The sequence below is a fragment of the Miscanthus floridulus genome, chromosome 8, assembly GCF_019320115.1.
Source record: "Miscanthus floridulus cultivar M001 chromosome 8, ASM1932011v1, whole genome shotgun sequence".
Lineage (NCBI taxonomy): Eukaryota > Viridiplantae > Streptophyta > Magnoliopsida > Poales > Poaceae > Miscanthus > Miscanthus floridulus.
Genome location: NC_089587.1, coordinates 184,745,383 through 184,816,444, shown reverse-complemented (window position 1 = coordinate 184,816,444; position 71,062 = coordinate 184,745,383). Strand labels below are relative to the sequence as shown.

Sequence of the window (71,062 nt, the reverse complement as noted above, 5' to 3'; positions counted from 1 at the left end):
AACCTAATCGTGATGTTAAAAGCTATGTTTGCTTGGGCTTGTTTGGCTTATAAACCGTATTTTTTTAGTCAACGAATAATATTTTTCTCTCACACCAAATCAGTCAACAGTACTTTCAATCATGACTTAAGCGAACAGGGCGATATTCTTTGACGCGTGTCTTCCTCGTATCCGACCATGGCGCTCTCGTTGTCGGTTAGTGTTTGAAAATTTTTTAGGCAACTGAGGGGTGGGCATTGATGGTCAGCGAGGAAAGGGAAGATGTGAAGTGGGAAGCAAGGAGGTGTTTCCTAGGACAAGGTGCGTGGGTTGTGTAGCCCACAAGGAGCAAGGGATGGTTAGTGAAGGTGGTTGTATTTTCCGTCGGTTTGCACATACGAGAGGTGCGGGCTCGACCAAATCTTAGGGAAGGTTTGGGGAGCTGTTGGACCGGTGATTTTTCTTCTAATCACGTAAATTTTAGTTTTGGGAATATTATTAGCTTTCTCTAGGAGATGCTCTAATAGTTAGTAATTAACTAATAGCTCATTATTAATATTAGCTAGCTAACTATTAACTATTATTAGCTGGTATGATCTAATTAGTGAGATAGTTGTTAATTGAGTACTCAACTAATAATTAGCTAGTCTATGAGCTGGATTCGTATGATCCAAAAGAGCTAATTATTAGCGGTTAGCTATTAGCTCTATAGATCAAACGGGGTCCAAGTCTTTGGTTTGGCGTGACGTGTCTATCAATAGCAAAAGGTCTGGTGGCTTTGTTAAAAATATTGAGATATGTCATCCAGTCTCTCGGAGGAGGCGTTTGTAGGATAAAGTACGGTGTCAACACGTATGTATGTAAGTGTAGGGGCATTCGCTTGATCGTTTCTGTGGCTTATAAGCCGGCTGATATTGTTTTGTTGTGAAAAAAAAAATATTGTATCATGACTGATAAGCATGTCTGATACGATCAAGCGAACAGGATTATGTATATATGTGTGTATGCGTTTTTGGGTTTAAAAAGACAAAAAAAAAAGAATCCCAAGACTTACAATATATTAGATCTGAGCAAAAGAGGCTTGGGCCACACATGCTACTGGACAGGGCCGGCCTGTATGACGAAAAGCAAACCCACGAAAAAAATTTCTTGGCCCAAACTTTTTTATGTTAATTATTTTTCAACTAAAAAAGAGCGGGCAGACGTTAGACCTTAGCCCAGCCTGAAATTGATGCCTAACTTTGCCAATTAGATGTTATTGGGGTATTGAAGTTCGGCTTGCAAAATCCTTGTTTGAATTTCTGGCGCGATATGGTCTGCAAAATACTTAGCTCTACTATACTACTATATATATCACACTTGGCTCAACCACAATTGGTTTCTACCTTTTGGAAGAGGTCTCTTTCACCCCTGAACTATTGCCATGATATGTTTTTTCTATCTTGAACTCCAAAACCTACCTTGAACTCCAAAAAAAAAACATCTTACCCTCTCAACTCTCGGAATATTTAAATTACCTCCCTATTGGTTTAGAAGTGGTTGTCAATGCAATCTAATCATTTTTATAGTTATAAAAGATCCAATAAATATTCGATAAGATTCTTAAACCATGAAAAAAATCTCTAAACTTCTAAAAATATTGGATAAAAAATATAAATAAAATATTTTAGAGCTCATGAAAATATCTCTAAATCTGGAAGGTTCCAAAATTAGATTCAATTCTTGGAGAATGGAAAAATATATCTAGAAAAAACTAGAAGATTTCATAACATTCTAATTGATGCCTAAATGTGTTTTGAAAACTTTCCACAACAAAATATGAGATGCATCTAGCAGAAAGAAAGCATACATTTAATGTTGAATGCATCAATGCTAGTTTAATCTCATGTTTTTGTTGTGGAAGATTTTTTAAAATTATGCTTAGGCATCGATTATCATGTTTTGTGTATTTTTCTAGTTTTTTTATATTCTTCTCACTTTCTAGACCTAAATCTAACTTTGAACATTTTTAGATAAATTTTATTTAGATTTATCGAGTCCCTGTCTATCTCTAGGTTTTTTATTGAAATTTTTAGAAGTTTAAAAACATTTTCATGATTTTATTAAAATCGTATTAGGTATTTACTATTTTTTAATTAGAAGAATACAATCATTTTGATTTTTGAGGGATATATAACCATTGATAACCACTTCTAATCAAAGTTCTAAATTATAAAATATTTTATTTTTTAGATACATTAATTTTATTATTATCTAGACATGGTAGATAGCAAAAATTATGTATTTAGAAAACCAAAATGCCTTATAATTTGGAATGGAAAGAGTAGAAGATATAAGAGATCTGAATTTGAAGTTTGATGAAGAGAAAAAGAAAATACGGAGTACTAGACGAAACGATAATTGAGCACCGAACTGGATCCGATCCGTACACTATCAAACACCTCCTGCCCTCTTCAGCCCGCAACTTCGCTATTCTCCACAAGGCGGTGTGGGCTGGGCTGCTTCCGTCCCAAGTCGTCCCTCCCCGACGCTTCCGGCTTTCCGTGTCCTTTTCCTCCTCTCGCAGCTCGCAGGTGCAACAGATTCCACCCGTTCCTTCGGGTGGCCAGACGAATCGAGGAGGGAGGCAGGATGGCCTCCGACGGCCACCCGCCGGAGCCGGGGAAGAAGGAGGAGGTCGCCTCCACGGCCGCCGGTCCTGGAGCCAACGATCTGGACGACCCGCAGTTCATGTGCTGCGTCTGTCTGTGAGTTTGTTGCCGATGCGGCGTCCCCTTTCCCCTCTTTGATTCCTCTCCTCTCGTCGGGATACTGTAGATCGTTTTGTGATTATGGGGGAGGCTTTGATCCTACGTACGTCGGCAAATTGTTCGTGCTCGTAGCTTGCCCCTAAATTTCTTTACCGGCGATATGCTAGATTGCGTTATTCTTATTCGTAGGGGCAGAGCACGCTGCATTATTATGTTAAATCATTTTGAGATTGATCGTGCCAGGGCCCAGGGCACATTTACCTCACCATATTCTAAGGTGCCAGCAAAATCTGTAGAATGACTCATTTGCATTTGTTTACATCTATGCAAAACAAATGTCCATTTATGCACCTTGCTCGATTCATATGTATTGCAAAATTATGTACCTAGGAATATCGTTAACAGAACCTAGCTGCTCTAGTACATAGTACGCCCTGGCACTTTGGGGGACGCTGGCACCTGAATTTATAGCCAGCAGATCAGTGTTACAATTCGCACTCTCCAGCACGGTTATGGTTCAAGTTGGGGCTTCACTGAAGTCTGGTGGGCCTAGAAAGAAGCCAGTGGTGGTAGGCTAGTCCGATTGTGGTAGCAGGTGGTGCATGGAGTGGCAAGGTTGCGGGGGTGCTGCCGACTGTGGGGCGGAGGACCAGCAGCAGGCTGGGTCAGGGAAGGGTTGTTGTTGGATCTGGCCGCAGGAGACGCCTGCAATTAGTAAGGAGGGTGTTGGAGGAATAACTTGCCTGAGGTGCTCACAGGCATTGTGGTGGTGCGGCCGGGAGGGAACGACCTATTATGAAGAAAATTTTGGGTGTAAGACTGCTTGAAAAACAGCCGAGGGAGTGGGCAGGTGGCAAATTGAATGCATAGGAACAACATAATTCAGTTAGCATGCTTGCAGAACTCCAGTGTAACAAAAAAAACAGCTGAGAATACTATTGAACAGAATGTGGCAAAGCGTTTTCAAAATGATGACTGAGCATGAATAGGAGGTGAAGCGACTCGGCCACCTCACTGAGTCCAGTGTCTTGTGGAACAACATAATTTTTCCTCAACCAATAATATCACAAATGGAACTAATCAAATAGTGGCCTATGCAAACTTAAATAGAATATCTGATGAGTGATTACTCAGCTTGCTATGAGTTGAGTTCATGTGGTGCTAGTGCCTGTTGGGCACCACAACGACGCCGAACCTCCACATTGCTATTTTTGTATCTGTAAACAACATGGTAACACTGAATTCTGTGTATGCATAAAAACACAATGTTGTACCCTTTTTTTGTTTGTTTGGGATATTTGATTTGCATTCTGCGGGGCTATAATTCTGCACGAATGTACCAATGATCTCATCTGTTTAACCAATCTGTTTTGCAGGGATCTTCTGTACAAACCAGTTGTTTTATGTAAGAGTTCATTTTTCATGTTTACAGAAAACAGCTTGACTATGTCATACTCTTCAAAACTCATTTATCATCTACTGGTGCAGCATGTGGTCATATGTCATGTTTCTGGTGTGTCCACAAAGCTATGCATATTTTCCGGGAATCCCATTGCGCTGTGTGTAGGCAGCCCTATATACACTTTCCAAGTATCTGTCATCTCTTGCATCATTTGCTTCTAAAGCTTGAAACTACTGATTACAAAAGAAGGGAAAAAGAAGTACTAGGTGAGTATTCTACACCCTAAAACCAATATGCAAGCATTGCATTTATTTTTTGATATAGGTCAAAACAAAGATAATCATGGTGGGTAGGAGCATTGCAAGAGCAATATTGATTTTTTGCGTGTATGGTGTTCATGTTGGCTTAGGTTGTCTCATTGCTTCACAGTGATTGGTTTGGAGTCTTGCTGCTTCATCCAGCGCATCCCCCCCCCCCCCCCCCCCCCCCCAAACCTATTTTACTAGTTACTCCCTCTGTCCCAAATTATAGGTTTTTTGCCTTTTTTAGATACACAATTTATGCTATGCGCCTACTGCCTAGATATTCGTTATGTATGCACACTAAAAACTATGCATCTAAAAAAAGACAAAATGACCTATAATGTGGAACGGTGGGAGTAGTAATGTGTGCACTTTCATTTTTAGGAATTAACTCTATGTTCACTTTCGGCTTACATTTCAGAGGAAGAGAAGCGCATACAAACATACTCTCCCCAAATCATTGAGTTTTTGAACTTCAAGAATAATGGTAAGAATTTTGCCATGTAATTATGGTTGTAGTTATCTCCACTTCCATAGTATCTCACAAGTCTCAAATAGTATCTCCATTTCCATTACATCTCATAAGTCTTAAATATGATATACCCACTTTCTTTTATTTTTTGTAAGTTGGAAGCGATGGGGAGAACAGAAATGAAGACAGTAAAGCTAGACCTCCACAAGAAGTTTCATTGAATGGCAGCATTTCGGATAAGCATTCGAAGAAAATTAAGTTGGAGGATGCTTCATGCCCTCTCTGTACGGAAATGCTGTATCAACCTGCCGTTCTTAATTGTGGTCATGGTAAATTCTAGTTTCAGAACTACTACTTAACTTGTTTTGGAGATATTAACTTATGTTGGTTTTGTGATAGTGTATTGTGTATCCTGTTTGTCGTCCTTGAATGAGGAAACACTGAAATGCCATGTTTGTGGAAGTCTTCACCCTGGAGATTTCCCTAATGTTTGCCTGGACCTTGATCATTTCCTGGAAGAATATTTTCCAGCAGAATATGAATCGAGAGGGCAGAAAGTTCAGTTTAAGAAGGATCGGTGCAATCGTGAAGCATCATCTTCAGGTAAGCTTTTGTTACCAAGTTCTATTTCACTTCGCGTATTATCTCCTATATAACAGGGTAAGATCCCTTGTTAGAAGGGAAAAAGGTCATCTTTGATGGCACTTGCTAGCTGATGGGATACCTCCAGTAACACTAACTTATATGGAGAGAATAAAGAATCCAAACCATGCATGAGATTGAGTGATACCTTGTATAAACTTGACCAAACCATGCATGAGATTGAGTGATACCTTGTAATTTGTATAAACTTCACCCGACAGTGTTAAAGATATGCCCTTGGTAGTCCAAGCCAATCTCGTGCCGTTGGTTAGCCATATACATTTCATATTAAGTTGTTTGCCCTTGATTACCCATGCTAATGGATGGTGACTGTAGTTTCCTTACAATTTTCTCGTTTTACTTAAGATGGGCGCCAACAGCAGTGTGGACTCAGTAAAATTGTCGAGCCTGGGCAAATTTGACTATTATGAATGTTTTCTATGAAAACTCTATTTCCAACGGGTGCGAAGGGCATAGCCTTGTTGACTGAACGGATACTTGGTGTTGCCTAATTGCTTGGCTCGTTGGTTGTTCATCCCTTGTTTGTGTGTGTTTGTGGGTTTGTTGTCTCTGTGTGTGTTTGGAGTATTTGTTTGTTAGTTTGTGTGGGCTTGTTGTGGTCGTGTGTGTCGGGGTGTGTTGAGGTTATCTTCGTTGTTTTGGGGTTTTCTTGTTCCCCTTTTTTCCTTCTTAATATAAAAGATACACAACTCTCCTGCGTGTCTGATGGGAAAAAAAACTCTATTTCCAGTCCTTACAATAACACTAAAATTCTATTGTGTGCTCTTCAAGGTACCCGGAAGCTGCTCAGGGTTGGCGGTGGTGAGCACCAGACCCAATGGCAACAGTCATGCTTAGGCCTCAACAGTCATAATTGTCACAAGATTGTCCAAAAAGGCTTCACATCTCCAAATAAAGACAAAAAATAAACTTCAGATTGTAGTTTGTGTAGGAACTAATTGTAATCTTGGGGAATCACTGAACAATACATGTGGTTGTTGGTATGGCGCACCTTACTGCGGAGGAAGTATGGAGGGGAGAAGGCGTGCCGTGGCTTGGCAGGGCGGCGGCGCGACGGCGCCGTGCTGTAGTCGAGGGTTTGGGTGAGGTCGACAAAACGATGACAGTGAACAGTGATGCCCGGGGGCCCAGGGGAGAATGAATCTCAATCCCAGGCTAACCAATCCTTAATCGCAAGTTAGGCCATATAGACCGAATGTTTACAAGGCAATAACCAATCTCCTGAAATCACTCACATGCTAACAAACTATAACTTATTTTAGCCTAGGCTTCCTTCTCAGCCGCTGGTGACCGCGTCCATCACACGCCGTGGCCGCGTCCTTCGCACGGTGATCTCGCTCAGTCCTAGCCACTGTGGCGTCGCTTCCGTTGATATGTTCGGCCTATCATAACAGTTGTAGTTATGGTGTAATTTCACTTAGTGCTCCAAAAAAATAGTTTATTGCTCAAGTTTTTGTTGGCTTCTAGCAATAGTGTGATATAAATACCTGACATGGAAATTGTATAGAGTATCTTTGATATGTTTTTTGTGTAATGTTTCTCTTCTATAAAATATGCATTTCTAATGAATTACTTTACTAACTGTAATACTGTTTTAGTCATTAGACCTTTCCATCTAGGGACGAGTACTAGCATATCAGATCGGATGATACTAGTTTGTGGATCAAGAGGGATGTAATGTTATTGCTAATTTGCTATGGTATATATTGGTTGAAGTCTTCTAATATTTAACATTGTGTAGAGCTACTGCAATAGGTTGTAGAATTTCTAATTTACCAACACAAGTCACTAGTTATTTACGGGCCACAGCCACAGTTGAAACTGGGCAGTTGCAGGTTCCACCACCACAGGAAGATACCGAACCACCTGTTCTGATTACTAATGCTGTAGTCATTGTCTAGGATAACCCTTTTACGGGATTGGGTTTTTGAATCATTTTTAAATAGTTTAGATATATTCATACAAGGTTCCGTCTTGGTGTAGATATGTTTGTGGTTCATTACATCATGCAATTTGAGATCTTAATTAGGCCTTAAAACTAAGGCATGGAGCACATATTAGGTACCCCTCTCTCCTTTTTTTGGTAGCTAACTCAAGTGTTTTTTGTGCTGTTTAGGTACTTCAGGCAGAAAAGGAAGCATAGCACTGCATGATGAGGACCTGTTAAATATTCACATTTCAGTAGGATGCGACTCATGTGGGGTATGTACAAGTTATAAACGTTTTATTAGTTTTGAGCTTATCAATACTCGTAAAACATACACACAAAGCAAAATTTACTGTTAAAGTAGATAGAATGATTTCTTTGACTTCACAATCGTTCACCTTGAATTGGTCTATAGAAATACAGTTTCATCTTTCTTTTTCTGCAAGTGTATAGCATTCATGCTATCTGTATTGATGTTACTCGCCAATTGGAAGACCTTGAGTTGATCATTTATTTCTGTGGAAAGGGTTGATTCAAATCCTCCAGTTCTTTGAGACCAACATACATCATTCAAAGCTACTAATAACTTATATAAGAACAGTCATAATCAGTAACGTGCTGAATGTCTATACCAACATGTGGTCTACTGTAGTTATCCTTCAATTTTAGTACCTGAATCCTAAAAGGTTACAGCTATTTATCCAAGTAGCTTCAAAACGTGTGTTGTTTTACAGCAGAGACTACTAGTCTTTGTTCTTTGCTTTTTTAGAAGTTCACCGATTATTCCCTTTTCTTGGACGCAAAAGACATCTGCCTTTAATTCCGTAGGCTTCTTAGAGGACCCAAATCGTAACACATTAAGCTTTTGCTAATTGTCTTCTAGCTTTTAACCTTTTTCTTTGGCAGAATACAGTTTTTAGCTTTTACTGATGGTAGTTTTTATCTTAGTGCTTGTTCCGTGATGAACCTTATTGTCCTCTATTTCCAATCCTTACAGTAACCTTAATATCAAGTCAGACATGGACAACAATTGTAAAACATTTTCGCATCATGTATTAAATTATTTTCAGTTTGCTAAGATGAAACTGGTGAACACCATGCAGGTATATCCGATACGTGGTAAGAGATACAAATGCCAGGACTGCACTGAGTTAATTGGGTTTGACCTTTGCGAAGCCTGCTACAACTCCAGTTCAAAGCTCCCAGGACGCTTTAATCAGCGGCACACCCCTGATCACAGAATGGAAGTTGACAATTCAGCACTCTTGCGAGGGATACTGAGACAGCATGGCATACCCGAGGAAGGCCCTGAGGGATTGATGATGGAAGAAGCGGTGGTTGCTCCTGCTGCACTGGTGCAGATACTCATTGATCATCAAGGAATGGAGGAGGTTAATGACGAGGGCCCTGGAGAGGCGGCCATTGAAGAACCAGTTGGTGCTCCTGGCGCGATGTTGCATATAGTCATCCATGATCAAGAAATGGAGGGCAACGAGGAGGATCAGGCACTCTAGATGCAAATTGCATAGCTGCAGCGAAGCCTTTGTTTTATGTTGCTGGGGCAGGCTACACGTGTGTGATGTGAAATGGAGGGATTGCACAAGCTTAGGTATGGCTGGATCGGCCTTGTTCATATTCCTGGTTCTCTAGTTACTGCCATCTAAGGGCCATATGATTTTATTTTTCCTGCTTCTGTAAATCCGTGCATGTTTTGAATGAAATTGCAATAAGGATATGCAGAACTGTATTGGTAAATCTGTACCAGCTTACTACTTTTTGGGGATGAACTGCGTAAACTGCTCACTTGTCCCGGTGGTAACGCTTTTAGAAACTTGTGAACTGTGACTGTGACCCCTTTCTACCGCGTGTGCCTTGGCTTCCCCTTTACGCTTTCGAAGTTCTTTGTGCCAGTTGATTATATATATATATATTTTTTAGAATCGCCTCTGAGCCTGTTCGGTTGGCTGGTTCGTATCGTTACTGGTTCGTGAAGAAGTACTGCTGGCTAATTTGTGTGAGGGAAAAATACTGTTCTGGCTGAAAATTTATTATCGTTTATGATAAACCACAGTATAGTGGTGGCAATGCGGGGACGGGCGCGGTCGGCGTGGGGCAGCCCACGACAGTTCGCGGGACAGCCTAGTACACCCTAAAGTATGGTAGGAGGCATAGCCCATTTAAGCATGGCATTAGCACGACACGAGCTGGCCCAGTGGTAGTTGTGTCTAGGGATAGCAGTGGGACGGTTTTAGATCAGGGCCCATGAATTTTGGGTCCTGGGACAATTCCGAGTTCGAGGGCCCAAAATTTATCATGTGTGGTGCGGGTTTTGTATTGGAAAAAAGTCTAGGTAAGTCTGTTTTTTCTCCCTAAACTCTAAAGCCAGGTAAACCACCTTTATAACTTTTAAAACCGTTCGTTTTATATCTCTGACCGGTTATAAGTGGTTTTCAAAGGTGGTTTTGTCTTTTTCTTTTTTATTTATTTCGGCTAAATCTTTGAAAAATCATAGTAAATCACAGAAAAATCATAAAATGGAAAATCCAATTTTGTTGGACTCCACGTGAGTAGATCTACACAGTGAACATATAATATGGTATGCTTTAGTGTATTTTTTTTTTGCTGTAGCTTTAGATCTATGCTTTTCTATAATTAATTCATAGTTGTAGTTTTCATGGTCTAATTGTGGTGAAAATTTTATGGTGGGCTAATTATTGTATGCTTGAACTGTAGTAAAAAATTCATACTCATTGGACCATGTATAACTTAGTTATATATTTATTTAGGTGTATATTTGTTAAAAAAGTATTTATAAATCTAGAACTAAGTTATACATGATGGAACACCATGGAAACGCCGATGGAACGTGAGGCCAAAAATTCAATTGATGGAAGAAAAAAAAAGAGGAGAGGCCACACGAGGAGTTCAGTTATCTATTTTATCTTTACTATTTTAGAGCTTTCTATGTCTTACGTTTAGTGAAAACTTGTGCTAGTTAATTCGTTCATGATATCAACCAATTTAATTAGGATCTTGTTCATCGTTCTGGGAACACATTCCATTTACACTTGGTATGTGTTCCACTAATCGAAGGAACGAGATCAAGCTGTATACTCTCTTCGTTCCATGGACTTAAGAAACAGCATACCACGTACCGCGTTCCCGTACCACGATCCCAACATTCCGGGAACTTGGCTGCTATGGGCCTCACCCCTACATGACTCATCCATGTAGCCATCGCCTCCTCTTGTAGTCCTTAGGCGGCCTAGCCAGCAGGGGAGGATGTGTGCAGGCTGCGTGGCACACCCAGCAGGGGTAGCGGGTCAGCAGGGCCGCAAGGGACGACACACCATAGAACGACATCTGATGTGCATCCCTCAAGAGGCGGACGACACATCCTTCTAATGCGGCGGCGGCCGGCAACACATCTTTCCAAGTGAGCTCCATCCCGGCGACACACCCTTCCCCCGGTGAACTCCATCCTCTATGACACGCTTTTCCCTGGGCTCTGTCGGTAGTGTTATTCCATTTGCTATGTTGGCATACAAATTTCATGGATTGTATAGTGGTGGGTTTCGGAGATCCACCGGGTTCGGTGGCGATGGTGGTATTATCACCCAATGAGTTGTTTAGGGTGGATTCAGGTTTTAAGTTTAGGTTTCACCATTTTAGGGGTGAGAGCTTGATCCAAATCTGTCTTGTTGCCATCTCTAATCATGTCCGAGACGTGGTAAGAGCCAAATGGTCAAGAGAGGAATGAGTTGGCCTCTAAAAATTTAAAGCAACAATCTTGGTCTATGCAAATTGTAAACCCAAGCACTGTGATACCTAAACTTTTCTAAAAAAAGTTATTTATTACTAAGATTACTTGAATACCTTATATTTTAGGACGGGCAAAGAAAGAATGGATAATTGGTTTTAAAAAAACTGATCTGGATGGGTACAACATTCCTTCTAGCACGGGTGGTGCTCAAGTCGTGATCTTTGGGCGAACCGCTTCACCACAGACGGATCACGAAACCAATAATCACTTGCTTATACAAGAATAAAAAATAGAAATCATGCCATTTTGAATCATGTAGCGGTGCCTAAAGCATGTAGCTACTCGCGCTCGTGAATCCTAAGCAACGACGTGCGACGGCCTAAAGCAGCGGGCGATGTGAACGTGAGGCAGGCGAAAGTGGTGGTGGTGTCCGTCGCGGTGCCCGTGCCCTTGCCTGTTCCCCGCCGACGCCGAGGCCTCCTCCACCGCCCGCATGAACCGCTCGACGGCGCACGGGACGACGACGGCGCCCTGGTGCGCGAAGCCGTACTCCTCCCTGGCCTCCCCGAGCAGCTCCAGCATCCGCGGGTGGCCCAGGCGCGCCACGGGCACCGCCACCCGCCGCGGGGCCTCCCCTTCCTCCCCGACCCAGAACGTCGCGCACCCCTTGGTGACCGTCGTCCGCGCCGCGTCGTCGTCGTGCCGCGACGGGATCCCCGCGAGGAGGTGGGCGCGGGCGCCTTCTTGCACCTGCTGCTGTTGGTGACGCTGCGGCTTCGTCGGTCGGGTGCTCCCCGTATGCCGCGGCCCGCGAGCGCCTTCCTCGTCGTCCGTCTGGATCAGCTCGCGCGACGCGATCCCCTGTCGGACGTCTCCGTGTCGGTGTGAGATTGGTTAGACGTGTGAATGATGGAGCGGAGGGACCCGCCGGATTTATGCGTCGGGGACGAGGAGTTGAAGGCGGTGGTGTCTGCGTGCGTAGGTGCGTACAGCGTGCGTACGTACGTGCGCGCTCTCCGCTCGCGTCGTGTTCGCTAGTGTTCGGTGCCGACTCCTCGCGGATTCTCGGAGACGGTGTGGAGTGGCCGATCCGCCGGACTCGGATTCCTTCTCACAGTCTGACACGTTTCGTTCTAAAAAACCTGGATCGTTGGTGAAGCGAAGGCCCACTTACCCTGGCCCCGTTGCCGTTGCCAACCCGGCGCGCGCCAAGACGTCTGTCAAAAGCCCAACGCAACAGTCTCAACCCGCACCAGGCCACTAGGTTTCATTATGGCCCATCAACCCACCTAACGCCTAAGACCTATTGCTCCTGCCTAGTCGACAGGTGGCAGGAAAAAAAAAACTTCTCTCAGTTCTGTTCTATCCTCGGTCTAGACTGGCGAGTCGAGCGTCGCCGTCGCACACGTACGCCACGCGTTGCCGCCCTCACCCCTCACAGCTACCTGCGTGGTTGTGCCATCTCTCTCTCTGTACCTGGCGGAATTCTACCTGGCGCCATATCACCATCATGCCCACACGGTAGGAGTTGGCAAAACCCGATACCCAATGCCCGTACCTAAATTACCCGAACACGTACACGAACTTCCTGAACCCAAAATAACCGATTATAACTTCGCATAGTGACTCCAAGGGTGCATTTGGGAGTGTGGCCCAAGAGTCCGACTGCGCTGGTGGGCTGTAACTCTCGTGTTTGGGAGCCTTGGTCCGCTCAGCAGCCCGGCCGCCGGGGTACAAAACGGCCCCCTCCGCCTAGTTCCGGGGAAACGAAACTAGGGTTCGTTTCTCCCGGGCGCGGCTGCGAGCGGCGTGAGGGCAGGCGATTTGGGCCGATTTCGGCGGCGGCGGCTGGCTCACGCGGGAAGAGAAAAGGTCCTTGCGCGCTCTCCCCACCGGTGAATTTCTCCACCTTTATAAGCGTCGCTTGGTGCTGCTTCTCCTTCCTTCCTCTCGGTGCTCTTCGCCTTCCTCTAGCCACGTGAGAGACCGACGGTGGTGGTGAGCTGGTGTGCGTCGCGGTGACGTCCTCCCTCGGTGGGCTTCGTCTCCGTTCCCCCGCCTTGGATCTGCTACGACACGGCGCCGCTCCGTCAACCGCGGGGACTCTATGGAGGCGGCCGTCTTCTTCCCTCTTCTTCTATGGGTGCGGTGGTGGTGAAGCTCTTCTTCTGGCCCGATCTGCTTTCTCTCCTATCAGATCTGCCTCGTCGAGTCTTGTTCTTCCTCCCACTGCGCCGCTCCTTTGCGCCGACGCCGACCCCGAGGTGAAATCAACCCCCAACCATCCCTCCTTCACGGCGATGATATTAGGGTTTCATATCCTAGTTGTTGTTCATGATTGGTTCATCTGATTTGAGTACTACTTGGTGTTCCTCGATGGATTAGGGTTTGCTATCATAGTTCAGTGATGGTCGTTCTTACAGTCTTTCTTGCTTGCTACTATGATTTGCTTGTTCCTTGATGAGCTTTGTATACCTGATGCGTTTCTTGTTGTTCATATGGTTTGTTTCTGTATTTTTATGATATGGTCCATGATGTTGTCCTGAGCACCTGGAGGCATGTACCTAAATACAGCCGTGCTTTATTTGTTTACTGAATCATTGTACAATCATGTTGAGGCTAGGCATGTTATGATGATCTGAGTTTGTGTTACATAGTTATATGCATGTAGATGGATCCCTCTGTGAGCCGTGAGATGATGTGTAGGCAAGCAGCTGCCCTAGTTGTAGTCATGGTGTCCTTTGTTACTAGCAGGCTTAAAAGGAAAAGGGCTGATAGTGAACCTGACCCTCTGTTGTATGCACTTAGGGATGAAGCTGACCATCACAGGCAACAGACCCTTAACCTGATCTATAACTCCAATGATGGAGAGTGCCTATCTATGCTTAGGATGACCAGAGTACCCTTTTTTTGCTTTATGCAATCTATTTAGAGCTAGGAGCCTAGTTTTTTTATAGAGAGGGGGTCATAGTACAGGAGCAGGTTGCAATGTTCCTCCATGTGGTTGGTCACAACCAAAGATTTAGAGTTATCCACCAGTCTTTTAGGAGGTCCATCGAGACAGTGCACAGATACTTCCACCATGTTTTGTATGCTGTTGGTGAGCTTAGGAATGAGACAATCAAAGGTACTTGAGAGTCATAGATGAAATCTATTTCCATGGTTTTAGGACTGCATTGGTGCCATTGATGGCACCCATGTGTTGGCAAGGGTGCCTAGACAAATGCAGGCTGCTTTCAGGGGTAGGAAACATAACCCCACACAAAATGTCATGGCTACTGTGGACTTTGATCTCAAGTTCACATATGTCATTGCTGGCTGGGAGGGCTCTGCCCATGTGCCCATGGTGCACTTATCCTGGCTGATGCCATAGAGAGGAATGATGGATTCACTGTACCTAAAGGTAACTGCACTACCTAGTCAATGCACTTATGTCCTTAACAATGCACACACACTCACAGTAGATGTCCAATTGTAGGTAAATTCTACCTGGTAGATGATGGCTATGCATGCCGTAGTGGCTTCCTGCCCCCCTATAGGGGGTCAGGTACCACTTGACTGAGTTTGGGAGCAGAAACCACCCAACTAATGCAAGGGAGCTTTTCAACCTATGGCACTCATCACTAAGGGTCACTGTGGAGAGGGCTTTTGGTGCACTGAAGAACATGTTTTGTATCCTAGATAACAAGCCCTTTCACCTATAACAGAACCGACCAATTATACAAAATTAAGTAAGAAAATCACCCGCCAGAGCAGACGATTTAGCAAACTTAAGCCCGTATAACCCGGTAGTCTGTGAAATCACGAAGGATTTCAAACCAACTCACATACCGGCCAAGATCGTAATAAGTTTAGCGGTCACCATCACATATTACATAAAAGTTCGCATCACGGGTACATCAGAGTTTAAACATAGTTATTACAACTGAGTTCAAATAGAAGTAGCGGAAGCCATTTGTTCAAAACCACACACACTCACACGGAGTTCAAATACAGTGCCAGCTGATGATCATCTCCAACAAAAGCATTAGATGAGACGTAAGGAATGACCATGCCCATGGTCCTAAGCATCACCCATCGCAGGATAAAGGCAGTTGATACAGTAGCCGTAATACATCTATCCATCTGCAACAAGTGGGAATAAAATCCTGAGTACGAGAAGGTACTCAGCTAGACTTACCCGACATAACCGAAAATAAAGTGACACCAAGGATTATGAAGGGCTTTATAGTAGGGTAGCTGACTCATTTGCAAAAAGGGCATTTTTAGCATTTCAAGAACCTTTCCAAAAGCATTATTGTCGAGTTAATTATTATTAACCTGTCGACTACATTTGCACCTATACTAGAGCAAGCATGTGATTAAGCAAATAATGATAACCAATGATCATTAACAACTTCCATAATGTCATATCCATTATAACTGTCCAAGTGTTCCATCAACATTACTACGATGAAGTAACTCAAGTCAAGTGTTCACTATCCAGTGAACGATGGCGATTCGAATCGATTATTAACCAGCTGGTAATTTATTCCTTACACAAACCTCACTCACCCGCTAAAGTGAGGTATCGGTCACCAAGTCAATTATCCAGGAAAAATCTTGAGTTTGCTAGGAACCACATGTACCTGGGGGCCGACCGACTGCCTTTCGGTCTTATCATCGCGCCCCCGTGTCCTACCACACCTACTCCGATACAGTGCGCTGCGAACAATCCACTCGACCCGAATAATCTCCCAGCTTCACGGTCGAAAGGTACGTTATTCGTCTAGCTAAATATAAGGCATGCGTTCAACATGACTCGAGGCCCAACAACGGTCGGTCCTTAATCGACACAGACGGAAAGCACTATAGTCCAAACCCTATAAGTCTCCGTTCGGTCTCAACTTCAAATTAACACTTAGTTATACCATGACTACATAGTTATCCGAGCAGATCCAGGTAACCACCTATAGTTCGCAGGTGACAGGAAATCACCCGACTTCTACCGGTCTAAGCCAGCTAAGCATTGACTCGACTGCGGATACCAGGGTAACAAGGATATAGTATAACAAAGGTAGACAAGGTATAATGCAGCAACGGTTGCAAACAACTCCTGAACGTAATGCATCAATTAAAATAAAGCATTAATTAATAATCGCAAACCGGGGAGAAAAATGCTCCGGGCTTGCCTCTCTCGAAGGAGCTCGGGCGGTGATTGGGGCACTCCAGAAGTTCCTCAACGTCCTCCTCATCTGCTTCGGTCACTTCCTGCAGCTGCACCTCGAGCTGCTCCTCGGGCTCCTCGGGTATGACGACCGGGCTCTCGGTTTGCGATCCTATATGATGCAGGTGCGTAAGTGCTTATGCAAAAGGTGTAGCGGATGAAATGAACACAATGAATATGCTTGCATGCAAGGTAGTCAACATCATCCAGGAACATGTACTACAAGCACATGTTATCTACTGCATCCTCTTCTACTACTAATATGCTAAGTCAACACATTTCATTAAATGCTTCGAAGATACACCAAAGCTTCACTAATTTCTTAATCATGCATAAAAGAAGATTAGTTTATTTTATTTTAAACTAGGGATACAACAGCAACATATATTTATGGTGCTCATAAAAATCTGAGAAAATTACAGTAGCATAGTACTACTCTAAGTAGTCTACCATAAAAATTTTAGGGCATTTGGATAAGTAAAATAGCCTACACAAAAATGACAAGCTATGGCATAATTATGATCATGAAAATATTTTGCACTGTGAAAAGTGTCAAACAACAGATGTAATATTTTTCCTATGTTCTACACAGTAAATAATCACTGCATAAAAATTTTCACATGCATGTTTTATACAAATTTTGCTCTCTAGCCAAAATAACAAAAATCAGCCATTAAAGGCACTTGAACTACACCTCATAATTTTTCTACAGGACATGCATGGCATATATTTTTCCTAGAAAGTACATTACACAGGAAGAGTAACAAACTTGGAATCATATTTTTCTGATACTTATAGGATTTACTAAACATTTTACAAGATATCAGCAATATCAAGAATTAAATAAAGCTTTACATTAAAGTATCTCAAAAATGACATGCAATATTTTTATCATGTAGATCTTGTGACAAGGAACACAACAAAATTTGTTTCAACAATTTTGGAGCAATATAACTCGAGATATACATTTTACAAGCTTTTTAAATCAATTTTTGAAATCATTTTCTTTAAAACTGAAATTCCACCGATCCAAAACTGCTAGGTGCACCCGGTGCAGTGCACCTAGAGGTGCTGCCAGGTGGGACCCATGGTCAATCTGGGCCCACACGTCAGCCGGAGCCAAGCAGGGGCCGTCGCTGACCGACCGGCTTTCGTCGCCGGTGAGCTCGCTAGCGGTGAGGTCACCACCAGGGGCTCCCCGCAACGTGGCGGACCCGATGCGCCAAGAACGGGCACTGGAGGAGCTCGGAAGGGAGCTCGACGGCGTGCATGGCGGAGCGGTGGCGTGGCTCGTCGGTGGTACGCCGACTCTGACCATGGCAGGGCACGGGGAAGCGCGCACGAGGTTCGCAGGGGCAAGGCGGTGCTAACGCGCGCGAAAATGGAAAGAGAAAGGGAGCGAGAAGGGGAGATCCACGGAGCCCTGCTGCTCCGGCGAGCGATAGCGGCCGGCTCGAGCCTTACCACGTTGAACGAAGACGAGCACAAGCTGCGCGAGGCCGGGGCGAAGGCATGGCGAAGACGTAGCGAGCTCTGGTGGTCTGGCGTGGCTGGGACGGCTACTCCAGCGAGGCAGCATGGCGATGGCAGAGGCGAGCGCTTGCTCTGCTACTGGCATGTGAGGCGAAATAGGGAGACTGCACGAGAAAGGAGAGGGAGGCTCGGACAACGGTCTTGAAGGCGGGGCGGGCTGGTCGGAACGGCGCAGGTCGGGGTTGCCGCGCGGCGTGCTCGCCGGCGCATGGCGGCCACGTGGCGTGCGCGCCCTGGCACGGTCGGGCGAGTGCACGGCGAACGGGCACGGCACGCGGGAGCAGGAGCGCGGTGCAGAGGCAGGCCGGGCCGGCTTGCACGGCTAGGCCGAAAGCGAGGCGGCGGCCCATCAAGGTGAAAATGATCTTTTTCAAATTCTTTTCTCTCCCAAATTCATTCAAATGAATTTTTGAACTTTTTCAAAGCAGTTTCAAACTTTGGCCCAGAAATAAAAGTTGCTCAAAATTTTATTCTCTACAACTTTGCTTTTATGACCAAAGTCAAATTCTAAATAGATTTTGAATTACCAAATTAAAATCAATATTAATTCAAAACCCTAATTTTGAATAATTATTTTTAAAAGCAAAATTTGGCAAAAAATTAAATATAAACTTTGCTCCAAATTGTATCCTAAATATTTATAAGCTATCCTAGTGATCAAAACAAGAAATCATGGCATCCAAACATGAGCATGGCATTTCACATTGTTTTAAACATAATGAATTTCAATCAACTTAAGCACCACATGAAATGATACTTCATTTCTTTCGAAATGAAATGCATGAATGATGCTTATGCATGAGGTGATGATGATTATGCTCATGTGATGAAATGGTAATGCATGCTTAACACCGAGGTGTTACATCACCCATACAAGACTCAGGTCAAGCTTGTATTGGCCTACTGTATTCTTCACAATTGGATCCTAGGTTTTGGTATTGACCAAGTTGTGCCACCTGAGGAGGGTTTCACTGGCAGCCAACCTGACCCACTTGAGAACCTGCCCAATAATGATAGCTAGTCCCAAGACTTCAATGGCATGGCACTTAGGAGGGATGCCATCTGTAATGCTATGTGGGAAGGGAGGGGTACCTCTTGTAGGGTCGAGATGGCGACTAGAGGGGGGTGAATAGTTGTTTATAAATTTAATCGCGTCGGCTAACCAAAATAAGTACGGAATTAAAACTATCGGTCTAGCCAAGACAACACCCCTCTATCTATGTTCTCTATTACCTTACAAAGATCCTAATTAAGCAACAAAGGTGTCAGGGTAGCTAGAGCTCACCTAACCAATTCTAGGATCAAGGTCACGCAAACCTATGCCACTAGTATTTCAAGCAATGAGGGAGCTCCTACACATGCTAGTAAGCAAAAGCACAAAGCCAACTAAGCTCACTAGCGATGCTCAATAACAAGGCAACCAATGCCAAATTAGAGAGCGCAAATACTTAGCTACACAAACTAAGCAAAGTGACTAACAAGGTTACACAAACCAAATTAGTCACGCAAGGGAGCTACTTGTATGCTACATAAGCAAGAAGGTAACTAGTGAGCTATACAAGCAAACTAATTACAAGAGCAACTATACAAGCACAATATATATGAAAGTAATTATAAGCTTATGTAATGAGGAAGCAAACCAACGGGAAGAATAATGTTGACACGGTGATTTTTCTCCCGAGGTTCACGTGCTTGCCAACACGCTAGTCCCCGTTGTGTCAACCGCTCACTTGGTGGTTCGGTGGCTAATTGGCATCACCCGCCAAGCCCACATGTCGGGCACCGCAAGAACCTACCCCGAAAGTGAGGGTAGCTTAATGACACGCTTTACTAGAGTTGCTCTTCATGGCTTCCATGGGACGAGCACAATGCCCCTCACAAAGCTCTTCTCCGAAGCACCGCACAAGCTTCTTGTGGGCTTTGACGGAGACCACCACCAAGCCATCTAGGAGGTGGCAACCTCCAAGAGTAACAAGCACCACCAGCTTGCAACTCGATCACCTAGTGCCACTCGATGCAACCTCATGATGCAATCGCACTAGAATCGCTCTCTCACACAATCGGATGATCGCTATCAAGCATATGTGAGATGGAGGGCTCCCAAGCACTCTCAAGCATGGACATAATGTCCCCCGAGGTGCTCAACTCAAGCCATGGTTGAGACCCCATTCTATTTATAGCCCTATGAGCTAAACTAGCCGTTACCCTTTCATTGGGCAAAACTCGGGGTGACCGGACGCTCTGGTCAGATCGACCGAACGTAGGACCTTAGCGTCCAGTCAATGGATGCTCGCCACGTGTCGCCTCTATTCAACCTTAGTCGCTTGATCTCAATGGTCAAGTGATGATCGGATGCAGCTGCTCAAAGTGACTGGACGTAGCTGCTCAAAGTGACCGGACGCAGGACCCCAGCGTCCGGTTATTTCCAGTAAGGTTCCAGTCACGACCGAACGTGTCCGGTCGGTCATGATCAGACATGGCATCAGCTTCTGATCCTTCTCCAACTTCTCCATGTCGCCTATGTCACCATATGTCAGCCTGACCAAACGCAGCTTGCCGGCGTCCGATCACTTTCAGCACCAGCATCCAGTTGAAGACCGATGCCTGTTGAAAGCTTTAGTTTGGTTTTGGTGAATTGATGAAACCCTAAGTGCTAACCTAGTTCATCAAGTGATCATGAGATAGGTAGCACACTTCAAGTGGAGAAGCAAATGAAGATCATAACATGATAATGGTGATAGCATGGAAATGATCAAGGGCTTACACTTGAAGAGAAGAAAGAGAAAAACAAAAAGCTCAAGGCAAAGGTATAACTTGTAGGAGCTATTTTGTTTTGGTGATCAAGACACTTAGAGAGTGTGATCACATTTAGGTTTGATAGCCGTACTATTAAGAGGGGTGAAACTCGTATCGGAATGCGGTTATCAAAGTGCCACTAGATGCTCTAACTCATTGCATATGCATTTAGGATCTAGTGGAGTGCTAACACCCTTGATAATATTTGTGAAAATATGCTAACACATATGCACAAGGTGTGTGTAGGGTTGAGATGGGTTTGGGTCCAAGAATTTGCATCCGGCGCAATAGAAAATAGGCATTTCATTTTCCCGAAAGCGCCGAATCCCGCCGAGCTTGCGAGGCGGGATTCGGCGCTTTCGGGAAAATGAAATGCCTATTTTCTATTGCGCCGGATGCAAATTCTTGGTGGTTGGTACATTGGAGCAAGGGTGGAGAAGATAGAAGTGAGAACAGAGCTGATGCCAGCATCGGTCCAGTGATCGAACGCTGGATCCAGAAGCACCGGACGCTGACTGCCTGCGTCCGGTCGCGTTGACTGTCGGTACAGTGGCTAGGGTTTACCACCGGACGCTGGCTGTGTCCGGTCGAGGTGGACCGGACGCGTCCGGTCGAGGAAAACCAGGTTTCGACCCTTACTGTACTCGACCAGACGCTGAGGTTCCAGCGTCCGGTCAGTTTTAACCGGACGCGTCCGGTCGAGGTCGGTACCTTACTGGAAATGACCGGACGCTGGGGGTCCAGCGTCTGGTCAGTTGAAGCTGCTGCGTCCGGTCAGCGTCATAGCCGTTGGAATCTGATGAACAGCATTTGAAGGCAATGACACGTGGCGTCCATCGGGCGACCGGACGCTGAGGGCCAGCGTCCGGTCAGTATGACCGGAGCGTCCGGTCAGAGCGCGTTTTGCCCAGTAAAGGAGTATAACGGCTCTATTTGATTGAGGCTCTATTTATAGCCCCATGGCCGGCTCAAGGGACAACTCTTGCACATTTTCATTGACATAGCAACCTTGTGAGCCTAGCCAAAGGACTCCCACTCATCTACATCATTGACTCATCATCATAGTGAGATTGGGAGTGATCTAAGTGTATTGCTTGAGTGATTGCATCTAGAGGCACTTAGTGATCGTGCTTCGCTGCGGATTTCGCTTGTTACTCTTGGTGGTTGCCGCCACCTAGACGGCTTGGAGCAGCGAGGATCGTTGAGCAGAGGTGGTGATTGTCTCTGGCTCTGATCGTGGTGATTGTGAGGGGTTCTTGACCTTTCCTCGGCGAAGCGCCAAAAGGTACTCTAGTGGATTGCTCGTGGCTTGTGTGATCCTCATCTTGTGTTGGTTGTGCGGCACCCTATTGAGGGTTTGGCGTGTGAAGCCAATTAGCGCGTGAACCTCCAAGTGAGTGAATCGCCACAACGAGGACTAGCTTGCCGGCAAGCAAGTGAACCTCGGTAAAAAATCATTGTGTTCATCATTGATTCCGAGGTGATTGGTCATTGTTGTTATTCATCTTCGTGATTGATTGGTTCATTCATCTACACGGCGGTATAATCCTCTTGATCACTCTCTTTACTTTACCGCAAACTAGTTGACAAGCTCTTTAGTGTAGCTAGTTGTGAGAGCTTACATGCTTGGTTGGTGTGGCTCTTTAGTTAGCCTTTGAGAGCACACTAACATAGGGTAGTGTCATTGCTCTTGTGTGAATTGACACTATCTAAACTAGAATTGTGGTAGGTGGCTTGCATTTTGAGTAGGCTAGCGCAACACTCGCTTCGCCTCATAATTGTCTAACCATTTGGTTAAGTATTGTTGTAGAAATTTTTATTAGGCTATTCACCCCCCCTCTAGCCATTAGGACCTTTCACCTGTGCGCTCTCTGCTGCCACTGACCGGACACAGGACCCCGGCGTCCGGTCACCACATGACCAGCGTCCGATCCACTCTGTGAGACCCTATCTTTTCTATATAGGGTGCTGGTGGCACTGGCAGACACTCCGCCGGTAGAGTTTCGAACCCTTCTTTCCTCTGTTTCATCGCTGAGTTGATCCACATCAACTTCAACTCCATCTCCTTTGTAAATGTGCCAACACCACCAAGTGTACACCACCATGTGTATGTGTGTTAGTTTTTCACAAACATTTTCCAAAGGATTAGCCACTCAACTTGCCACGCCACTCGATCCTAGTGATGATGTAAAGTTAGATCACTCGAGTGGCACTAGATGACCGATATGCAAACAAGTTTGCCCCTCTTGATAGTACGGCCATCTATCATAAACCTAGTCATAAACTTTTCTACACACCTATGACCGGTGAAATGAAATGCCCTAGGTTATACCTTTGCCTTGCGCATTCCATTCCATCTCCTCCAATGTTGATGCAACGCATGCACCGATCATGATCAACAATGATATGATCCACTTTATATCATCACTGTAACAGAACTGACCAAATCATAAGAACGTAAGTACAAAAACAATCACCGAAGCGATCAAATTCCTATACTTAAGCTCCCATAATCCCGGTAGTCCAGAAATCCCGAAGGATTTCAACCAACTCTCGACATACAAACCAAGATCGTAATGATTCAACACAACACATCATCCATTACAACATTTCACAAGTAGCATTCGGATTACATCCATCAGAGTTCAAATAAAATATTACAAACCAAGTTTGAGTGTGCGGAAGCAACATAGTTTAGTACAAAACATCATAGTTTTCAAATACATTGCCAAGGTTGAGTCATGTCCCACAAAAGCATTATCAGGTATGAGAACTAGTAGAGACCGCGCCCAACGGTCTAGTCTTCATCCCCAATAGGGAGAAGGCAGTACTTGCAGCAACCAAAGTAGAACTGGTCATCTGCAACAGGTGGGAAATAAACCCTGAGTACGAGAAGGTACTCAGCTAGACTTACCCGTCAAGAACAGAAATAAACGACACCAAGGATCATGTAAGGCTTATGAGGTGGGCTAGCTTGACACAGCTGCATAAAAGAGCTTATGATTATAGTAACCAATTTAAACTTAGCATCAAGCTTATCATTAGTTACCTGTCCACTAGATTAGCACATGTACTAGAGCACTCACTTATTAGGAGCAAACAATATTAACCATAGCAGGTATCATAAGGCTGTCATCATCATATCATCATTTCTGAACCATTAAGTTATTAAGTGTATCTACATTGGAGATAAGCCCGTCAAGTTCTCACTAACCGGGAGAGACGGCGACTCGAATCGAATTACAACTCAGCTGAGAGGGTATTCCTAACTCTCACCCTGGCATACTTAGCAAGGGTAGCCGTGGGTTACCTTTGGTACATCTCAGGAACCAAATTCGCGGGTTCGATCAGCGCCAGCACTCTCAGGGATTACCTTTCTGCCAGGACGATCAGGACTTTTAAATCACCTGCCCTTGGACTCACGCCTACGGCTCCCTTCTGAGGCGCACTTTATACTTATCGACTCCCGGCCTGAGGTGAGCTACTCGGCTTCGCGGTCGGTCATCGGACATGGCCAACTAAGAGAGAGGCATGCGTTCAACATGAACAGGAAAGGCTCCAAGAATCAGTCCTTAAGCGACACAGACGGAGTCACTGCAAACCAGCAAGCCTCCGTCCGGTCTTCATTTCAAATTAAGACTGGTTCTTTTCCACGATAGCAAATATAGCCAACCGTGCCACATGTATCTTCCTATATCTCGCAGGTGATAGGAAATCACCCGACTTCTACCGCGTTTAAGCAGGGCTAAGCACTACACGAGCCTAAGCTACATAGGATTTAGGGTAACAATATCTGGACAAGGAATTGGGTAACCAATGCAGCAATTGTTTGCATCCAACACCTAAACTTAATGCAACAATATATATATGTAACAATAATACTGTAACTGCATTTCGGAAATTAGGAGGCTTAATATGCTTCGGGGCTTGCCTTTCACAAAGTTGCAAGGACGGTGGTCCGGGCACTCAACGGCGACCTCGTCTGGCACTTCTCCTGAAGGCTGCTCCTCCTGAATCTCCGGCGTCGGCTGCTGCTGCTCGCTCGGTTCCTCGAATTCCAGCAGGGTTACTCCTTCCGGTACACCTATTGCATGCCGATGCAAAAGATAAATATCATGGATGCATACGGAATGACATGATGCTCATGATGAATGAATCACAGTAAGTGTTTACCGAAAACATCACTGGACACTCGTTTACCGAGTAAGACTAGCCCTATTCAAATCACTTTAAGCATGTATCTAACTTAACTTAAAGAACAAGATCAACTTACCTAACTTGCATAACCTAAGATAAAGATGCTCATCTTCGGTTAAAGGCCTAACACCTAGGAACATTACCACAACTTAGAAATAGTAACGGTATACATAATTTAACATTTAAAGTTTCATATGCATACAAGTATTCCCGTAATTAAATCACAACAAGAGTTATACAAATCCAAATGACTTGTATGAGGACATTCTGGAAAGCTTATGAAATGTTCTACAAATCAATGGTAAACATCAAAGCATGATTCTGATGTTAACCAAATCAATTTCCAGCGAACCTAGAATCTGTCCAGAATGACAGGGTTACTAACTTAATTATTTAATGATTGTGCAAAAGCATACTTTGATCAAACCAAGTTTACCAACTTGTTTTTCATACCTAAGAAACATCAGAAAGTATAGTGCCAACTTCTAAATAAATTATTTAATATCCTTTTCCAATTTATTTAGTTAATTAGGTGATTTAATCAATATATAGTAAAACTATTCATAAAAATCTACAAAAATTACAGTACCTATCTCTTGCTGCGCATAGACTACCATAAAAATTTCAAAGCCATTGGGCAAACATAACTTGCTGTATCCAAAATAACAGATGACATGTCTAATTTGAGCATAATTAGGAAACCCTAATGAAAAGTGTCAAGCAACAGATTTCACATTTTTCCTAGCATCATTCTAGCATAAGAACCTTACTCACCAAATTTTACCTATACTGGATCTATAGAAAAATTATGAAAATTCACACAAGATCCATCCATTAATAAAAGGAATTTCTATAACTTAAAAACTACACATGCACTAGCTCTGAAATTTTAACCAGAGCTTCTAATAAGCAATAATAGACTACCCACAAAATTTCATAATTTTTGGACCACAGAAACTCAAGATAAAATTCAAACAAGTTTGCATGTATCCAAAAACACATTTCAAAGTCCTATTTAATAAATCCAAAATTTCTAAAACATGTGCCCATATAATATTTTTATTAAATACTAGACAATACTAGGAACTCAACAAAATTGGAACCATGGCATTTGGATCTATATACTAGGCAATACAGATTTTTGGAATATCAATACAAAGCTGTGAAATAACAAAGCAAACAAAATAAGAAACAAATCGCAGCCACAGTTGTTGGACCGGCCCGACGGAATAGCGGCCCGTGAAGCATACAAGCGCGACCCAAGACGCGGCGCGGCCCACGCTGGGCTCCCGCCTCAGCCTCGGCGGCTGACAGCCGGGTCCCGCGTGACAGCGAGACAGGCAGGGGAGGAGAAGGAGACGGCGGCAAAGCTCGTCGCCGGTAGCTTCTCCGGCGAAGGCAAGGGTGTCTACATGCTCGCCTCATCCTAGTGGACCTAGGGGAACCCTTATTCGCAGCTATTGATGCAACTAGGGGGGGTGGCGATGGCCACGGCGGTGCTCGGCCACTGCACGGCCGGCTCCGACGACGCTACGGCGTCGCAGCCCTAACGGGTGGCTCTACGGGCTTCAGTAGGGTTCACCGGACCTAGCTCAAGGCAGAGGAGGGATAGCAATGGCGCGAGGAGAGCTGGCCGCGTGGAGCGTCATCTCCGGCGAGAACAGCCACGGCGGCGGTGGAAGGGAATGACGAATTCGTCCTTACCAAGGCACAATCGACCTGTCTGAGGGGTGGGGGTGGCAGAGGGGATCACGGCGAGGCTACAGGCGGACGGGGCAACGCGTTTTCGCGGTGGCGTGCGCGCACGACGGCGGCGATGCTCGGTCGGCAATGGCGGGTGGCTGCTGTGAACACGGCGCTGCGCGCGGAGAAGGCGAGAGGGAGAAATGGAGCGGCGAGCGCGTTCAGCAGGCGCTGGCCCTCTTCTGGAGCGCGGACGCGCGACGTGGTGACCTTGGCAGCGCATGAACGCCACACGGCGAACGTCGCCTGAGCCGGTCGGCCATGACGGTCACTGACCGATTTCTGAAAACAGCGATTCAGTGCTCATCGAAGGTGACTGACAGAGTGAGTTTAACGGTGATTTTCTCCTAAACCGTGACGATCTAGACTATGCCATAGTCAACAAAGTTGATCAGCTATATGTGAACTACAACTCTTTCCATTGGAGCTCGAGCTAGTTTGGCTTGGTTAGGGAGATACAAGTCTTCAAACATCGGTACGCGAAACTATACTTCACTTTAGGACTTAGAAAATTTGCTAAGTTTGAAATCAGCATGGACATGTGACTTGTGGGCCATGTTTGACCATGTTCCACACATTTTCATGGGTTGGTCATAAAACAACTTTTGTTCCTTGATAAATTTGCTACAACTTTTGTAAAGAGTGCACAGCCATGCAAAGTCTCTAAGTTGGATTTTTGAATCAGTCAAACAGTGGCACTCTAGGGTTCATTTCAAGTCAAACCTCCATGCAAGGGCAATTTTGTCATTTTGACCTACATGAACAATGTCCAAACAATTACTCTAAGTGTAGTTAAGGTGTATTAGACCATGATCAACCACTTTACACAATTGTTATTCCATTTCAATTGATCACATGTGATGAAACAATCAAAACAAGCAATTTACCCAATGTTGCAATGAAATGTTTCACATGTTTCATGACTTTGTGATTATTTTATACTTGGCACATTACTACCCTATTGCCATGTTTCAATGTATGAGAGTTTCATGTTGCATTCACATGTCGTACTACTACCACTCTAAGCAATCAAGCATGAAACACATACACTTTAAAATGTTGCATATGTATGTTTCAATGATAATGGCATGATGACATGGATAATGCACACGTTTATGAAATGACATGCAATTTAGTGGAAGCCTAAACACCTAGGGTGTTACAATCACGTGATCATATTGGTTCATCGATCTTGACTTCACTTGCTTTTCACTGTTGCCTTCGTCCATCGGCGCCAAGTCTTGCTTAAGCTTCACCGCCATGCGGTCCATCGCTCTAAAGCCTCCAAATTACCCTTCACACTTGCAACCGGTCCATCAAGCCAAGTCATGTCTTGATCTTCTCTACCTTGATCACATGACTCAATGTCATGTCTCATTTGCAATGAGCGCCTTCATCATCACATGTGTGAGCTTTTCAACATCTCCAACCATTTTCACATTCATGGCATATGTTGCTCATACGCATATACCTGTGGACTAATCACCTGTGTATCTCACATAAACACAATTAGTCCACCTAGGTTGTCACTCAATTACCAAAACCACACAAGGACCTTTCACCTCTCGGATCTGATCATGCAGTAACTTTGTTATTAAATTTAGTTTGTATTCCCTGCTATGGAACTCATGTTTGTGTGATGTTTATGTAATAATTTATTGGAAAAGGCTAAGACCAAATATGTAATGATCTACCACTGGTTCACTTGTTCTTTGGCCATGAAACTCAGCCATATAGTGGTAGCAGCATAGATCAATTATGATGTTCCTGTTGTATGGCTATGTCCCATGGCCAAAGCTTATGTGTATTCATGATTGTGATGTTATTCTCCTATTTACATTGAAATTGCAATACCAAATAGGATGGCTCCACTCCTAGTTGACCTGCTTGGTGCCCAGGATGGGTTTGTGGCTGCTTCTGATGTAGTAAATGGGCTGTTGGGGGGTGCTATTGCTGCTGCTGTTGTAGCTGGTGCTGGTGCTGCTACTGGTGTTAGTGCTACACTGAAGATGTAGCTGGTGCTGGTGCTACACTATAGGACCATCCTAAAGATGTAGAGTTTCTAAATTGCCCTATAAAGTTCTACACTGAGATGGAGTCCATCTTTAGCCATGCTATGGCCACTGGTAGGTTTGCACTTGCTTCTGGTGAAGCCCTAGGGGCCAACCAGGCTGAGAGTGTTGCTGCTAAGGTAGAGGGTCCTTCCTCTACCCATGTTCCTACTGAGAAGATCCACACTGATGTATGATGCAGCAGCAAGGCCATAGAGCTCCTCTCCTCAGCTATGGGTGCAAAGAGGAAGAGAGGAACCTTCAGTGAGGATGAGATGCTTATGTTGACCAACACGTCTAATGCTATGAACAATGTTGCCAATGCTCTTAGGGAGACTAGACCAACCTATGTTGATGCTGACCTCTACCTTACTATGATGGAGATGCCTAGTTTTACTGAGGAGGCACTGATAGTGGCCTACACCTACCTGCTGGACAACAAGGCCCAAGGCAGGGGCTTTGTTGGCATAAGTGACAGCCATAGGGACATTTGGCTCAGGAACTACCTAGCCAAGAACTACTACATGTAGTTCCTGCACATGTTGGCAACCATGTGCATTGAGGGGTTGACTGTTGAGATATATAGTTCTTCCACCTCCCTCACCCACTCTCTCTAATTTTGACTACAGTTGAACTGTAGGTATTTTGTACGGGTTACTTGGCTGACCCACACCTGTCCTTTTGGGTTCTTTCTTGGGAGGGTGGCTAACTATATATGCTAGAGGGCACCAGGTAGGCATTTGAGCCTAGAACTGTTGGGCAGAACAATCATGTTGTAAGGCACTATTTGTAGTCTATGTTGGCTACTTTATTTGAGATTAGTTGTTCCTTATTCTCTTACTTATGACATGTTGGTTTTGTTTCTTTTGATTGGTGGTAACTATGGAAAATCTATAAGGCCTATGATGCAAACAACATATTCATGAGGTGGCTACCTTGTTTAATTGGTTATTCATGTTTTTCATCACTGCCATGGAACCCTATGTGTGCCCATCCATTCACTTGTGCTGATGGCAGTGAATGGATGTGCACAATAGGGTTTGATGGCAGTCATGACCCTGGATTTGCATTTGTTTGGTGCCTACCCTGTTTACTTGATTATTGTGATTTGTCATGTATGTCATCAAATCCATGTGACAACCATACCCTTGCAACAACCCCTTCTTTCTTGTGCTAATGGCAATGTATGGATGTGCACATGGATTCCATGGCAGCCATGAGCTTGGATTTGCTGAACTACTAGTTTTTATTTTCTATGGCAGCCACCAATGATTTGAACTGAAAGAACACCACCACATTCTAAAGCCGAGGCCAACCTTTTATTATAATACATGTGATGTCAATTCTCTTACATATGAACTTGATGATGCTGGTCATCAGTGGGGGACTTAAGATCAACGATTTGGTTCACCTCAAACCTTAGATCTTCAAGTTTCACACTCATGGCTAGTTTCGTGCTTTACATTTAGAAAAATTTCTATTTGGCCCTAAAAATAATGCTCCTTTCTTATTTGACATCGAAACTAAAAATATTTCCTATATGTCCTGAACTCGAGTTTTTCTTTCCTATTTAACACTTCCATCAGTTTGGGTTGTTAATGGTGTCAAGTCCTATGTGAAAAGTCCGTTTTACCCCTATAGTTTTTTACTAATCCTGGCATTCCATGGTTAATACTGCTATCTTTTATGAAATATTGCAGTTTAAGATAAAAACATTCATGTTTCATAAAAGATAGCAGTATTAACCATGGAATGCCAGGACTAGTAAAAAACTCTAGGGGTAAAATGGACTTTTCACATATGACTTGACACCGTTAACAACCCAAACTAACGGAAGTGTCAAATAGGAAAGAAAAACTCGAGTTCAAGACATATAGGAAAGATTTTCAGTTTCGATGTCAAATAAGAAAGGAGCATATTTTTAGGGCCAAATACAAAATTTTACTAAGGCTAAACCACTGTTTCATTTCACAGAAATGGCAGGGTACTATGTTGTTTTCAATGGGAAGGCTCCTGTGATTTACCTGAGTTGGCATGAGTGTAGTAAGTATATTCTTGGGGGTGAGAAATGCTATATACAAGAAGTATAGCAACTATGACCAGGTTGTTAGAGATTTTCAGGCAGCCATGAGAGATGTCCATCCATCTCTTGGAGCAGCTCCTCCCCTCCCCTATAATCCTATCCCTCATGATGCTTTTGCTCCAATCATTTCTCCTTCTGATGGTAATGGTAAGGCTGGTTGATGAAAGAAGGTGTTAATCACCTCACTTGTTATCTTGGTGTTTGGTGTATGGATGAAGGGGGGCAATACTGACTGCAATGACTGCCCCACTTAAGCCTACGATGGGTGCATGATGGATGAGTTGCTGTTGTGTCTTACTAATTTCTGTCATCCATTTCTGTTTCCTATCTCCTATGTGTTGTTCAAGGTCTGCTGCTTACTGATTAGGTTGTTGATGTTGTTATTTTGCCTTGCTTCATTGGTACTTTTATAACTATGGGAATTAGGCCGATGATGACAAATGAATGGTTGCATTAGCTGGCTACATGTGCTTTTTGTTTGTGTAATCCATTTCTGTGATCTTCTACCTATGCTGGGCTTCACAGACTTGTCTTTGGTGGCTGACTATGCTGCAAATGGACATGTTCTTCCTTGCTTACTTCTTTAATTGTACCGTGTAGCCAGCTATGTTATGAATTGATCAACTGTTAATTTGTCTGAGGCCTAGTGCTATTAAAAGCACTAATTGTATGGTTTACTTGATCAAAACTATTGTAATGGATCTTCAACTCTTGCTCATTCCATTGCTATAACTACATTTGTGCATCCTAACTATGGGCCTGGCCGAGGCAGCCAACAACCAAACACAATCTCGGTTTGGTAGTTGGAGTTAGTTGGCTGCTCAGCCGGGCTGCATGTGTGCAAACAAACACAATCTCAAGTGGGCCTAGCCCATTTCACACTGGATGCCAAACAAGACCTGTTGCACCACTTGGGACAGGCCTAGCCTGGCCTGGGCCAGGCGGGCAAGCCAAGCCGGCCTCAGCCACCCTTCCAAACATACCCCCAAATACCCCAAAGCCCAACACAATAGCCTCAACCCCCACTAGGCCCTAGGTTCATTATGGCCCATCGGCCCACTTAACGCCTAGGTCCCTATTGCTCGTACCTAGTCGATAGGTCACAGGAAAAAAATCAAGCAGCGTCTCCCTCTTGGCCTCTTCCTGTCTCCTCTTAGTTCTGCTCCGTCCTCGGTCTGGACTGACGAATCGAGCGTCACCGCCGCACTCACCCGCCTCACACTGTTTCCACACTCGCTCGCCACTTGTTGTCGTCACACTTGCCCGTCGGCATGCTGTCGTCCTCACCCCTCGCTGCTACCTACATGGCTGTGACATCTCTCTGCCTCTCTGTACCTGGCGCCATATCTCCGTCATGCCCACGCAGACAACAGTCACGCTAGCTCCTGGCAAGTCGGCACCCGCAGCGACACGACTGAAGGCCGACGCCCAACTCTGAACAATCGTGCAATGTATGCAGTATGCCTAATCCTTTCTAACATGTTAGTTTCTGTGAAACTTGGGTACATCTTGTACACCCGAACCTGAAGCCGAACCCGAACCCGAATTATCGGGTAATGCTTTTCCAGGGCTAAGATTGGGTACCAAATTATTTTACCTGAATTTTCAAATACCTGAGTTACCCGACCTGAAATAATGCCTACTCTTGAGGCGCTTTTTTTTTTTGCATGTGGTTTGAAAACGAAAACTGCAGAGCGGTTGAAGACACATCATCCCATACCGCACAGCTGACAGCTCCCAGGTGACGCCTTGCTATCGCACCACACAACATGTCTTGCCAAACGCTGATATGCATGCAGCCGTTGCCCCCGTTGACGTGGACGGCGGCCTCTCCCCAACCTCCATCGCCTCCCCAATCCCCAGTTCCCCACACGCAAATCTCACTCGCTCACGCAGTCACGCCCCCGGGCACGACCGAGCACGCCGGGACGCGTGAGCGCCACTGGCACCGAAACGTGTTTGTTGCTGCCTGCAAGTCCCGTCCGCCGCAGCCTGCCCGCCCTGCCGTACCCGTATACGCAGCATGGGCGCGGGAGCGTCCGGCCGGCCGCCGCCTCCGCATCGCGCGCGGGCCGGACCCTGGCTGCTAGTGCTAGCAGTTGCGGCATTATTGCGCTTGTCTACCTGTGTGACCGCACCGGCGCCGCGCGTCGTATATCGTACAGACATGGGAGCCACCGAGCCAGCGTGCCGAGGCCCGAGGGCCTGGCCGCTACACGCCTCTCGCCTCGCGTGCTCAGCATCAATGCGGCGCCAGCCAATGCATGCCATGCCGTCTGCAGTCCGTAGAAGCGCTGTAGATGGGCAGTCCGGAGCCCACACATGCAGAGGTGGTGAGCCGATGGCTCTCTCGGGTCTCGCAACCTCTGACCGCATGGGCCCGGCTGGGCAACTCACGGCGACCGTAGACTGCTGAGTAGTGAATAAGGATGTTAACGGGATGTACCCGTCGGTTCTCTTCCCCGAAGAATTCATGCTGTTTTCATCCCCGTTAACTGTCTTGATAGATTCTTGTCTATCTCTGTACCTATCGGGTATCGGTCGGGTAACAGATACCCGACGGGTACTGCATACCTGATAAATAAGGACACTTGGTGTCGCAGCTTTGCAATCGGAGACGTTTCTTCTTCACCCGGGTATAAGTGTCAGAGTCTCGGAGATACCGAGGAGAAGAAGTGAGGTTGCGAGGAGGACGAGCAAAGGTGGCAGAGAGACCGAACTGAGGAAGCGAGGGGCACCAGCGCTCGTGAGGCAGGCGTGCTTATGCTGCTGGTGGAGATGGTGAGGAAAAATTAAACTAGGGTTCCTAGAACACATAAACTATATATATGATTGTTCAGATTTGAACCAAAATACCTATATTAAGCTTTTTTGGGCCTAATACTCGCATGATAGCTCAAATAGTCGGGTTCCGTAACGGGTAACGGGGACGGGTAAACAGGGAACGTTCCCGTACCCACTATACCCGTCGGGGATGGATTATTGCCCATTTAGATATCCACAGATAAAGATATGATCTAATCCCCGTTCTCTAATGGATCAATTACCTGTCGGGTATCGAGTATCGGGGCCGTTGCCATCCTAGTGAAAACGAGAGGAAGATAGAAAGAGACGTGCGCCAGCGGCCGAGCGAGCCTGCCCTGCCCTGTGCCTGCGCGGTTATAAAACGCTAGGGTAGGGGAGAGAGGGGAGAGCAAGACGAGAGCGCTTGGCGAGGTGCGGCGGGTGACTATAACCACACTAGCGCAGCGCGCAAAGGAGCAAAGGGGGGAATCTCGCCATGGCCACCAGGCCGGGCCCTTTGACTGAATGGCCATGGCAAAGGCTTGGCAACTTCAAGGTGCGTAGCACAGGCATGCGTGCATGCATGATGCTTGCTACTCCCCTCTCCTCTTTCATCTTCGTATTCTTCATCATCCTCCTTGCTTGGCTTCCGCCTGCGTGTGAGATCTATCATCTATGCGCCATGGCAGTTTCGTTGCTAGCCGTAGGACTACCGTCGTCTGTACTGCTTGCTTGCGTGATGGTGAGCTTGAGAGAGCTTCTTCAGCTAGGAGGTTACTGTGTGTGTACATCGCGCGTACGTGAGTAAATAAATTAATTAAAACGAGATTATTCTAGCACTAATTCATGCGTATGTAACTGCTTTCTGCAAGGAGGCGATGGCAGTGTGCTGCCCTTATTTTTTTTTCCACTTCAAAGATGGTGATGACGGCGTTGTCATTATTTAAGACGCTGTTACATTGTCCCCATAGGCCATATATCTAGCTTTTGGCTTGCTTTAGTCCATCACATTTATCAAGGCATCAACACGTTTCTGTACAGTATATAATAACGTCATACAAAAAAGAAAGAACTGTTCATACTTTTCCGTATTTATTATTGCCTGCTAGTAAAAGAAGGGGGCCAGGGGCAATTTCTTATATAAGAAACTAAAATAAAATAAAAAGCTCATCATCATTTCGTGTTCTTATGTCGGAGACAAAGTTCAAGCATTTTTTTCCATCTTCTTCTGAAATATAATACTGTAAGCATATAAATGTAGCGCGCCAGGCGCATAACAAAGCCAACAATCCTGGGTACAAATAAATGTGTGTGCTCTCCTGGCTCTTTTGGGATAGACATGTATGGCATGGTTACACTACCAGATCGGCAGATCCGATCATCTAATCGAGATGGACAGGGGTTGGGAATTATGCCCCCGATCATATTTCGCTCTCAGTCCAAGGGTGCTGGTGGTCCTCACGGATGATCCTCGCCATCAAAGCCAACCTCAAAATGAAGCGCGCGGTGCCACGCCATGCATGCGCTTACATGTTCGCTTAATCGTATTAGCCATGCTTATCAATCATGATATAATATTTTTCTCTCACAACAAAACAGCATCAGCTGACGTATAAGCCACGTAAACGATCAAGCGAACATGGTTCATCAATTACGTACATTCTGAGTGTAATCTGACTGACAGTGACAATAATATCGTCAGCTAGGTAGCTGTTGGTTTGTGGTCTCATTCATGAGTGGAGTGGAATTCATGCATGCAGTACTTGGTGATGGGTCCCGTGGTGGTCCACGGCGCGCGGCGGGTGCTCGCGCGGGGCTGGGGCGACATCGACCTGGCCTTCGCGCTCATCCTGCCGTCGCTGCTGCTGCGGATGGTGCACAACCAGATCTGGATCAGTGCCGCCCGCTACCAGACGGCGCGCAGCAAGCACCGCATCGTCGACCGCGGCATCGAGTTCGACCAGGTCGACAGGGAGCGAGGCTGGTGAGCAAGTGCTGTGCTGCTGGTTCATCGATCTCTTTCTCAGTCTTCGATAGCAAAGCTAGCTAGCTAGCTGTTGCCTGTTGGATCGGCATCAGCAGATGAACATGAGCATGGTCATGCATTGCAGGGACGACCAGATCATCCTCAACGGGCTGATCTTCTACGTGGGCTACCTGACGATCCCGAGCGTGAGGCACTTGCCGGCGTGGAGGACGGACGGCGCCGCCGTGATGGCGCTGCTCCACGCCGGGCCCGTGGAGTTCCTCTACTACTGGTTCCACCGGGCGCTGCACCACCACTTCCTCTACTCGCGGTACCACTCGCACCACCACTCCTCCATCGTCACCGAGCCCATCACCTGTAAGTAATGCTAATGCTGATGCATCGCTTCTACTACTAGCAAGCAGTGGACTAAAGGAAGAATAAGTTCGTATGTGTCTGGCTGAAGCAAGTAACAAAACACATCGATCCGTGTCCTGTTCTGTTCGTTGTAGCTTTACTGAAGAAAACTCTACATTTTAGCCCTTTTTTTAAGTTTCTCACAAATTGCCCTTTTACATTTTAGCTCTTTTTATGAGAAACTTTTAAAAAAAGAGCTGAAATGTAAAAAATTCGGACGTCGTGTACCTTGTTGATGTAATATTAGAGCCAATAAGAGCCAACAACACATCTCACACAGCAAGTACAGAAAAAATGGCCACACGCGAAGTGAATGGGGGCCTTGCATCGACAGCATCCATACATGATAGTACAGTAACGTGGATGGAGCCGTTTACCCATTTACTGCCCTCCATCCAACCAGAAATGTCCTGGGCCTGGGCCTCTCTATCATTCAAGCCCCCTGACCCATCAACAGTGCGACCCCAGCCACCGCCCTAGGCCCTACCAACCACCACACTACAGGCTACAGATACAGTGTAGTACAGGACCACGTGTAGTCTCAACGACTCTGAGGCGTCTACTGCACGCACTGGATCGGGCTGGGCCCGTCCGGCCCGTTCCACTGTCCTATCTTCTGTGTGAAATAAAAACGGCGCATGTGATTGCTCAGAGAAAGCTGCCGTGGCATGTTTTTTGTTCGGCTAAGAGTTAAGACACCCTTTCCAATATGGACCCAAATTGGGCCGGGAAAACACTGGAACTGTTGAGTGAAAGCGACTACTCATGCAACCGTGCAGTGTTTCAGGATGTTAGCGATGAGACTAGCTTGCCCCAAGGATCATTGAAAACCAGCCATCTTAGATTTTAGTGGGTTTTACCATGCATCGGTAAATTAAATTTTACTGGGGTTTACCATGTATCTTGGAGTCTGCATAAGGTTTGTGTTGTTCATGTATAGATAGACTACTGATCCTGTTATAGTGGACAATTGCTCCTCGATTCGTACTAATGCACTTACCTAATGCAGCGGTGATCCATCCCTTTGCTGAACACATGGTCTACTACTTCCTGTTTGCGATCCCCATGCTGTCGACTATTTACATTGGGAATGCCTCTGTTCTTGGCTTTGTGCTCTACATCGCCTATATCGACTTCATGAACAACATGGGGCACTGCAATTTCGAGCTGGTGCCCAAGTGGATGTTCCAGGTCTTCCCTCCTCTCAAGTACCTCATGTACACGCCATCGTAAGTGCTACACAAAAGTAGCAAAAAAATATTTGGGCTCATTGATTCCTAACATCTCGCAAAACACAATGTAACATTTGTTGTTGTTGTTGTTGTTGTTGATTTCATACAGGTTTCATTCTCTGCACCACACGCAGTTCCGCACAAACTACTCGCTGTTCATGCCATTCTACGACTACATATACAACACCATGGACAAGTCATCTGACCAGCTGTATGAGAGCTCACTCAAGGGAACTGAGGAAACACCTGACCTTGTTCACCTCACGCACATGACCGACCTGCAGTCGGCCTATCATCTACGGATTGGATTCGCCTCCATAGCGTCCAGACCGTCTGACAGCTCCATGTGGTATATGTGGGTGCTGTGGCCTGTTGCGTGGCTGTCAATGGTGCTTGCCTGGGTTTATGGGTCCTCTACGTTTGTGGTTGAGAGAATCAAACTAAGGAAGCTGAAGATGCAGACATGGGCAGTACCACGATACAACTTCCAAGTAATCAACTTCTCCGCTACATATGGCTTTCTTTCTATCTGATGGTGTGCAAACTACTGACAGTTTTTTTTTTCTCTCCCCTGCAGTATGGCCTGAGCTGGGAGAGAGAATCGATCAACGACTTAATTGAAAAGGCGATATTAGATGCTGATGCAAGAGGTGTTAAAGTGCTCAGTCTAGGACTGTTAAACCAGGCAAGAAATTATCACTTTACAACTCTTGTTGAAACTATAAGACTAGGTGCTTACCGCAGTGTGGCCTTTTCTTTGTACCTTCTGGGCGCAGGCGAAACAGCTAAACGGTGGTGGTGAACTATTTAGGCAGAAGTATCCAAAATTAAGAGTTCGCCTTGTCGATGGAAGTGGCTTAGCGACTGCTGTGGTGCTCAAAAGCATTCCTCATGACACAAAGCAAGTTTTTCTTCATGCAGGCCCTTCTAAGATAGCTTCTGCCACAGCTTTCGCATTATGTGAGAGGGGCGTCCAGGTATGTTTATACTTTATACAATCCTGCATATCTTTTTTGCATTATCCTGTACCTACTTACAGTTTTTCACTGAAAATGGCACTACACTTGTTTGGTGGATCAGGTGATCATGAATCCAAAGAAGGAATATGATACGCTTAAGTCACAGATTGCAGATAGCAAAGCAAGCTACTTGAAACACTCCAGCAACAACACGCCTCAGGTAAACGTTTGTTTTAATATGGGATTTCCCATTTTTTCTATATATTAAAGGAAAGGTGTCAATTGCCAGAAAAAAAAAACTGAGAACCAATCCAGTTAAGTTTTATATGCTCCTTCATAAGGATGTTAATGGGCAGATCTGAAACATTATAGTTACAAAGCATGTACAATTGACAAACCTAATAGATTCTAAACTATGCTGGAAGTTAAGATAGGAAGTCAAAAGAAAAGCATTTAACTTGCCTTTGGCATGAAATGTGAGTACAGACTTGATCATGGTGAAAACAGCTGTTGGAGCCTATCAAGTAGTACAGGAGCACAATGCCTTAGTGGATTCTTCTAATAGTAAACAAAGAAAATATCTTATCGTGAGAAATAGCTTATACTGTTTTAAAATGGGAATGTACTAATAAATAAAATTAGCGTACTAAAGAAAAGGTGTTAATTGCCAAGTAGAACCGAGCCAGTTAAGCTTGATATATACTCCATATGTGCTCCTTCATATGGATGTTAATATTGGACAGACCTGAAACATTACAGGAATAGTAAGCATGTCCAGTTAACAAACACTACAGATTGTAAATGATGTTGGAAATAAAAGAAGGGAAAACATTTAATTTAGCCTTTTTCATGAAATGTGAATACAGGCTCAACAAAAGTTACTTGGAGACTAAGTAGGACTGGAGCAGAGTGCCTTGATAGTAGTAACCAAGGATATCCTTTAAAAAAAACTTTGTTTTCAGAAAAAATCGAGAAATACTTTGTCATGGAGTTCAGCTTATACTGATGGTGATTTCTTAAACTGCTGCAGATTTGGCTAGTAGACAACATTGACGATAAAGAACAGAAGATGGCACCACAAGGAGCTATATTCGTTCCAATCTCACAGTTCCCCGTCAAGAAAATTCGCAAGGATTGCACTTACTTGAGCACTCCAGCAATGAAGATCCCTGAAACAATGCAGAATATCCATGCCTGCGAGGTAACAATGATAATGAGTATAGTTAATCCACTTCATCAAATTTGAGGAGGAAAAAAAGGGAAATATAAGGATGTATTTTTACCGAGCCTTTTCTGAGCATGATTTTATTTGTTTCCTTGACAGAACTGGCTGCCAAGAAGGGTGATGAGCGCTTGGCGCATCGGCGGAATACTTCACGCCCTGGAAGGATGGACCATGCACGAGTGTGGGGATGCCATGATACATACTGAGAAAGCATGGTCAGCTGCTATCAGGCACGGATTCATTCCTTTGACTAAAGGTTGAGGAGCTTTCAAAGCCCGGACTCTGTAGGCTGGGAGATGTATACAACTGCAGCTCTAGATGGCATTCGACAATGCTGGCAAACTATGTTTCAGCATGATTCTAGCTGCCCGGTATAAAAGCCAACTATGGTCTTGATGAGTCGTCGGGGAGGCACATCATGAATGCCTACCTTGATTCCAATAGCTTAGTAATTATACATATGTTGTGTCATTGTATGATGCAGGTGTGAGAAACTGCTTTATGGCATGTGTGAGAAACTGCTTTATGGCGATTTGGGTTGTCCCTTTGAATTTCTGGTGGGCAGAAAAGACTAGGAGTCATACAGTGTTCAATTTCTGGTGGTGATGCCTACAACAAGACGAGCACCAGTGGTCTAGTGGTAGAATAGTACCCTGCCACGGTACAGACCCGGGTTCGATTCCCGGCTGGTGCACTTGTCCTTTTTTAATGTAACAATTCTTTTTTTCTGCTAGATAGATAGATGTGTGTGTTTTTTCTGTTAGCATAAGCTTTTGCCGTCAGTGCACAGACGGAGAGCCGATCTCGCATCGATGCAGAACAAGCAACGTCCCTCGAATCCAATGATAAACTGCGTGATTCAGCAGCCCTGCACACGTGACACAAATTTTATTTTCTCTGAAGACGTTTAGAAAAGCGTGCGCAATCTGCTTGACAGCATCATCGAGGCGATAAAATTTTAATGGCTCCGTTGGTCCGAAACTGGCTGAAAAACACAGTTCCGGCTGAAAAAAGAAGACGAACAAATCGAATATGGGGTAAGCCGAACAGAATGTCATGTCCAACAAAGCATGCAAGAACAGAGAACAGGTTTCCAAACAGGCAAAGCCGCAAGGAGCCCATGAGCCAGGGTAGTTTGTAGGGTATCAGTTAGCACGACAAGCATTGCAATAAGATGGTCCAAACGACCACAGGATTACCAATTGATAAAACCCCTAGTTAACCTAGTCAGATCCGTCGCAGTGCTCAGTCACATTCCAGAATTGCTTACATCTCTTGCTGACAAAATAATCGAGAACAATTGTTTCTAGTAAGCCTGGTAGATCAACGTTTCTTGAACCACCCCTGAATCAGTAACCTAGACGACACCATTTGTCCATGCCCCGAGCAACTAACTCTAGATTCAAAGGTAAGCAAGGCATCATCTGTCTTGACGATGAAAGAATGGGACCTAGCACAATTCTGCACCGCCTTGTCTCTCTTGAATATTCTCAGGATAACACCAGAGCTCTAGATTTAGATCCTCCTGTGAAAGCATGTCAGCCTTTACAGTCAGCTGACATAGCCTAAGAGACAAAATATCACCAGCAAAACAACCTATTGAAACAAATTAAGCAATGCTAAATGACTACAAACTCAGATTTTTCGGACACAAAAGTGATTGGGTATATATTTTATCCAGTTGGTGCCGAATCTAATTTTAGTACAATACCATGATGTGTGCCAAATCTAATTTGGGTACAATACCATGGTGCGTGAGACCATATTAATTCTCCAGCAGAGAATTGTTTACACATGAATAGACAGAGAACATAATAATTGCCTAAAAGTAGGAAATAAGCATTAGATCACAAAATATCACCAACAAACAGCACTTTAACCTAATCAATCAAAGTAAAATGGCCACAAGCACAGAATTGGACACAAACGTGATTCAGTATTCATTTACTTAAGTTGGTGCTAAATCTAATTTGAGCCCTAGAGATTAATCACACTGAAGGTTGAAATTATATTCTTTTCTCCCAAAACAAAGCTGGTGAAAAGGCAAAAATATATAATACCAAAGCAGTACTCAGATATATTGAGCGAACCATTCTAATTCTCTAATTCTTGTGCAGAAGTTGTTTACACACACATAGACAGACAATGTATTTGCCTAAAAGTAAGAAATCAGCATCATTAAAATTTTTGTTGAAATTCTAACACAGTTTGTAGTAACTGACTTTCTTCCTTTAGAACTGCAGTAAATGACAGTTTAACGCACCATAAAAGCAACCTCCGGACACTTACTTGATATGCGCCTTTTGTCCCGACAAAATTTGCTTCCACAATGGCATTTGAATGCCTTGACAGGATGGTTGACATCATCAAAATCAATTTCATAGTCCTGCGGTTGGAATGTGCTAAAGATTATTGCATATTCTGTTAGATAACTGAAAGTAGGGCATGATATAGGTTGCCACGGCACCAGGTGGAGCAAGATGGGTAATGCAACCACAGCGGCATAAGCAGCATGGGAATGTGCCAGATTGCATGTGGTGTGCGACATCTATGCAGTCTGTTGGCTAATTTGTTCCAGTTGATTAGGAGATATAGCATCCGTACTCATCGTCCTCTCCCTCTCTGTAGCTCGCTTCAGGGAGACAGGTGAACAACCTCTGCCAACACCTCCTCCCCCCCCCCCCCCCCCCACCCACACCCACACAACAGCCCATAACACTAGGTACCAAGAATCTACCAAACATTTCATTACAAAATTAAAAATACATGCCACCAAACAAAATAACTATGGTATGGTGAAGTATATTCATATATATCTCTAAAGTCATACAATGGCCGCCACAATGCCCCTGATGAAAACAAGATGAAACCAAATTCAGCTAGGATGGAAGAAATTGGTCGTTCCACAAATTTTCCCCTAAAAAATGGCCACTGCACAGCCATGTTCGTTCATTCACTTGCTATGAGTAGTAAAGTGCACTGGAGGATGAATAACCACAATTGCAGGAACACCACCTACCCATGTCAGTTCTTCAAAAGGCTCTACTTCTCTCGTTGTGAAGAATGCCAGCTGATAAACAAGGAGCAAGAAAAACAAGGTTACAAGGACTCAAATTTAAATTTAAGCTATAGCATCAGTAACATGGTAGCGTTGCAATTGTACAGTTGTTGAGTTTCTCTTTATTTTAATAAAACTTTACAGTGGGGGCCTCCCCTGCTGTATTTTCGGTTCAAAAAAAGGTAGCGTTGCACATACATGATAGTAGTGGTGGTCAGGCGTCTCAATCTCAACAGGAATTGCAATAATATTGCAATCAAAGCATCTGCAGTATACAATAGCATGCCAAGTTATCATGTAGGTAGTATTGATTGGACAACATGGCATCAGATCTTTTTGTTTTGTTTAGATGCTGGCATCAGGAAATAATACAACCAGCAACCAAATAATCATTCATCTACTAAATACTTTACATGCATATGTAAAGAGACTGATCAGACAAAGGCAGCACAAGCAAAAATGAACGACAAGAAATACAAGCACAATCATGCAGGATATTAGAGATGAGGCCATTGTGGTGTATGGCAGGAGCCAAAGGGCTTCGTAGCTTATGGCCATGACTGTTTTGTTGGTCCTTGGTATTATTTAGTTTTTGTGTTTTCTTCTATTGTAATTGTCATGCCCTTCTAAGGGGTTGTTTGAGTCGCCTAGACTCCTTATTCTCCTTCTTAATATAATGATATGCAGCTCTCCTGCGTGTTCGAGAAAAAAAGAAACACAAGCACAAACAAAGTCTCACCAGCTCATAGAACCATTCAATTCACAAATCGCAGAGCTTCACAAGAATCATAATGAATTTCTGATCAAAGGACGTTACCCTAGTTAAGAACCATAAAGAAATATTACCTGTGGTTTATAAACCTCGCCACATTCCCATAAAAAGTACCATCTAGACAGAGGGCTTCCTCATCCTTCAGAACACTTTCAGTGCCCCAGTCAGAATCGAGTAGCACAGGATATGTATGCTTTGCTTTACCAGTCTTTTGGTTATTTTTCCCAGATAGCTCAGTGTTTCGCTCATATAGTTCAGTGTTTGTTAATATTTCACCAACATACTCACAGACAAAAGCACCACGAGGAAGATTTTCAGCAGAGCGCAAGCCCCATCCCTTTTTCCCTGGAGTTAAGAACACCTGAGGACGGAAAAGATTAAGAAGGCATACATATAAGGTGTAGTCAGCTGTTTAGCAAAAGAGTAAACAGAGAATGCATAGAATCCAAGGAAAGGCTTTTATTTATTTATTTATGATGATCAGGTAACAAAAAGATGCTACAGATTGGCAGCTTGCAAGCGGCATCATAAATCCATCATATTTGTCTGTTGCACTGATTAGTGTTAATTTTATATCTAGCAGGAAAGAGTAATACCAATGATCTTAAACGGTAATAAGTTACTTCACTTGCCTGCAGCTTGCGAGTAATTCCTCGCTGAACCACACGGTTTCCACAATTTCTGGTGCAACCACATTTTCTCCAGCATTCCTTGATAAATTTCTTAATACGGTGCCCTTTACAAGCTTCAGGTTTGTTTACTCCCTTCATTTGTTCAATAGGACAAACACCCTTGCAGTAGAAGTAAGATCGTTCAAGTGGTTCCCGGAGCATTGAGACACAAGCATCTAGAAATCCTTCCTTAAGCAGGCCATCTCTTGTGTATGCAAATTCTCCACCGGTTTCTCGCGCACAAGCGCAAGGAAGTGGCTCTGCTAGACAATCTCCAAAACAACCAGAACAACAATTTTCATCTCCAATTCTAGCAAGTGAGAGGTTGATATAGGCAGCTTGGAAGGTGGTATTTTGCGATATATAGTAAAATGGAAGAGGAAGAACCCCATCCTCTCCACTGACTATTGGAATGCTCAAACATTCTTCACCCCTCGTTATATCATTGACATCATGATATTGTCTCTTGATGCCTGTGGGTAGATGCTGAATAACCTGCATATTACTAGGATTATTCTGGTTACCTCCAGAATCAGCACTACCACCATTGGGTCCAGAACCCAGATCAAGAATACACTGGCAAGTATCATCCAAAAGTTTCATGAAAGAGAAATTGGGTTCTAGGATCTTGTATGTCCTGAGGCATTTAGCCTCCATTGCCTTGCATATTGACTCAATGCCAGGCATTTGAAAATCAGAACCATTTGCCAAGGAAGGGTTGAACAAGAATGATAGCTTCCCTTTTCCATAGTTGGACAATTCTACCTCAAAGTTGGTGGAAAAATCTTTGCTGCTTACAATTGCTTGGCTGCTACATGCATCAACCATCTGTCCTTCATGCGCAACCAAAATACATTTAAACTTCTTATCAGTAGGATGCTTGACACCAGAAATCATGTGAGCATCTTCATGTCCTGAATGATATTGTAACGGCATAGAAAAACGAAATTAGTAATAAGTTAACAAATGTATCAGGAGTCAAGCAAAGAATATGGACAGGAGAGACAAACAAAACAGGAAATGAAACATATATCAACATCCTCATAATAGTTGAGTGTTCATTGTTCAAACATAATTTTCAAATCTGCAACACGTGAAACTATAGCTTCTACCACCATATAAACATAGAGATATGCACGGGCCTTTCTCAAATTGTCTGGCATACTAGCAGCAAGTTCTGTATATAAAAAGAACAGCACTGCAGTTAGCAAAATGATGCCCTAGGGTACTTGAAATTTACGCATCAATTCTCTTAGACCATTAATGATTTTTTCAGCCTGCAAACAGGAATGTAAATCCACTAGTTTTTAGCATTTTTTGTCAAACACATTGGAGAGCCACATATCACTTCATCATAGAAGAAAGTGTACGAGTACAAAATACATACACAAACCTCTTACTACAAGATTATTAGAACATTCATTAAGGGCATCCAAACAAGGCCGAAGTAAAATTGACCCAAAAGCATTTTCTATTCTACTCCCTCCGTTCCAAACTATAGTTTGACCAACACACTTTAGCTTTGTCTAAGTCAAACTTCTTTAACTTTGACCAAATTTTAGAAAAATATATCGTCATCTGCAAGTTCAAATAATTGCACTATTAAAATATATTCAATGGAGAGTTCAATGAAACTATATATTGATGTATTTTTCTATAAAGGGCGTACCCAGTGCAGAGAGCTCCCGCTCTGTGTGGGGTCTGGGGAAGGGTGTCAGTGGCAAGCCTTACCCTCGTCTGTGCAATGCGAGGAGACCGCGACTCGAGCCCGGGACCATCCGGTCACAGGCGGTAAGACTCTACCGCTTGCACCAGGCCCGCCCTTCATGTATTTTTCTATAAACTTGATCAAAATTAAAGAAGTTTGATTTAGGACAAAGCCAAAGTGAACTATAATTTGGAATGGTGGGAGTACTATCAGTCGATGAATCTTCTATCACCTAAACAGATAGTATTATAGAAGCAATTCAAAGATAAATTTATCAAAATAACAACACACTAAACAAAAAGAGACAAAAAAAATGATCCCTTCCTATTGCATGTTTACAACCTCTCCACTCCACTCATTCAATCATAATTCTGATTCCTTGTCAATTTAAATAGCGGGTTTAATGGGGTAAACATTGTTTAGAGAAAACACAAAACAACATCTATTTATTAAGAACAAAAAACAAGTTTCTAAAATAACTACAAAAGATGGAGGAAGTATATGTAGAAGTAGTCGAGTTGAAAATATTTTTGCTGCGCCCAAAGCAACATATATTTATATAAGAAAGAAAAACACCAAAATCTATACATCCAGAAAGACATGATAATCTATATTCTTTCAAATGCAATAGAAATGTGAATAATTGTGGGAATCCAAAAACATAAGCATTAAAGTCTGAAAACCGAATACGCGTCACTGTAAACAAAACGGAAATTATGAGAGTAATCTTATAAAGGTACATTACCGTTATGACAGCTGGGTTCCAAAACTTCAGGACACATAACTGCAAGTGGGGTCTCAAAGGTGCAAGGATCTTGACTTTCAAGTAAAGTCGAACCGTTTTCACCAATTCTTGTAGTCTCTGCACGACTTATTTTCATTTTTTGTTCCTTACTAATGATAGTTTGTGAAGACTCCAGCAATTGGTTAGCAGTGGTTCTCCCCTCAAGGGATTCTGCTTCTTGCTGACGTGGCACTTCAGCCAACTCTCTCTTCACACTGCCATGCATACAAGATTTCGCCTTCTGGCCATGCTCTTTAGTCTTAAGCTTCTTCCTATGGTGGTCTGAATCCAGATTCTTCTTCTCAGCTCGCTTTTTCTGCCCTTCCTGCTACAGTGATGAGTTTGGCTTAAACATGGTAAACTAATGAACTAATAAGAAGAATGGTTCCCATATGTATTAAATTCAGCATCATATATCAGTTTCTTATTTGCCACAAAATCATTGCATATCATCAGAATTAATTTATGTCGAAAATATGATTGCTTAAAAAAACCCCATTAAATATCTAACTAGATATCAGAGCAAAGCCTCTACAAAATCAGAATAGAAGGCCAGAACATACTTCGGGATCTGAATCACTAAGTATAGCATCAGCCAAAACAGAATAGTTATCAGCTTCTATATGCTCCCAGTTTCCATTATATACTTTTAGCAGTTTTTTCAATACTCGTACAACAGTTTCCTTTGAGAAACCAAAATCAGCCGTTGATTTAATTGCATCATCAATTTTTTCCATGGAAGTCTTGGATAGTTCCATCCTGCTAGCAATGAAACAAGTAAGCTTCAAATTTGATATGAAAAATGACCCCTCAAAGAGCAGATATTAATTTATTCCTAAAAGAATGGGAAAGATATACTTCACGTCATGAAATTCGTTAAGAATACTTGCAATGCCAGGTTACAGTGGTTAATAAGCAGGGAAGATATAGGCTATAAGCAGCTTAGATTACCTTGGACTAAGGATTCTTCATTTTCTACATAGAACCATAGTTTTTGAGATTGGATCTCTATAGAAGCGTTAGAACAAGACTTAAGAGACAACTTATTCTTGCTGAATCTGATACTTCGTCCTTATATAACTCATAGACTGGTATTGGAATGGACTCATAGGAAACAAATCATATCTTATGGAAGCTAATTGATACATCCAAAACAAATCCTTGTTCTAGGAAAGTAACCAAGTGGATAAGAATGGAGCAAAATAACTTGATTGACACGATGAACTTTCCTAAATCTGGCTGTGTGGACGTTTAGGTCTGCAACAGATCAGAGTGCCACAGAAACAACGCCTCAAAAGGCAATATGCAGTAAAATTTACATTATTCTTTTAACACCTTTTTACTATCTATGGTAACTTTTAAGTTGTATTCTCACTGTGGTTCTTGTTCCTACTAAATACTAACAGTGGCGGAGCTTGAACAACATTCTATGGGGGCCCATCAATAAATTTTGCGGGGGGGGGGGGGGGGGGGGGGGGGGGGGGGGGGTACTAATGATGCATGAACCAATTTAGCCATGGATTACTGTATGTTATTAAGAAAAATGAAGAAACTAGGGGTGGCCATTGCTAAACTAAATACTAAACTCCAAAAGTATGTATCACCGTCCTACACTTCATCTCTAAGTTATCATCCACACTAGATATATGAAAATGACTTATCAAATATTTCAGTCTGTTTGATGGAAATAGCAGCAAGGATGAAGAAATACTTTTTCTTTAATTCATGAACACATGATAAACAAACTTCTTTTCATGGGAGCATGGTGCATATATATGGCTACAAGAAGAATCAGAACAGAGCACTAACTAGTAATTGTGTGCAGAAGCCCCAAAAACTCAAAGTGATTACACCAAAGCAAGCAACAAAGTAATATGGACAAAAGAAAAACCTCAGTGGTCTCTCAAACGCCATGTTGCAGCACAGCACACAAAAAATGAGCACGTATGAGGTGCAAGAATTTTGAGTTTTTGCACAAGATATTGCTTGTAAGACTGGAGATGCATCAAATACAAGACCCCCTAAACTGTCTGGCTATCCAATGCAAGACAGTAAGGATTCGGTTCATAATCCCCCCCCCCCCCCCCCCCCCCCCGCTCCAAAAAAAAGAAAAGAAAAAGAACCCCACACACAAAGTAAAGGTTTATCAACGTTATTTTACTACCTGGGACACTATAGCTTAATGATGGCTGGAGAACTTAGAAAGTAATTGAAATTGTTAAAACAAATACACCTCCGTTCCAAACTGTAAGCCGTTCTGCCTTTTCTAGATAGATACTCCCTCCATCCCAAAGTATAAGTCATTCCAACTTTCTTGAAGAGTCCAAGCATCTCAAGTTTGACCAAAATTATATAGATAATTACAAAGATTTATAACATCAAATAGGTATAATATAAAAATATAATTAATGAAGAATCTAATGATACTTATTTGGTATCATAAATGTTATTATTTTATTATATAAATTTGGTCAAACTTGAGATTCTTTGACTCTCTAAAAAACTTGGAATGACTTATAATTTGGGACGGAGGCAGTAGCTTTTACTCGTTCCTCTTTGGAATGTTCTTTCGGAAAATCGGGGATCGAGACCCCATTGCCATGTATAATCCTAGCTCTCTTCTATAAAGTGCACTCTGTAATCATCCTTTGGATGATTGATAAAGACAGCTGCAATACACATCGGTTTTCACGTGTCACATCTCATTGGATCAGCCAAATTACATCCATCTAGTTTGAACCCAAATCAAAGAAAACTGGATTTTGCCAAATACTCCGTATGCACTATACCCTTTCATGTCACTTGCACCAGAAAAATCCAAACATTTGCCCAAACATGAGATATATGCATTTATTTTCTCAATGCAACAAAATTTATGTACTTGGGACATAGGATCAAAAGGATATGAAATTGATTGTATTACAAATCATAAAAAAATAAAATATGTAATCGTATTCATCTCTTCAGTGGGCTTGCCAAAACCCTTTCAGAAACATACCTAGAAGTTTTGAGATTCTCTACAAAGATACATGCAGAATAATTGATCTTACATAAGGAAGCAAAATTTTAAGATCAAACTCAACTCCACCGGATGGTATGAAATTTTTCAAACATGTCACTATTCATGTAGTCTTTATCAACTTTATATCTTTCAAATGAAGCTGAGTTTTACCTTAAAATTTTGCAACCTTGTGTAAGATCAGTTATTGTACACGTCGACTTTTTTTAGAGTTTTCCAATACATAGATATGACATTGAGAGAGTTTCCGAACAAATCCATATTGACGGTGCACCAAGGAACATCAACATACATGTCTATCATAAGAGCATCTCCAAGAGTCTTTCTTAAACTCAATCTCTAAATCATCATTTAGAGAGTCATTCGAATAAAAATCGTTCTTTATATCTTTTGTTATCCAACAACTTTTCTATAGGTTGTGCACGCTCTAGAGAGCCAATCTCACTCAGTCATCTTTGGCTAGCGAGAAATCCGGAATAGAAAATGATAATATTTGGAATAATTAAAGAATTAAAGAATCTGTTGAAACTTAATTTTTTCACCAAAATTTCGATTCCTATCAACAAGGATACAGAGAGGTTCTTAGAGTTGCTCTGACAATGCAAGTGGGCACTTGAAAAATGTGTAACAGGCCAGAACAACACCAAAACCTTTACAGAGAAAAGTGACAGAACAATCCCAAAACCACATCACTCTCGGAGAAACAGGCCAGAACAATCCCAAAACCACATCACTCTCGGAGAAACAGGCCGAAACCAAGAAACAGCCCAGAACAACCCCAAACGGCCAAATCCATATTAGTCAGTCTCACAGAGAAACACAAACAGGCCAGATCAACATCAAACTCACCCTACTCTCGTAAAAATAGGGCACAACAACATCCCACATCTAACCCACATTACTCGCAACAGCAACAAGTGAGGCAAGAGACACGCATGTACCTTACCTTGCTCACAACCACCGAACGGACGAAGACCAGAAAACTGAACCACTGCGCCGCCTCTCCCACGCTTCCGCCGAAGGTGGAGCGGACCGAAAACCCCAGACTAGTCGGGGCCAAAGCAACAGAGGCCGTCAGAATTCTCGGAAACGGGCCCGAAAAACCCCACCATGAAAACCCCATTCCGCAGTCCGCACCACAAACAACACGCAACAAAATGCAAACGCACGCACCAACTGCACGAACGCGCAACAAAATGCAAACGCACGCACCCACTGCACGAACGCGTACCTTCCTAAGTGAGCCGCCGGAGGCGACGAAACCGAGGCAGGCAGGGACGATCGGCGTTCCTCCAGCGGCGTGATCACGCCGCCGCCGGCGCGCCTCCTGCGCGAGCCGCCCGAAACGGACGGCCCCTGCTCACTCCCCGCGACGGACGACGCCAGCCGGCGCGCGATCGCCGCCACCGGGCTAGGGTTTGGAGGCCAAGCGATTGCAAAGAGGAAGAGGCGTCGTTGAGGCGAGAGAGGGCTTTTGGCACGAGGCGTGGCGTTGCCGTGGGAGACCTTTGCCTTCCGAAACAGGGGAGAAAAATGAAGGGGTTGGCTGTACGACTGGCCAGATGGCAAAAGCGAGCCCAGGCGACGAGGAACAGAGCAAGGGGCCAAATTGCCAAAACAAGCAACACTGTGTTATGATCCCCCCGGTGGCCGGTATGCTCGGCAGCCTCGGCTGTTTATCTTCCCTCGGCCGGTCGGCCCTGCCCCTTCGTGTGGCAGAGGGTTTTGCGAACAGGTCCCCAAAATTATTGCGTTTTTTTGTTTTCGAAAAACGTGCATGCATGATGCATTGGAGTCGTATGATCATAATCGGAAAATTTAGTACTCCGTCTCCATACGATGCAAATTTCTTCTTCTCACAATCAAACAAGTGATAAAAGAATATATGATGCCTAATTATACCGTCCAAGGTTTCATTTTTTCCAACGTGCCCCGAGATTAAAAAAAAATGACAACCGCATCATGTTTGCCTTTCTTTTCTCCTCGTCTTGTACAAAAAATAGCGATTGCAAAAGAAAAATTATTTTGCTTCCTCTTTAGATTTAGGCACGGGGATTAAGAAGAGGTGCAAAAAAAAGTGGTGTGGATAGGAAATGAGGAGAGAGATAGAGATTAAGATGTGTTGGGAGTAGAGAAAGATGCATTGAAAAGTGTGAATGGTATTATTATGGGAGAGAAGTCTATCTACCAACCGATTTTTTGGACCGTCGATCTCCTCATCCAACGGCTCACGCTCTTCTTTCTCCTCTCGACACCCACTGTTCTTTTTGTTTCTTGCTGGAGGAGGAGCCCTACCTCGTCGGGCCGTCGGATCCGCCATAGCCGGAACGGGGTGGGGGGCTGGGGAGGAGCTCGATGTGGGTGGGGGCGCATGGAGGTGATGGGGCACAGGCACGGGAAGGAGGTCGCCGGAGTTGGAGAAGAAGGGGTTGGGGCAGGCTCGGGCGTGGGCGTGGGCGTCGGCCACCGGAGCTAGGGAGAGATGGGGTTGGTTCGTGAGTATGTTGTCTAGTACCTTTGTGGAAATTGTCAAACCTTGACGTGCTATACTGCAAAATTGAGGTCTGAGTGTAACGACTAGCAACATACTCGTTTTGTCTCAAAATAAATGCACATCTCGCCTATCGAGAAGTCAAGCTTCTTAAATTTGACCAAATATGCATACAAAAATATTAAATCTACGATGCGTACTAAGACCAATCTCAGTGGGAGTTTCATGTGTGTTTCATTTGTATTAAATAGGTTGCCACATATGCATTTTTGATGACTTGTCAGTGTACTTCTGTCCCAGAAAGAATACAATTTTAGCACAGTGTCATGTTTTAGTACCTTAAGTTTGACCAATTATAGATAAAAAAATATCAATGCTTATAATATCAAATAAATACCATTAGATTAATTACGAAATATATTTTCATAATAAATTAATTTAAAGTCATAAATATGAATATTATTCACTAGAAACTTGATTAAACATGAATAACTTTTCGTGGTATGTAACCCATAGTTGCATTCTTTCCAGGACGGAGGTAATATTTAAGAAGAGAGAGAAGAAATGAGTTTCTCTTGGCACGGTTACCAACTCTTTATGAGACATGAAATTAAATGCATATGAAAGTCTAGAATGAAATTTTACGTTGAGAGTAGGTGTTTCATCCTAATTTCATGGTATTGTATATGACATGACAGTCTTGAAAACAACGCCTTTAAACTATCCACTAAGATTGGTCTAAGTATCATTAGATTGGTTATGAAATATATTTTCATAATAAACTTATTCGAAGATACAAATATTAATATTATTTTCTCTATATTTAGTCAAACCTTAAAAAATTTAACTAATCATAAGCGAGATGTGTACTCCCTTCGTTCCTAAATATCTGTCGTTTTTGTTTTTCGATAAACAACTTTGACTAAATATATATTAAAAATATTAATATTTATCGTTCATAATTAATATCATTAGATGAATATTTGAATCTAATTTTTTAATAAATTTATTTGAAAATATAAATGTTTCACGTATTTTTTTTATAAATCAAATCAAACTTTTAGCACGTAAACCATATGGGGCAGCTAATCGGAGGCAGAGGGATATTTATTATGCGACAAGAAACGAAACGACATGTCACGAAGGAATCTTTTCTTTAAGAAAAAAATCGAAGGCATCTTTCCCCTTTTGATCACGTTCAGCAAACGCTGCAGGGCTGGAGTTTGCGTGGAAACGCGAGCCATGAAGTTTTGGAATTTGGAACCGTTCCTAAAGAGTTTTGCTACAAAATTTGCGCTTAAGTTTAAAAAGTTTATAATAGAATGACCCGTTTGGCTTGCTAAAACTTGGCTGAAAAACACTGTTTCGGCTGAAAAAGAAGCCGAATAAGTCGGATTTAAAGTAAGCCGAACGGGACCAATGTGTAACATCTACATTTTTAAATAAGTTTATTATAAAAATATATTCGACGATTCATCCAATTATACAAATTATAAAGTACAAATATTAATATTATATATATATATGTCGGGTTCATAAACCCAGGGTCCCTCATAGACCGGCTTCTCAGCAAAGGCTCGGTCCAGCAGACGAGGTTACGAATGACGCGTAACTCCTGGGCCGGTCCAAATACCAAAACGACAGGCTAGAAGGGCAATCTGGTCTCCGACCGGAAGGCCTAGCCAAGGAGGGACGACGCTCGTCTCCGACTCCGGCCCGTCTCTCCGACCGAAAGGCCTGGCCAACGCCGCTTCCGACTCCAACTCGCGTCTTCGACCGGGGATGCACCGAACCTCTGCTTATAGCTCTTCCCCGATTGGCGCAGTCGGAGCCGACTGCAACCAACCGACCGGGGATGCCCGCTCGGTGAGGACCAAGAAACGGGAGAAGAAAGTGAAGCAGGACGCTCAAGTCAACCGTAATACCGAGGACCGTACCTTATACACCTGCAGGACAGTACCGACAGGGCATATCAGAAGGGTACCCTGCAACCTTCCAGACATGTCAGAACCCAAGTAGTGTTGTAGGCGCCGATATTTGCCCTACAGTGTTATGGGCGCCATCAACTCCCATAGCAGACAAACACGGTAAGGCTCTCCCCCCACATGCCTCTAGGCATCAACAGTGTTGTAGACGCTATCATTTGCCCTACATGGTGAATGTCGTAAAACCTCCCACATGCGTCTGACAACAATAATATTGTGGGCGCCTACCATCATCTTATACCCGACGGCATGGGCAACAAGACTCAGTAGCATACGTACTCTCTCTCGCCTATAAAGGCCGTCCCCTTCATCTATAAAAGGGGATGCGCTCTCTCCCAACAGGGATCCATCAGTTCACTTACATTGATTCACCCTCTGCTAGCTTTAGACACTCTAAAGCTACACAGGGAGCACGCTCAAACGCTTAGCACATAGCGGAGCTCCTATCACTCTTGGCCCTTCAGACCAGAGTTCGACTGGACCTCTTGCACCCCTATCTTACTCTCTTCTGTTTGTAACCCCACAGCAAACTTCGAGCACCTGAGCTCAGGAATAAAGTCACCGACCGACTCAAACTGGACGTAGGGCACGTTGCCTAAACCAGTATAAACCCTGTGTCATTGAGTGTTAGGCCACATCCGATCACAACGTACGGCAAAACTATAAATATTTACGTGTTGGTCACTTTCTGCACCGACAGTTGGCGCCGTCCGTGGGGAAGACGCTGTACGTTCACGCTTTTGGTCATCGGATGGCCCATCCTTCCGCCATCTTTGCCATGGCGGACTCGAGCGATATGATTCGCTTCGGCTCGTTGGAGTTTCCCGTACTCCCACCTGTTGGGATATGGGTTCCACCCATCTTTGAGCCATCCTAGACCTTCCTCTTCAGAAGCCTAGACTTCGTCGCCGACCGGCTCGGCGCGCTCCACCTCCGCGAGGAGGCACTCATCCCGGCGCCCGTCGGAGGGGCGGCCTCCATCGGCTCTGGGACACCCGACGACTTCAACGATGAGGCGCCTAGCTTCATTTCGAGCAAACGCTCTGCTCAAACCCCGCTATGAGTAATGTACATGCTGTTATTTACTCGATATTTACTATCTTCTGCCGATTATCCGGAGGGACCGCATTGTTCGCACCGCAACCACCGTACGATCGGTTCTCCTATGGCCTCGCGTCCCCCGCGGACGCGTACGCTCGGGAGCTCTAAAGGATGCTTGCCCCTCCCCCTCACATCCGAATTCGTGGGAATGGTGAGCTATGCTCCTACCACTTTCCATGAGCTCCTAGATGACGAGGTTGAGAGCGACGGCTCCAGCACCGGTGACATGGCACCTAGCCACCGTCTATCCTAGGAGTACACTATGGCAGACGCTCCGGGACAACCGCCGTTGGTAGCGGAGTCCTTACAGACTCGCACCCCTTTGGACCCTCGTGCAGGGGCCCTCGTACTTGCATAAGAGCATGACGAGGAGCTACGACAATAGTGGTAGAACCAGCCGCCACCTGCGCCTGCACGCTCGATGTAGCACGTTGCACCCCATGCGTGAAACCTGGCGAGCGGCGCTCGGGGTCACGCTCGTTAGGTTTAGCGCAACATCATCAACGGGGGGAACGACCCCCATAGTTCGCTCGGGCTATCCAGAACATCACCGCGGCGATAATGCTTCTGCGTGGCCTTCCCGAGCTGGATGACCCCCAGGAACAGGAGATCCACTGGGACCTCCGGGCACTGGTGGAGACAGCCACCGTTCAACAGGCGGAGAGCTCCGCATCGCGACACCGACTCACGGCCTCTCTCCCCACTAGGTGAGTGGGGATGCACCAGATGAATCGCTCCATCTGCTCACCTCTACAGCCGTCGAGCACGGCATAGGAGGCCGCAGCTGTGCCATGGCCTGACCTGGCGCCCGCTCCACACCGGCCCCCTTTGCGTGAACGGCTCAGACCAAACCAAGACGCTCGCAGCGTCATCAGCGTCCGGCGTCGGGCCCAGCATGATGATGACGTCCACCGGGTAGCGGTGAGGGTAGGTGGTTCGAGCCCCGGCCAGACCATCGAAGGGAGCGGTGAAATGCACCCCAGGCGTGGTCGTCGGCTGGACAACCGGAGTCCTAGCTCGGATGGCCAGGGACCATGGGCCTTTGGCCGATGCATCCAGAGAGCACCATTCCCACAGCGTTTCCGACCACCCACCAACATCGCCAAGTACTCTAGGGAGATGAACCCTAGTATATGGCTCAAAGATTTCCGGCTCGCCTGCCGAGCCAGAGGAGTGGATTGTGACCACTTCATCATTCAGTACCTCCCCATTTACATAGGGGAACATGTTCAAGCGTGGCTCGAATTCCTCCTGTACGACAGCATCCGCGACTAGGCAGACCTCAAGAGGGTCTTCATCGGGAACTTCTAGGGGATGTATGTCCACCCTGGGAACTCCTAAGACCTCGAGAGCTACCAGTAGGAGCCCAACGAGTCTCTGTGGAATTACATCCATAGGTTCTTGAAGCGGTGCAACTCTCTTCCTGATATCGTCGACGCGGACGTCATCAGCGCATTCCTCTCCAAGACAACCTACGAGTCCCTGATCCACAAGCTTGGCTACCTAAAGCCTTGTACCACCCGCGACCTGCTCAACGTCACCACGAACCACGCCTCCGGTGAGGAGGCGGTCAGAGTGGTCTTCAACAGAGGCCAGGACAAAGGCAAGGCCAAGCGCGAGGATTAGGACGAGGGCCCCTCCACGCAGAGGGGCAAAAAGAACAAGAAAGATTGGCACTGACCGACCAACTCCGTGTTGGTCGCCGTGGCTGATCGCATGGGTAAGTAGCCCTAGCAGGGCCTCCTTGACCACTTCGACAAGCTCATGGAGTGCCTGTGCACCAACCACGCCTACCCTGTCAAACACCTCTATAAGGACTACGAGCTCCTCAAACGCTTTCTGCGACAGGCTGGCGGGCCGAAGGAAGGAAAGGGCAAGGAGGCAACAACCAAGAAAGGGGACTTGACAGACAAGGATCTGGACGACTGAAGGTCCCTATACAGCGACCAAGGTGATCCGACCGGGCACCTACCGACTGAAGGACGATAACGGCGACGTTCTCACCAACACTTGGAACATCGAACAGTTATGTCATTTCTTCCCTTAAAAATTTGGTCTTACCGCTTTTATTCAACGCTTGCTCCTGTAAAGCGCCCCAGCCTGAACACTTTTGGCCTGGGTCGCTCAGGGGCTCCATTGTAACACCCCAATGTTTAAATATTAAAAACATGACATGTCATCATATGCATTACAAGGCATTGGTCATATTGCAAACTTTGATATGCATTCACTAAAACAAGTTTACATTTATGTTATAAGTATTGCTTGGTATTGTTTGAATCAAGTTCAAAATCTTTGTATTGATTTGAATTCCAAAAACCCTGATTTTCAATATTTAAACCCTACCCTGAAAACCCATTTCAAAATTGAAGCACATTTTGGGGTTGAGCCTTAAAGCAAAATTGTAGGGCTTGTTGAGTTGTACAAAGTTTGTTTTTGGAGTTTTCCAAGTTGTTTAGTAAAATTTGAAGTTATTTGAAAAGGCGAAATTCCTTAAATGTCCCCTATTTGAATTTAAAAGTTCATTTCAAAATATAGACCAAATTAGGGGTTGGTTATAAAAGTAAAGTTGTAGAACTTTTGATTTTGAACAACTTTTATTTTTGGAGATTTTTGAATTGTTATACAAATTTGGGAGTAATTTGGATTTTAAAATGAATAGCCATTCTATAATATTAATGAACAGTGTTCACCGCCTTAGCTACATTGCCGGCGATCCTTCGGCTTGCTTCCAGTCGCGCGCGTGGCCATCTGGGCATCACGCTGGCAAGGGAAATGGAGTCATTGTGGCTTCCTTGAGCTTCCTGGCCATCCTTTATAACCTGAGCCGCCGTCGTCCTTGCCGTTTCCTCCTCCTCTGTTTTCTCGTCGCCTTGCTCATCTCCGGTGAGCTCCCACCGTCGAACCAGCGCCTGTGCCGTCGTAGCATAGAGCTCAATAGTTCCGCTTGCTCCTTGCGCACCCAACCGACCTGCTTTTGTTGCTTGACTTCACCGGAAAACTGCTCTGCGCGCTCTTCTTCCTCGTGGCCGGCAACGTCCTCATCACAAGCACTTCGCCGTGGCTAGAACTCCACGGTGCGCCTCTGCCCCTGCTGAGTCTTGCTTCAGCTTCGCCACGATGCCGTGGTACTCTATGACCCATTGATTTCTCATTTTGATCACCACAGCTACCGAAACATCGCCACCGACGACGGTCTGCTCCGCCGTGCCTGCTCGGAACGTCGACCAGCATCTTCGTTGCTCCTCCGACCCTGCTTGTTGCTCAGTCATGTTTGGGGTGAGGTGCTGAACCCTTCTGTGCTAAGTGTTTAACCTCTACCGCACTTGTGTCACCGATGTAGCGCGGCCATGCCGTCGTGTCCGCCATGGTCGTCGCTGTGCTCGGTCCAGTCAGTGTTTGGTCTTGTTTTTGCCACCAGTCGAAGCGTAGTAGTGTAGGGGACGTGGTGGTGCTTTCACCGTCGTCGTTGGTCTCACCGGCGGCGAGAATTTGCTGGTCAATGCACGTGCCGCCACGGTCAAGCCGGAGGTTAGGGATGACAGGTGGGACCCGATGTCAGTGACTGTGTAGTTCAAAATGGATTTTTTCTATTTTCAGCGATGAATGAATAGTATTTGTTTTTGTTATTTTTGTGTAGATTTATTTAGAGCTCCAAAAATTATGAAAAATTTTGTGTAACCTCTTTGTGATGTATATTATTTAATAAAAATATGAAATGTTGTTTTTCAGCACTTTTTGAATGTGATGAAAATTGCTCAATTTATTAATAAATGGATTTCCATGATTTTTCTAGGCTTATTTAATTGTCCAAAAATTATGAAATTTGTTTTACCACTTACTTATCATGTAATGAACATTTGCAAAAATTTTGAGATCAATTAGAATAAGTTGATTTATTTCATAATTTTGAATTAAATAATTAATTCATAAAAGCAAATAGTAATCTTTTATGATTTAGGTTTTGATTGAATTTTTGGATTGAGTGATGACCTTGGGTCATTAGTTGATAATGATCCTTGGCAATTGATGAATGTGTTACGAAAAAGATTTAGTTGGTTTTGTTGGCTTGCAACTATACCGCGAAGAAAAGTTGTATTACAGTTGTTAACTTTTGCATCTATCATCAAGCATCACGTTTCGTATTCCGCATCATGTTAAACATGGCATTGTTACTACGTGTAGTGAACGAAGGTGAACACGTGGTAGTTAATCAAGTTGCGGAGGAGGTTAATCCATCTGTTGAGGTCAGCTCGAATACTTGTGAAACGTCGCAGGAACGGGACTTTTCCGTCAACAAAGGCAAGCCCCGGATACATTTAAACCTACCTTGTGTTTTACAAAGTTATTTCGCTTTTGCTTTTCTTTATTGCATTAAGTGATTAGAAGTCAAGTGAAAACCTAATTGATGCATTACCAACATTGTTTTCCTTGTCTACCTTGTTACCAGTTTAAAAATCGTATATGCCTAGTTATGCTTAGCTATGCTTAGACCGATTAAAGTTGGGTGATTACCTATCACCTGCGAGTTTTAAATGGAACTTTGGTTACTTATGTTTTCATGTGATATGGGAATGTGGAGTAATAAATCTAGACCGGGCGGACTCGGTGTGGGTGAGCCACAAGACCTGGTAATGTCTTGTGAGCGGGTTGTTTTCGCCTGTGTCGATTAAGATCCGTACCGTTGTTCAATTGCATGAGGTGAGACTTTGTAGTACTAACCACATACTCTGGTAAGCCTTAACTTGGTGATTCTAGTACGAGAATGGCTACTCGCGCACTAGGGGTGGAGAGATGGTGGGAATAGCATGTACCCACGTGGCAATGGGCTCGATTGGTGGAGTACTGTATTCTCGGGTGGCGCGGACCCGTTCTTGTTTTAGAGGACCTGAGGGTAGGTTGGTATATGTAGGTCGGGGACCTATATATGTCGTGTGGTCTGGAATCCCTAGCTAGGTTTAATCGGTTTGAATCATCATTGCTCCTCGGTTATGGAGACTCAACTCACTGTTCATCATCGTAGTTTAATAACTAAAATTTGATTAAGGTTTGAGAAGGTGTTGGATACGGAGTTTCATGATCTCAATACGGATCGTGTCAGCTTTGTATATGATTTTATGAAGTTTTAAATGTTGTCATAAAGAATTTTGTTAAAGAGCTTTTACGCAAAAGAACTTTGATTATTACTAAAGCCATACCTTGAATCCCTGAGCCTGCATTCTGAGTCTTATCAGTTTTATTTTGGTTAAGTCTTGTTGAGTACTTTTGTACTCAGGGTTCGTTGACCCCTTGTTGCAGGTGAGGCTCATGAGCAGGTCTGCTTTGGACTGTGCTGCATGACTGTTGTTCAATGCGATGACGATAAGTAAATGTGTGGCCCTTGGGCAGGACAGTTTAATTGTGTGTGTTTGTATTATGTTATAATGCCACTCCACTACTTTGGTTTGTAATAATTATCGAACTTAGTTGTATGGTTTGAAACAAATGATTTGTAAACTATGTTATTGTAAGTCTTCCGCTGTTTTACTCTGGTGTAGATATTTGAATAAATGTTGTAATACTACAATGACTCTGTAATGTGATCCTGCTCGGAAATCGTGGATGATTTGGGGTTCCCCAAGGACACCCGACAGTCTTCTTAAGTTACCAGGAACATATGCATAGATGTCAAAGGTCGTTGGACAGTGATATGTTCATGTGGGCCCTATAATTTAGGAGGTTCTGCCACATCCATGAGGGTACAATATCACCTCTCTTTTTTACTATCACATGGTAAAAACTTTTTGCCCGAACGAAAGGGCATTCCATTACTTTGATTACCCTACGTAACTTTGTTTTTACTCCCGACCGAGCGCACCCCGCCACGACCTATGGTTACGAGCAGCTGAGCCTCGCGGGCCACGCCCTGGTTCTTAAAGTTACAGCCAACGGAACGAATGGGTAGGTACGAAAAAGAAAGGATAAAAACAAAGCTATGCTAGGATAAAAAACAAGAAACGGATAGTGATTCTATCACAAAGCAGAATTGATGTATTCATTGATACAAAAACTGTTCACACAGGGGCTCCCCCATGAACTTAACGATTACATTTGCTGACTACTTCTACTCCAAATGCTACTGTGGCCGCTCGGTGGCATCGTCTGATGCCAAAGGTGAGCCCACAGCACATGCCACCAGACATAACCATCACTACAAGGGCCCCGCCCGGTTTCGCTCCCTCGACTTCAGCGAGTGCAACGGGTACCTCAAGGGCATCGCACCCATAGATGCTTAGCAGAAGAGCATGGAGCTCTAGACTTTCTCATGTAGCCAAGCTAGCTCCTGGACAGGGACACTGCCTGCCGAAGTATGGCCGCCATGGCTGGAGGATATCTCATCAAACTTGATGAACTGGCCGACCTGAGCGGCCGCAAGGGCGAAACCCCCACCAGCGCAGTCCTAGGTGGCTTCCCCTCTGACAAGGCTCGCCCGGAGAAGATTCATCAGAAGGAGTCCACGTGTGGCTCCATCCCAACGAAGGCCTCGTAGACGGTGACGAAGCCGATGACGTGCAACACCCTCCGGTGTGCCACCTCCTTCGGTGGAAATAGCCCCTTCTCGGCAGAGGTGGCCAGCACCATCTCATCTACATCGGATGACCTCCAACTTGACATTGCGCTCTGGATTCATGAACAGGTCTGTGAGTTCTCCTTGCCCTCTCCCTTTCCCTATTTAAGAAGAAGATGCGGTAGTTGAAGAAGGGCAAAGGATTGGGGCAAAAAACCATCTCCCTTCCCCTATTCAATGCGGACGGGAATGCGATGGGACACGTCCTGACCAATGGGATGCGCCCTGCCCGACAAAACATCGCCTGGTTAGATGGAACATGGTCTGGGCATGGCCCACCACTACCGCACGCTGGGCGTGGCAAACAAAGCGCCGCCGCGCACAGGCGGCCCTCCTCCTTCCTGGGCAAGCCTTAGAAAGGCCCAAACTACGGGATCTCCGCCCAGGAGAGACCGATGGGCTTCCTGAGTCAATCAGATGGCTCAGGCGAACGTCGAGAGATAGGTAAGGAGCAGAGGGACGCCCCCATGTGGGCCATGCTGACTCCATCACGAACAACGAGCGTGGATCCCGGTCGGACATTTCCGATTGGAGCTCCTCAAACCCTGTCACTCGAGTCATCAAGGTAACATTACCAAACCCTACTATTTCTTTATATGATCATCTGTTGTCATTCATACAAATCATTCATTCATCCCTTTCATCCGAAGCATCGCATATGCAGTTAAATGCATCACAACGCTCTGTGTTGCATCACGAAGCGACAGTTGCCTCATTCAATATGAGCAACGACCGACCGGGGTTTGAAGGCCAGTCCACGAAGGGCTCGAGGCTGCCTCACGTCAAACAGAGCTAGGGGAAAAACGCAGATGAGCCCTGAGCGGCCCTCGCCTAGTCTGCTCCATAGCAGATAGGGTCATCTCAACCTTCTCGTTCGATCCTAACCTCGAGCTATGCCCACAGAATCTCCATCGAGGGGAGGCTAGTGGGCCACCCGGGTCGGTCTCCGAAATGACCCAGGCATCTGCCGGGACGCGGGTTAAGGAGCAGTGGAATGCCACACAAGGGCTATGTCGACCCCGTCATGAACGACAAACCTGGATTTCACTCGAACATGCCCGTTAGCGAGCTCACCGAGCGCGTCACCCGAGCCATCGAGGCAAGCGACGTTAGCTCAGCCCCTTCGGCTACGGAAACCACGGATAGGGTAACGTATGAAACTCAACCTGACCCCTACCAAACCCAACGGGGCTCAGGGGCTCAAGATGCCAAAATGCCTCGGCTGTGCCTAGGATCCGCGACTCCGACTCGCCCAATCCCTCAAGGCACCCGACGCCAGGATCCGCGAGTTCATCTCACCCAATCCCTAAAACTGTCTCGGCTGCGCCCGATGCTAGGATCCACGAGTCTGTCTCGTCCGATCCCTAAACTGCCTCGGTTGCTCCCGATGCCAGGATCCGTGAGTCCATCTCGCTAGATCCCTGAACTGCCTCAGTTGCGACCGACGCCAATATCCGTGAGTCTGTCTTGCCTGATCCCTAAAACTACCTTGGCTATGACCGACGCTAGGATCCACGAGTCCGTCTCACCCGATCCCTAAAACTGCCTCGGCTACGCCCGATGCTAGGATCCGCGAGTCCATTTCAACCGATCCCTGAACTACCTCAGCTGCGCCCGACACCAGGATCCACGAGTCTGTCTCGCCCGATCTCAAAACTGCCTCGGCTGCGACCGACACCAGGATTCGCGAGTCCGTCTTGCCCGATCCCTAAAAACTGCCTTGGCTACGCCTGATGCCAGGATCCGCGAGTCCGTCTCACCCGATCCCTAAACCGCCTCAGCTACGACCGATGCTAGGATCCGTGAGTTTGTCTCGCCCGATCCCTAAACCGCCTCGGCTGCGATCGACGCCAGGATCCATGAGTCCGACTTGCCTGATCCCTAAAAACTGCCTCGGTCGTGCCCGACGTCAGGATCCGTGAGTCCGTCTCGTCCGATCCCTAAACCACCTCGGCTGCGTCCGACGCCAGGATTCGTGAGTCCGTCTCACTCGATCCCTAAACTGCCTCAGCTACGACCGACGCCAGGATCCATGAGTCTGACTCGCCCGATCCCTAAAAACTGCCTCAGCCACGACCGACGCCAGAATCCACGAGTCCATCTCGCCCGATCCCTAAAACACCTCGGCTACGCCCGATGCCAATATCCACGAGTCCGTCTCGCCCGATCCCTAAAACTACCTCGGCTACGCTCGACGCCAGGATCCACGAGTCTATCTCGCTCGATCCCTAAAAATTGCCTCGGTTGCGCCCGACGCTAGGATCCACGAGTCCATCTCGCTCGATCCCAGAACTGCCTCGGCTGCGACCAACGCCAGGATCTGCGAGTCCGTCTCGCCCAATCCCTAAAAACTGCCTTGGCTACACCCGACGCCAGGATCCACGTGTTCGTCTCGCCCGATCCCTAAACCACCTCGGCTACGACCGACGCCAGGATCCGCGAGTCCATCTTGCCAGATCCATAAACCTTCTCGGCTATGACCGATGCTAGGATTCGCGAGTCTAACTCGCCCGATCCCTAAAAACTGTCTCGGCCACGCCGGACGCCAGGATCCGCGAGTCCGTCTCACCCGATCCCTAAACCGCCTCGGCTGCGCCCGATGTCAGGATCCACGAGTCCGTCTCGCCCGATCCCTAAACCACCTCGGCTGCGACCGACGCCTGGATCCACTAGTCCGACTCGCCCGATCCCTAAAAACTGCCTCGGCCGCGATCGATGCCAGGATCCACGAGTCCGTCTCGTCCGATCCCTAAAACTGCCTTGGCTGCGCCCGATGCCAGGATTCGCGAGTCCATCTCGCCCGATCCCTAAACTGCCTCGGCTACGCCCGATGCTAGGATCCGTGAGTCTGTCTCGCTCGATCCCTAAAACTGCCTCGGCTGTGACCGATGCCAGGATCCGCGAGTCCGTCTCGCCCTATCCCTAAAACTGCCTCGGCTACGACCGACGCCAGCATCCGCGAGTCCATCTCGCCCGATCCTAAAACTGTCTCGGCTGCGACCGATGCTAGGATCCGTGAGTCCGTCCCGCCCAATCCCTGAACTACCTCAGCTGTGACCGTTGACAAAACCCCCCAGGCAATTCTACTCGAATCGCCCAGGGGCTCGAGGGCTACACCCACGGGTGCGCTCGCGCGCACTCACTGTCAAACAAAAAATTCCCCCGCTGGGAAGACGAAATACCCCTAGACGATTCGCAGACGAATCGCCCGAGGGCTCGGGGGCTACACCCACGCGCACCGCCGTCAAAACAAAAATCTCCTAGACAATTCTATCTGAATCACCTGGGGGCTCGGGGGCTCCTGTTGGGTTCATAAACCTGGGGTCTCTCATGGATCGGCTTCCGAGCAAAGGCTCGGCCTAGCAGACGACGTTGCGAACGACATGCAACTCCTGGGTCGGCCCAAATACCTAAACGACATGCCAGAAGGGCAATCCGGTCTCCGACTGGAAGGCCTAGCCAAGGAGGGACGACGCTCGCCTCCGACTCTGGCCCGCCTCTCTGATCGGAAGGCCTGGCCAAGGAGGAACAACGCTCGCTTCTGACTCCGGCCCGCCTCTCCGACCAGAACGTCTCACTTCTGACTCTGGCCCGCCTCTCTGATCAAAGGCCTAGCCAACGCCGCTTCCGACTCTGACCCACGTCTCCGACCGGGGATGCACCGAACCTCTGCTTACAGCTCTTCTCCGACTAGCATAGTTGGAGCCAACTGGAACCAGCCGACCGGGGATGCCTGCTCGATGAGGACCAGGAAACGGGCGAAGCAACTGAAGCAGGACGCTCAAGTCAACCGTAATACCGATGACCGTACCTTATACACCTGCAGGACAGTACCGACAGAGCATGTCAGGAGGGTACCCTACAACCTTCTAGGCATGTCAGAACCCAAGCAGTGTTATGGGCGCCGATATTTGCCCTACAGTGTTGTGGGCGTCATCAACCCCCATACCAGACAAACACGGTAAGGCTCCCCCCACATGCCTCTAGGCATCAACAGTATTGTAGGCGCCATCATTTGCCCTACATGGTGAATGCCGTAAAATCTCCCACATGCGTCTGACAACAACAGTGTTGTGGGCGCCTACCATCATCTTGTACCCGACGGCATGGGCAACAAGACTCAGTAGCATACGTACTCTTTCTCACCTGTAAAGGCCGTCCCCTTCATCTATAAAAGGGGATGCGCTCTCTCCCAACAGGGATCCATCAGTTCACTTACATCGATTCACCCTCTGCTAGCTTTAGACACTCTAAAGCTACACAGAGCGCATACTCGAACGCTTAGCATATAGCGGAGCTCCTGTCACTCTTGGCCTCTTGGCCCTTTAGACCAGAGTCCGACCGGACCTCTTGCACCCCCATCTTACTCTCTTCCGTTTGTAATCCTACAGCAAACTTCGAGTACCTAGGCTCAGGAATAAAGTCACCGACCGACTCAAACTGGACGTAGGGCACGTTGCCTGAACCAGTATAAACCCTGTGTCATTGAGTGCTAGGCCATATCCGATCACAACGTACGGCAAAACTATAAATATTTACGTGTTGGTCACTTTCTACACCGACAATATATGTTTAATCAAAGTTGAAAATATTTAACTTTCCAAAAAATGAGAATGACACTCTTTCTGGTACGGAGGGAGTATTTTAACTGTCGTTCTTACTCGTCGAGAAGTCAAACTACACAATTTTAACCAAATATAGTCCTATAAATGCTTAATTTTCCAACAATTGTGGCAGTTAACTCTTAAATATTATTATATTTTTATTAAAGCAATATTTTCTAAAAGTAAAAGGAAAGAGAAATTAATAGTGAAAATTATGCACTCGGTTATTCTATCACAAACCCTTAAAGCTATCTCAAAATAAAAATCTCGCTCTACTTTTTTTTCCTTGCTTAGAATTCTTTGAATCTTATATGCTCTCCTAAAATTTGAAACTAGACCAAATATGAAATGAACGATGCATATGAAGACAAAAATTCTTTCAGGTCGCAGCGTGAATCACCGTACAACCCGCTGTGCAAACTAGAAAAACGTTGCCTCGGCAAGAATGTCTTGCTTGATCATCACGACATGCATGAAACTTAAAAAACATATAATTTAAGTTATGATTGCACATTAGGCCTCCTTTGGAATGGAGGATTTCCAAAGGGAAAGCTCAGGAACCAGCAATCCTTAGGAATAGATACTATAGAGCCCTTTGGTTTGCAGGATTTATGCACAGGAAATGTTCAGATAATTTTCCTTCACGGGTGACTTTGAACGTATTCTACAGGAATTGAAACATCCACTCTAGCCTCTCTTTTTTTACTCTTGCTTGTGTAGGACCGAGGCAGCACTAGTGATTAGTACACCCCGATAGACCTTGAAACCAGTGCATTTAAAGTAATCGGTTTAGAAGGTGATCTACCAGGCCATTAATTAAATAAATAAATGTGGGTTATACAGTTCCTAATATTCCTATTCCTATGAATTTCCCATGAGTATCAAACATGTATCTTCTACAGTATTCCTATAGTTTTAATCCTCTGTTTTATAATTGAATTCCTATAAAGCCCTTGTTTAGTTCCACCCCAACTTCCAAAAAGTTGCTATAGTACTGGTCACATCGAATGTTTGCGGCCCGTGCATGGAGCATTAAATGTAGACAAAAAGAAAAACTAATTGCACAGTTTGGTGGGAAATTGCGAGACGAACGTTTTGAGCCTAATTAGTCAATGTTTGGACACTATTTGCCAAATAAAAACGAATGTGCTATAGTAGCCCCAAATTCCAAATTTCACGAACTAAACAAGGGCAAAATTTCTATCCTTTTTTCATCCCTAAGCTTTTGCTATCCTACATTTCAAAGGGGGCCTAAGAACATGTATCATGTGGTTTAACTCTGTAGCAGCACTATCTTCTTTAGGGGCTTCATGACGATGACATGTGTAGATTTATTGGACTATTAGCCACAGCCGACAAACTCTGAACCAACGCGACTACTTCCTCGTTCGTCGTCGCCATCGTAGGTCTACGCACGTGGCGAGAACACATGATCGAGCACGAATGCAGTTCGGACGAGTTCAACATGCCAGATTTCATGCGTTTCCTAAAATCTTACTAGCGTGTCCGCGCGTTGCTACAGAATAACTAACAATTTATACTAAAAATACACGGATCACACGATAGGATAACAATACTGTAAAAATTAAATACCAACGTTAAAGTGACATTTAATCCAAAAATCAAAGTTTATAAATTTAACACAGTCACGGAGTGCGCGGCGTCGCAGGCACACAAACTCTACTTTATAAACATTTCCGTGATGCGGCTAAGATAATATTTTATGTTGGCAGGAAGAAATCTCCGATATCCATTTCTTTCATTGTAATCTATTTATCTGGACAATATTTGAGGCGAGGGCACGGTTACAGTTTTTAGTAGCTTTGCGATATTGTCCGAAGCTATGAGATGATTGATGTCTTGCAATGATCCTTCCAGAGATTGGGTCGAATTCAACCTAAAGCCTCGGAACCCTGCATCTTTTCCTAGATGGGCTTCACTTCGGATGCGCCGGTAGCAATATCAACGATCTCCAATTGATGGACCAAGTTGTATGGATTCCCATACAATGGCTCAGACATGTAGATTTTGTTCTCTTTGTACTTGGATACACTTATTCCACTGAAGCTTTCATCAAAATGTTTAGACACGAACAGTGTCTGATCACCGATGTCCCTCACCCTGGACCACTCCGGCGTATGGTCGTGGAGGTTGCACTTGTAGATTGCGCTGCTATAGGTGAAGCTCTGTGTCTCGTGGAACGTGCTCATCATGGCACCCATAATGTGCAACTCACCGTTTGATTCCAGGTAGCTGCGGTGGCAGAGCCCCGCAGGTGGCGACAGCGATGGCAGCAGCATCGCGGTTGGAGTAGCGCCGCCGACGTTGCTGCTGCAGACGGAGATTTCTCCAGTGCAGTCGATCACCAAGAACTTATCTTGGCAGTGGACGATAGACCCCACGGAAAACTCAAGTTTGGTGTCGAGCAGCATCCATGCGCTGTCGACTCCAATCCGACAGAACGCGACCTCCGTGGAGCACCCAAGCATGGCCATGGCCACACACTCACGGCCGGCGGCGTCAGGCGGCGCCGAGAACACGATCTCACGGAAGAACACACCCCTCATGTTTTCTAGCTTGATGGCTCTGCCTGCGGCATCCGCGTCCCCGTAGCCATTGGTGGGATGGATGACCCACCGGCCGTGGACCCTAGACACGCGTTCCGATGAGGACGCCTGAAAGGTCCTTTGTGTGGTTTTGGTAATTGAGTGACAATCTAGGTAGATAAATTGTGTTTATGTGAGATACACAGGTGATTAGTCCACAGGTACATGTATGTGAGCAACATATGCCATGAAGGTGAAAATGGCTTGGAGATGTTGCAAAGCTCACACATGTGATGATGAAGGAGCTTAAATGCACATGAGACATGACATTGAGTCATGTGATCAAGGTGAAGAAGATCAAGACAAGACTTGGCTTGATGGACTGGTTGCAAGTGTGAAGGGCAAGTCGAAGGCTTTGGAGTGATGAACCGCGTGGCGGTGAAGCTTGAGCAAGACTTGGCACCGATGGACGATGGCAACAGTGAAGGGCAAGTGAAGTCAAGATCGATGAACCAATATGATCACGTGATGATATGAAGTGGATCATATCATTGTTGATCGTGTTGGTGCATGTGTTGCATCGACGTTGGAGGAGATGGAATGGAATGCGCAAGGCAAAGGTATAACCTAGGGCATTTCATTTCACCGGTCATAGGTGTGTAGAGAAGTTTATGACCGGGTTTAGGATAGATGGCCGTACTATCAAGAGGAGCAAACTTGTTTGCATATCGGTCATCTAGTGCCACTCGAGTGATCTAACTTTACATCGTCGCTAGGATCGAGTGGCGTGGCAAGTTGAGTGGCTAACATCCTTTGGGAAATAATTGTGAAAAGCTAACACACATACACATGGTGGTGTACACTTGATAGTGTTGGCACATTTACAAAGGAGGTGGTGTTTGCAAGGTTGAGATGGGCGGGATTCGATGCTTTCGGGAAAATGGAATGCCTATTTTCTATTGCGTCGGATGCAAATTCTTGAGGTTGGCACATTGGAGCAAGGGTGAAGAAGTTAGAAGTGAAAACGAGTTGATCACGAAGACGCTGGCATCGGTCAACTGACCGGACGCTGGGTCTGAAAACACCGGACCCTGACAGCGTGCATCCGGTCAAACTGACAGGTCTACACTATACTGAGGGTATTGCACCGGACGCTGGTCTGTGTCCGGTCAAGGTGGACCAGACGCGTCCGGTCGAAGAAATACGCCTCGGGGAGCTTACTGGAAACGACCGGACGCTGGAGGCTCAGCGTCCGGTCAGTTGAAGCTGCTGTGTCCGGTCAGGTCAAGTGACCATTGGAATCGAAACACGTGGCCGTCTGCGAGCGACCGGACGCTGAGGTCCAGCGTTCGGTCAACACGATCGGAGCGTCCGATCAACCCGACTTTTGCCTAGTGAAGGGGTAACGGCTAGTTTAGCCCTTGGGGCTATAAATAGAAGTGGCTCTCGGCCATGGGAAGAGCTGAGCACCTAAGGGGACTTAGTATCCATGCTTGTGAGTGCTTGGGAGCCCTCCATCACACATATACTTGATAGTGATCATTCGATTATGTGAGTGAGCAATTCTAGTGCGATTGCATCGTGAGGTTGCATCGAGTGGCACTACGTGATCGAGTTGCAAGCCGGTGGTGCTTGTTACTCTTGGAGGTTGCCACCTCCTAGATGGCTTGGTGGTGGTCTCCGTCGAAGCCCGCAAGAAGCTTGTGCGGTGCTCCGGAGAAGAGCTTTGTGAGGGATATTGTGCTCGCCCCGCGGGTGCCATGAAGAGCAACTTTAGTAAAGCGTGTCATTGAGCTACCCTCACTTTCGGGGTAGGTTCTTGTGGCGCTCGACGTGCGGGCTTAGCGGGTGATGCTAATTAGCCACCGAACCACCAAGTGAGCGGTCGACACAATAGGGACTAGCGTGTTGGCAAACACGTGAACCTCGGGAGAAAAAATCATCGTGTCAACCTTTTCTTCCCGTTGGTTTGCTTCCCTTTACACAAGCTTGCAATTACTTTTACATATATTAAGCTTGTGTAGTTGCTCTTATAATTAGATAGCTTGTATAGCTTGCTAATTACCTTCTTGCTTGTATAGCATAGAAGTAGCTCCCTTGCGTGGTCAATTTGGTTTTAGTAACCTTGTTAGTCACATTGCTTAGTTTGTGTAGCTAAGTATTTGCGCTCTCTAATTAAGTATTGGTTGCCTTGTTATTGAGCATTGCTAGTAAGCTTAGTTTGCTTTATGCTTTTGCTTACTAGCATAGGTAGGAGCTCCCTCAT

At 45.2% G+C, this 71,062-nt stretch overlaps 4 protein-coding genes and 1 non-coding gene across 10 annotated transcripts; 3 read left to right on the top strand and 2 right to left on the bottom strand.

The window, feature by feature from the left end:
* Window positions 1-2,478: 2,478 nt before the first annotated feature.
* LOC136477719 (E3 ubiquitin-protein ligase PRT1-like) lies at window positions 2,479-9,326 on the top strand. 3 transcript variants are annotated; one of them, XM_066475961.1, is made up of 9 exons: window positions 2,479-2,726; window positions 4,106-4,134; window positions 4,218-4,397; window positions 4,855-4,920; window positions 5,061-5,234; window positions 5,305-5,508; window positions 6,340-6,369; window positions 7,685-7,770; window positions 8,599-9,326. In XM_066475961.1, the coding sequence occupies exons 1-9, from the start codon at window positions 2,611-2,613 to the stop codon at window positions 9,007-9,009; spliced, it is 1,296 nt and encodes a 431-aa protein (XP_066332058.1). In that variant the 5' UTR covers window positions 2,479-2,610; the 3' UTR covers window positions 9,010-9,326. The 3 variants fall into 3 exon arrangements, with proteins under 3 accessions (XP_066332058.1, XP_066332060.1, XP_066332059.1); XM_066475963.1 differs by lacking the exon at window positions 6,340-6,369 and having other exon boundaries at window positions 7,694-7,770; XM_066475962.1 differs by lacking the exon at window positions 6,340-6,369.
* Window positions 9,327-11,408: 2,082 nt separating this feature from the next.
* LOC136470311 (auxin-responsive protein SAUR32-like) lies at window positions 11,409-12,137 on the bottom strand (the record flags this gene model as incomplete). The annotated part of the gene is made up of 1 exon (XM_066468197.1): window positions 11,409-12,137. A coding segment is annotated over one exon (522 nt), but the record flags the coding sequence as incomplete, so codon positions are not given.
* Window positions 12,138-34,053: 21,916 nt separating this feature from the next.
* Window positions 34,054-39,982, top strand: LOC136477717 (very-long-chain aldehyde decarbonylase GL1-4). Its single transcript, XM_066475960.1, has 10 exons — window positions 34,054-34,207; window positions 35,412-35,635; window positions 35,763-35,995; window positions 37,044-37,263; window positions 37,376-37,757; window positions 37,844-37,951; window positions 38,043-38,243; window positions 38,347-38,445; window positions 39,256-39,426; window positions 39,550-39,982. The coding sequence occupies exons 1-10, from the start codon at window positions 34,148-34,150 to the stop codon at window positions 39,709-39,711; spliced, it is 1,860 nt and encodes a 619-aa protein (XP_066332057.1). The 5' UTR covers window positions 34,054-34,147; the 3' UTR covers window positions 39,712-39,982.
* A 91-nt stretch (window positions 39,983-40,073) lies between these two features.
* On the top strand, window positions 40,074-40,144 carry TRNAG-GCC (transfer RNA glycine (anticodon GCC)). The gene has a single exon. It is a non-coding gene; the product is annotated as a tRNA-Gly (tRNA).
* A 470-nt stretch (window positions 40,145-40,614) lies between these two features.
* Window positions 40,615-51,008, bottom strand: LOC136477716 (histone-lysine N-methyltransferase SUVR4-like). Of its 4 annotated transcripts, XM_066475957.1 has the most exons (10): window positions 50,694-51,006; window positions 50,409-50,508; window positions 47,007-47,202; window positions 46,405-46,771; window positions 43,913-44,865; window positions 43,355-43,641; window positions 42,707-42,773; window positions 42,470-42,520; window positions 41,740-41,836; window positions 40,615-40,975 (listed from the first exon to the last, which is right to left on the bottom strand). In XM_066475957.1, exons 3-10 carry the CDS (start codon window positions 47,199-47,201, stop codon window positions 40,941-40,943), a joined length of 2,052 nt encoding a protein of 683 aa, XP_066332054.1. In that variant the 5' UTR covers window position 47,202; window positions 50,409-50,508; window positions 50,694-51,006; the 3' UTR covers window positions 40,615-40,940. The 4 variants fall into 4 exon arrangements, with proteins under 4 accessions (XP_066332054.1, XP_066332053.1, XP_066332055.1 ...); XM_066475956.1 differs by lacking the exon at window positions 50,409-50,508 and having other exon boundaries at window positions 50,694-51,008; XM_066475958.1 differs by lacking the exon at window positions 50,409-50,508 and having other exon boundaries at window positions 46,405-46,768.
* Window positions 51,009-71,062: the final 20,054 nt, after the last annotated feature.

Excerpts from the sequence above, each read along its gene's own strand:
- LOC136477719 (XM_066475961.1), top strand. The coding sequence starts at position 2,611 with ATGGCCTCCGACGGCCACCCGCCGGAGCCGGGGAAGAAGGAGGAGGTC. Across the intron at positions 4,398-4,854 it reads AAGGGAAAAAGAAGTACTAG|AGGAAGAGAAGCGCATACAA; the intron begins GTGAGTATTCTA and ends CTTACATTTCAG. Across the intron at positions 5,235-5,304 it reads CGTTCTTAATTGTGGTCATG|TGTATTGTGTATCCTGTTTG; the intron begins GTAAATTCTAGT and ends GTTTTGTGATAG.
- LOC136477716 (XM_066475956.1), bottom strand. The coding sequence starts at position 47,201 with ATGGAACTATCCAAGACTTCCATGGAAAAAATTGATGATGCAATTAAA. Across the intron at positions 44,866-46,404 it reads GGAACCCAGCTGTCATAACG|GACATGAAGATGCTCACATG; the intron begins GTAATGTACCTT and ends AATATCATTCAG. Across the intron at positions 40,976-41,739 it reads GGACAAAAGGCGCATATCAA|GAGGATCTAAATCTAGAGCT; the intron begins GTAAGTGTCCGG and ends ATGCTTTCACAG.
- LOC136477717 (XM_066475960.1), top strand. The coding sequence starts at position 34,148 with ATGGCCACCAGGCCGGGCCCTTTGACTGAATGGCCATGGCAAAGGCTT. Across the intron at positions 35,636-35,762 it reads GTCGACAGGGAGCGAGGCTG|GGACGACCAGATCATCCTCA; the intron begins GTGAGCAAGTGC and ends CATGCATTGCAG. Across the intron at positions 35,996-37,043 it reads CGTCACCGAGCCCATCACCT|CGGTGATCCATCCCTTTGCT; the intron begins GTAAGTAATGCT and ends TACCTAATGCAG.